Source organism: Amblyomma mixtum, unplaced genomic scaffold, assembly GCF_055824585.1.
Source record: "Amblyomma mixtum isolate Tamu unplaced genomic scaffold, ASM5582458v1 scaffold_29, whole genome shotgun sequence".
NCBI lineage: Eukaryota > Metazoa > Arthropoda > Arachnida > Ixodida > Ixodidae > Amblyomma > Amblyomma mixtum.
In genome coordinates, this window is record NW_028317726.1 from 496,663 (window position 1) to 567,333 (window position 70,671).

General features: G+C 50.0%; 5 protein-coding genes and 2 pseudogenes across 5 annotated transcripts in view; 6 read left to right on the forward strand and 1 right to left on the reverse strand.

Moving 5' to 3' along the window:
- Positions 1-2,031: 2,031 nt before the first annotated feature.
- LOC149324496 (uncharacterized) lies at positions 2,032-7,081 on the forward strand (annotated as a pseudogene).
- A 5,433-nt stretch (positions 7,082-12,514) lies between these two features.
- On the forward strand, positions 12,515-15,002 carry LOC149324497 (uncharacterized). Its single transcript, XM_089565519.1, has one exon. It carries the CDS (start codon positions 12,793-12,795, stop codon positions 14,194-14,196), a length of 1,404 nt encoding a protein of 467 aa, XP_089421645.1. The 5' UTR covers positions 12,515-12,792; the 3' UTR covers positions 14,197-15,002.
- An 11,733-nt stretch (positions 15,003-26,735) lies between these two features.
- On the forward strand, positions 26,736-28,510 carry LOC149324498 (TNF receptor-associated factor 6-like). Its single transcript, XM_089565478.1, has one exon. The coding sequence runs from the start codon at positions 26,790-26,792 to the stop codon at positions 28,389-28,391; it is 1,602 nt and encodes a 533-aa protein (XP_089421604.1). The 5' UTR covers positions 26,736-26,789; the 3' UTR covers positions 28,392-28,510.
- Positions 28,511-38,476: 9,966 nt separating this feature from the next.
- On the forward strand, positions 38,477-40,777 carry LOC149324499 (uncharacterized). Its single transcript, XM_089565516.1, has one exon. It carries the CDS (start codon positions 38,560-38,562, stop codon positions 39,958-39,960), a length of 1,401 nt encoding a protein of 466 aa, XP_089421642.1. The 5' UTR covers positions 38,477-38,559; the 3' UTR covers positions 39,961-40,777.
- Positions 40,778-49,067: 8,290 nt separating this feature from the next.
- On the forward strand, positions 49,068-51,887 carry LOC149324500 (uncharacterized). Its single transcript, XM_089565511.1, has one exon. It carries the CDS (start codon positions 49,831-49,833, stop codon positions 51,418-51,420), a length of 1,590 nt encoding a protein of 529 aa, XP_089421637.1. The 5' UTR covers positions 49,068-49,830; the 3' UTR covers positions 51,421-51,887.
- A 5,292-nt stretch (positions 51,888-57,179) lies between these two features.
- Positions 57,180-59,775, forward strand: LOC149324501 (uncharacterized; annotated as a pseudogene).
- A 9,166-nt stretch (positions 59,776-68,941) lies between these two features.
- The window catches only part of LOC149324502 (ornithine decarboxylase-like), an 18,735-nt gene continuing 17,005 nt past the window's right edge, over positions 68,942-70,671 (reverse strand). Inside the window, exons 8-9 of the mRNA XM_089565506.1 lie at positions 70,498-70,671; positions 68,942-69,821 (exon numbers count right to left, since the gene is read on the reverse strand). The exon at positions 70,498-70,671 is cut by the window's right edge and continues 35 nt beyond it. Coding sequence (XP_089421632.1) covers positions 69,770-69,821; positions 70,498-70,671 — 226 coding nt within the window. The 3' untranslated portion in view covers positions 68,942-69,769. The remainder of the gene's footprint in view (positions 69,822-70,497) is intronic.

The following is a 70,671-nucleotide window of genomic DNA, read 5'->3' on the forward strand; positions in this document are numbered from 1 at the left end:
TTCCAATTCCTATTTAGGCGCCATTTTGTGATTTTCGCAGTGTCTACCTGATGTCGCTAGCCATTAGACCAGATTCTTTTACCCTCACACGCAGGCTGCTGGCGCGCCCCTACTCTCGACACCAGTCGCCATCTATCGGCGCGCGCGGCCCGATGGCACCACGCGTAGAATGCATGTTTACGTGTTCGCTTCTGTCGTTGTTGTGCTTCACCATAACGCATGAGGGTGTGTGCAGTGCGTCACTACTCACATTTTCCATCTACCAGACAGTACTGCGGTTGTCTTGCGCGCAGTTACTCGTTAACGTGACATCTCCAAGTTTTTTTCCGTTCATTTGGATGTCAGTAAGTGCGGTGAGGCAGTGCGCGTCTGTGTCGTTTTTTGTGCCCAGCATGATGATATTGATATTGATGATTGGCGCTCGTGTCCTGTCTTCACCTGTTCTGTGTCTGGTTTTTCGCGCTACGTTTTTCAATGACGATATTCTGCTGGCTCAGGATTCTAAGCGCTGGCACCTCAGCGACGACGCTGCTCAGGGAAATTCTGAAATAGTATTGCAAACAGCAAGGATTTTTCCCGCGGAGTAGTCGGCCAGGTATCGTACGGACTGGAAACCAACACTTCTAAGCAGATTTCTGCGCTGGCGTGTCGTTTGTGGCCGTCATTTACGTGCGCTATCATCTATGATAATTTTAGGCACAGGAATGTGGATTTATTGATTTGATTCAGGGGTGTAGTAACTGGATAGGCGAGCTGCAGACTGAAGGTTGTCCCAACGAAGCGCGTGTTTTCGATCACCTCCTTGCGCTGAGCTTGCTCTAGTTCCCATTAAACATATTTCATGCACAGGACTGTAAGCACGACCGCTACCGATTTCAGTTGCTCTTTCCGCACGCATGTCATAGGGATCAGGGGGGGGGGGGGGGGGTAAAGGGTTTACCGTAGTGTCTTTCTGCTTTTGCTATCTACCTTAATCATAGGAAAATATGCGCGATTTCAATACATTCATTCACACTTAGCCAAATGCCTACGCAACGCTGTCAAACGCGGCGAGAGCCACCGAATGAAATGAACGCGACTTCGGACCTCAGAATTCGTGAAAGCTGGATTCGCTGCTAATATCTATTCAAGCTTTGATAATTTGAACAAAAGTACGTTTTTATGCACTAGGTTGCATAAACCATGACAAATTTTGTTTTTTGTTGGCGCTGCGACTCAGTTAAGCTCACAGCGGTAATTTGTTGATAAACTGGCGCACCACGCATGCGACAAGAAAGCCCTGTTTGTGGATGGTACTTTATAACCGAAGGATTAAGAGTGCATAGGAATGGGGACTGGATGCTAGCCGCACACCTAATACTTAATATTGAACTAAAAGCTTTTTTTTTTTGCTATGGAGCACCAAGACGGTAGCGATATAAGCACGAGCGCGTTCTAAGCGTCAGCACAATACACGTGAATGTCAAACTAAATGTCATTAAAACGCACAAATGTGGTCCCTTTGATAACGTGAATGCTTCCTGCAACACAGCCAAGCTGCGGAAGTATGCTCGGCAATGTTTCTTTAGCGCCCGAAGCGCGGATGTATGCAGGCGAGCCCGCGGAGCTGCCGCAGCCCCGCAGTCTCCAAAAAAACGCCCGCACCGCGGCGCACCAGTCGGCGGAAAATGGCCACGCCCAGGAGTGGCTCTGGATTCTGGTCTATACTTTCGTAGCTGTTGTGGGCCCCGAGTTGCCCGAGTGAGGTAAAAACGTCCTATCGAAGAACGTCGCCTTTCTTATCAGGTAAACGGGGTAGGTATAATTTCTTCGAATTATTCAACACAAATTGCAGACACGTTGGAATTCCGCCTATCCGCTGGCTGCCGCCCGCAAAGATTCGCGGTCGGGTGTTTCCTGTTTCTGCGCCCCTCCTCTGCTTTGATAAGGACGGCGGAAAACGCGATAACAGCCGCGCATGGATACTGCAGCATCAGTCGATTGTGGCCCTGACCGCTGCATGTGAGGACACTTGACTGTCTGCCTCTAGACATGGCGCCCGCAAGCGCCCTGACAGTGTTCGGCTCCGGCACCGGCCTCGACTGGCGGCCGACGTGTTTCATGAACCCGTTCCCGTCAAATAGTGAGTGCAGTGTCTGCGGTCTCGTTCCTTCATCGGCGGCCATGTTACCCTGTCTTCACCTCATCTGCCAGTCTTGTTACGACGGCGTCGGTGAAAAACACGACCACTGCCCGCTGGACAAAGAGCCCTTCCAGGAGGAAGACGTAGTGTGGTCGACCTTCGGCAGGGACACTATCCTCGGCCGCAAGGTACGCTGCTGGAATTCCGAGCACGGTTGCGGCGAAGCCGAGGACGTCGCCTCCGCCATGTTGGGGCACTTCGCCAATGACTGCCAGTTCCACGTCGTGAGCTGCCCCAGATGCAGCGAGAGAGTCCTGCACCGAGACATTACGAAGCATCTGGAGTGTGACTGTGAACCGCCGCGCGTACGCGAGCAAGCACCAGAGGATAACTTTTCCAACGCCGTTATGGAAGTGTTGTGTCCCCTTATTGCTTTTGTGTGTGTGCGCCCCCGCGTCCTCCTCCTAACGACAGTTCGCATCCTCCTCCTAACGACCACTCAATCCTCCTCCTAACGACCACTCGCATCCTCCTCCTAACGACCGCTTGCCCCTCGTCGCACGCTGTCGCCGGATGCCCCCCCACGGTGCGCCCCCGCACCCTCCTCCTGTTCTGGGAAGCCACTCCCTGCCGTGGACGCTTCTCCACTCCCTCCTTTCTTCGGGCGGCCAGTTCGGCTCCTGCCTCGGTCGACGCTGGTCGCACCCTCATCAGCTTTAAATAAACGAAGTCTAAAAGTACCGTGTGCGTCTTTCGCTGCATTCAACACAGCGACCGGACACGACAGTGGCGACGAGAAAGTGGATTCGACCCGCGCTACGCAACGCTATTGACAAGCCATGGCTACGCGAGGGTTTCCCAATCAAATACCAGAATTCAACGGCTCATCGTGGTCATCGTGGGTTGGACGCCTTCAGTTCTACTTTGAAGCTAACAACATCACAGACCCAGCCTTGAAGAGGGCCAACCTGCTGACGCTGTGCGGGGAGCAGACCTACGATACTGTCTGCGCCCTTATTCAGCCAAGCACACCAGCGGCAGTGTCTTACGACGACATCATAAAAGCGCTGCAAAAGCACTACGACCCAAGGCCATCCGAGGTCTACAGCCGGGCTCGCTTCCAACGACGAGATCAACTGGGAGGAGAAACTGTGAGCGCCTACGTAGCCGCGCTCAAGAAGCTCGCTGCCGACTGCAATTTTGGAACGCTGTCGACAACAGCTACCGGGCAGGAGGGAGACGCAGCTTCTTCTGCTAACACCACCATGCTTCCCTTGGACGTGATGTTACGCGACAGATTTGTGTGCGGACTGAGTGACGAGTCACTGCAGCAGCGCCTGTTCGCTGAGAAGGACCTCACATTCAGCAAAGCTTACGACATCGCCGTTCGAGCGGAGAGCGCCGGTCACCAGCAGAGAGGGATTCGCCGGAACACCGAGCCGGTACACCAGACAAGCAACCAGGTGCGCAAGCCTTCTGTTGTTGTAAAATCGGTCAAAAAGGCACAACGCTGCTGGCGGTGTGACGACCAACACAACCCCCAGGGATGTCGATTCCAGTCAGCCACGTGTAATTTTTGCCACAAGCGAGGGCATATCGAAAGAGCATGCATTACGAAACGGAGACTTGCCAAGATAAAGTCACCTTCCCAGCCTAATCACAGCGTCAACGCCTCAGAGAATACGCCGCTATCTGATCTCCATGGAACAACATCAGCGACACCATCTGTGTTGTACGACCTGAACACCATGAATCTCGGCACGCGACCGAAGATTTTTACAGAAGTAAGCGTACATCACCAGCTGATTAAGTTCGAGGTGGACTCCGGCGCAGCCTGTACTCTGATCAGTGAGGACACGTTCCGAACTTCATGGCCATCTGACGCACCCGCCCTGCAACAAGACGACACGCACCTGCGAACGTGGTCAGGACAGAATCTGCCACTATTGGGCTCTGCCAACGTGCAGGTTAACTACAACGGCCAGACCCATACGCTACCTCTGCTTGTTGTGAAGGGCACAGGATCAAGCCTTCTAGGGAGAAACTGGTTTTCTCCACTAGGCGTGATGATATGCGGCATACACCAGACGCCGAGCCAGAACATGGTTGGTAAACATCAAAACGCCGATGCGCTAAGCCGTCTGCCACTAGACGCAACTGTTGACGAACCATTTCCACCAGGAGACGTTCTGATGTTCGAAGCACTGCCAGAACCTCCGCTTACAGCAGGCACAGTTGCAGCATCTACGCAGAAGTGCGCAGCTCTCCGGCTAGTTTACACAGCTGTTCAACAAGGCAACGTGCATAAACTCAAAGGGGACAACTTCGACGCTTACCGCAGGCGAGCTACAGAGTTGAGCACCCATCGCGGCTGCATCATATTTGGGTCCCGAGTTGTGATGCCGAGAGAACTACGCGCACAAGCTATGTCTCTCATCCTCGCCGGACATCGGGGCATCGTTGCAATGAAAAAGTGTGCCAGAAGCTACATGTGGTGGCCTGGCATTGACAACGACATCGAAACAGTGGTGCGAGAATGCAAGCCTTGCCAGAGCAGCCGGAGCGCCCCGCCGAAAGCTCCTGTCCCAGAATGGGAAAAGCCAGACACACCATGGCACACACTGCACATTGATTTTGCAGGACCAATTGAGGGCTGCACTTTCCTTGTGGTCGTAGATGCCTACACAAAGTGGCTTGAGATAAGGCAAATGGGACAGACGACTTCGGCAGCAGTCATTGACAACCTCCGATCACTATTTGCAACGTTCGGCCTGCCGCGCAAGGTAGTGTCGGACAACGGAACACCGTTTGTGTCTGCGGAGATCCTCAAGTTTTATCGCGACAACGGGATCTCATCAGTTACATCGGCCCCCTACCACCCAGCGACAAACGGACAAGCCGAGCGCTACGTAGCCGAGCTAAAACGCGCCCTTGAAAGAGATCAGACAGGCTCGCTGCAGCGCCGCCTTGCGCGCTTTCTCTTCAAGCAGCACACGACGGTTCAGAGCACAACAGGCGAGACCCCCTCGAAAATGATGTTCGAGCGTGAAATGCGAACCCAGCTCACAGCCATCCTCCCCGAGCCAAAGGCAGAGACGTTCCGGGAAGAAAAAGCAATTCCGCGCTGCGGCACGCTTAATGAGGGGCAGCGCGTCCTCGCCCGACAGTTTCTGAAAAAGCCACGCTGGGAGGAAGCTACAATTGTCAGACGCATAGGCCTGCGCTCTTGGCTCGTCAACATACATGGCACAGTAGCACGCCGACATCTCAACCAGCTGCGTAGATTTACGACGCCGTCTGAGAGCTGTCCGCCAGCGGAGAGAACACGTGCACCATTTTCCCACATAGCCTGGCACCTCTTCCCGGAAGAAGAGACTTCGCCCAGGACAGACCCAGGAGACACAGCGAACAACAGCCAGCCTACAAGTGTTTCTCCCCCGAGCGCACAAAGCCAGCGCGCCTCCACGCGTGAGCGCCGACCCCCTGCACGATACCAGGCAACTTTCTAAGGGGGAAGGAAGTGTTGTGTCCCCTTATTGCTTTTGTGTGTGTGCGCCCCCGCGTCCTCCTCCTAACGACAGTTCGCATCCTCCTCCTAACGACCACTCAATCCTCCTCCTAACGACCACTCGCATCCTCCTCCTAACGACCGCTTGCCCCTCGTCGCACGCTGTCGCCGGATGCCCCCCCACGGTGCGCCCCCGCACCCTCCTCCTGTTCTGGGAAGCCACTCCCTGCCGTGGACGCTTCTCCACTCCCTCCTTTCTTCGGGCGGCCAGTTCGGCTCCTGCCTCGGTCGACGCTGGTCGCACCCTCATCAGCTTTAAATAAACGAAGTCTAAAAGTACCGTGTGCGTCTTTCGCTGCATTCAATACAGCGACCGGACACTACAGGAAGTTAGAGGAACGCTAGAAAAAATATTGGAACAAAATGCTGCCCTGCGCATGAAGATGGATTCATTTGAGGACCGTCTACTCCCCGAGACCAATGGGAACGTGGCGGCCCAGTGCACCAGTATAGCCGACGCAGTGACAGCCGCCCTGGAAAACAGGATTTCGGAGCTGGGGACACGAGCGGAGGAAGGATTAGCTGAACACCGCCGAGAAGTCACTGCTGAGGTCAGAAACGCGCTGGCTGACATCCAGTGGACCATGAAAGAGAACAGCGAGAGGTGTGAGCGGAACGTGCAGAGTTTGGAGAACAGTGTCGTAAAAGCGTTTTGTGAAGAACGCGCACTGCCAGATACCGGATCTTCACTTTCGGCGGTGTCAGCAGCTAAAAAGCAGGCGCTGTTGATAGAGGACGAGGGGAAAGCTCTGGAACTGCTGGCCGTAGCGTCTCTCAATATCAGCAGCGACGTCCTCAGCAAGTCCGTCCCGTACGAATTGACCATAGATGATTGGAAGGGATTCTGCGCGAAATAGTCTCCGCATTCGGAATTCTTCACAGGCAACGATAGCCAGCCTAGCTACCACTATGGTTACCTGGTAGTTCCGAGGCTATGCTATAACGGTGTGTCTGTTTGGCTTCGTGTATACATAATCGAAGGATTGTTCGACAAGTTCATTAAGTGGCCCATGGACAAGAAGGTTAAGCTAGTTTTCATCAACCCTTGCGACTGCAGAAAACAACTAGCATTAAGAAGCTCAATTTATCCACTCGGTAAACGTCCCCTTCCTGAGTTTAGTAAAGAAGTTTTGTTTGTAGGGGCCACTCGCCATACGATAAATGTTGACGAGTTGAACAAAGGTGGCTTGATCGAAAACAACAAACTCCACCTCCGGCTCGAATTTGAATGATAAGTCGCTTTTCCTTTTGTTTTGACGTTAGCTGAGAGTGTAACGTGTTCTTTTTAGTGCACCGCTGCCTCGCATTTACCGTAACGCGTTTTTTCTTGAAGGAGTCCAGCAGTTTGATTCATTTGCTATACGACGGAAGCATGGGAGTCCAGGTTTTGCAATTTGTGTAACATACTGACCACTTGCTCTGGTGTTTTTCCTGGTTTTTTTTTTTTTTTTCCATGCATTCTCAAAAATGAAACATTATGGTTCATTTTGGTTGCAGTTTGTTTGGTTCGGTGCGCCTTGCACATATATGCGAAGCAGCCATCGCTGTCTATGTATTTTGATGAAGTCGGACCTATACTGCTCGGCTGGAATCGTGATACTTTTTGTGCGAAGGACATTGAAAATTTCTTGGCCATTCCCCGCCGTGGGCTGAATCGCAATATTTGTAACGGACAAGATTACGGCGCTCCCAGGGAACCTCCTTAAACGGTGCTGGTTAAAGGTGCCCCTAGTGCGAATTATTTAAAGCATTTCACACGGCATGCGTTGTTGAGGTTCAGGGTGCGTATACTGGGTGAGAATAGACTGATGCATTCCCTGATTCATCTTCTCCCCTTCCATGTAACTATTATTTGTAGCCGGCAAATGTCGCCTAAATCAACAATGTAGGTATTTACGAGGACGTAGAATTACTGCATGTGCTACCAGAGTTCGTAGCGTTTCATATGATTGCGCCGCCTAGCACGCTAGCATACAAGCTAGGAGGGAAAGCATGTATTATTGTTTGCAGGGGTTATTGCTTGGCTCGGTTACCGAAGTGGATGCATACCCAACCCGGTTGCTTTCGGCAGACAAACTGCCTTTGCTGCCAGCAATGCTCTATTGCAGTGAATGAGCTTGGTTATCTTTAGTGGACCGTCTTGACTAAGCTTATCTGAAATAACTCTCTGCGGAAACTCTTCAGTGTTGTAGTGTGGTGGTTAATCAGAAAAAGGCGCAGCACAGAGGAGAGCGAGATTCGAGACGACGGACGCATTGGCCACTTGCGACTGTTCACTGGGAGCATCGAAACACGCATACTCGTAGCCACAACGTCGAGAGCGGCTGTAAGGCTCAACGGACTAGTGGGATAGGGAAGCAGACCACGCATTTTAGGTGCGATTAAAATTTTCTCATGATCATCACGCCCCGGCAGCCCCCTGTAGAACTTCACTTCTTTTTCTTTCGCCCTCTGTGGGAGCGAAAAGAGCAAAAGTGGTGCTCGGCTGTAAAGGGCCCAGGATGTGCGAAACCACCACCAAGCCTCAAGTTGTGCCATATCCGTGTCTCGCAACCTCAACTCTAGGAAAGGTGGCCGTCGCGGTGGCTCAGCGGTTATGGTGCTCGGCTGCTGACCCGAAAGACGCGGGTTCAATCCCGGCCGCGGCGGTTGAATTTCTTTGGAGGAGAAATACTAGAGGCCCGTGTACTGTGCGATGACAGTGGACGTTAAAGAACCCCAAGTGGTCGAAATTTCCGGAGCCCTTCATTACGGCGTCTCTCATAGCCTTAGTCGCTTTGGGACGTTAAACCCCATAAAAACCAAACCAATCAACTCCAGGAAGTGGCGAAGAGACGCAATGTGCCTTTGGTTTACACAGCACCATACAAGACATACGTAAACCTTTCACTCGTAGCAGTGGCGAAAATGCGAGCGGTGGCAAGACAGAGCGCGAAATCGCTCTAGAAAAGAGTGGTTCATGTTATCGGCCTTGCTTATGCCATATCCTATGCAGAACATACCGGACGGTGCTTAACCGAAGTCGGGGTAGACTTCAGGCCCGTCTTTAAGGGTAAGACGCAATATTAAGCGACCCCAGTTTTAGTTAGATACTTCTAGTAAGTCTTCTAGCAGGTCTTCCAGTAGTAAGCACTTCTAGTGAGTCTAGTAAGGGACTCCACTTGACCTCTTTAGCTTATTACCAGATCACGTGGTCTACCGATGTTTCAAGATCACGTCACAGGCAACTGTCAGGATGAGACAGGCTTGCTGTTGTTGGCTTACAATCACCCGTCACCGACGTGCACTTTGCTATTGGCTGGTCACTACTCCCTTAATTACGACCTCTCTAATCACACATACTCATTAGTGTTAGTCGTAAGCAGCCACGTTATGTGACAGACAAGATGGCATATATCCCAAGCAGCAGAGGCAATCGGCCCAATATTGCAAATGAATGGCTTTACTGTGGTCCTGTAGTAGGAACGACCCTTTGCCAATACATCGGTAACAGCCCGCTCTCACCAAGGCGTACGAACCTGTCTTTGATTTTTTTTTTCCAGCGGACTTTAATTTTAGATATATATTTGCACGTCGTAATAAGGCTTGACTCCTGTAGCGACAACTAAATGACAATTCATGTACTGTTTTAATCAGTTTCCAATTACACCGCTCCACGTGTGACGTCGGGCCTTGTCGACCAATCCGGAGTTTCGCGACTCAACAACGCCGGACGCACAGAAGTTGACGCCACCTTTTCCGCTTAACGGGGACCCTTGACGCTGTACCTTTGGAAGTAAACAAAATGAATACACGCATTTGACCGCGCATGTTATCACGCGTCGAAGCGAGCCACGAGTTAACACGGCGAAGATGCTTGGCAAAAGAAAGAAGGCAAATGCGAGGCTCTTTTTAGGAGCCATTTGCATCAAGATAGAAAAGGCATCTATACATAAGCGATGCATCAATAAACGACACCGTGGCTGAGTTTAATATTCTCCATGCACGCTGTAAGGTGACGCCGGGATAAAAGTTCGTGGCGCCAACTGGATAGACAGAAAGAGGAGAAAAAAAAATTGAAAAAGTGTGTATGCGGTTTTCTAGGGTGCGCCGTTGTGGCTGAAGGTATGAGCGTCCTGTTGCTGCGAATCAATGCACAAACTATCGATTGGGTCAGAAGAAAAGCGCGAGCATTAGTTTTATAGTAGTATCAATTGGGGAAGAAAACGATGTTCAATGCACAGCACGAGGATGCGTTTCAGTTCAACACGAGGTGTGCTCGGCTGCGCCGATAGCCTGGTGCTCTCGCGCAATGGCCAGCGAAGCTGATCGGTTTGCTCCAGCACGGGTTCGAATCCCAGTCGCCGATATTTATTTCACTTGTTTTGGTTTATTCGTTTCGCGTGGCACAATCGCACCGCAAGATCTTTCTCGGGGTTTACCCATCGGAATAGTGTCTTCACACTTAAAAAGGGTGTGTAACGTCGAGCAAGAGGTAATATGCAGAAGACACAATTTACTCTACAGCGTTGATCAGAAGAATTCAGTATGGTGGCACTCTAATGATCCCCTGCTGAATCGAAGCCTGGACCGTGCAGGCCTCCACCTGGAAAAGTCACTAAAGGGATGCTGCACACACGTGCATTCAAATCGCAATTTTTAAACTCGATTGGAGTGTCGTCCACATGCCTAACTACCATTTTAATCTAGTCGCATTTAGCAAACGTTCCCTGTATTTCCCAGCTCTCGCTTTCAAGACAGAAAGGTTAAGACGGGCACTTGAGGTTCTTATGTGCTGTCAATGCGAATGCATCTGTAGACCTAAAGACCTTTACACTAATGGCTTTAACCATAAAGGCATTTGAACTAAAAGCATGTTTTGGTTTCTGAGGAAAGGGAATGACGCAGTAATTGTCTCACTTACCTCGGTGGGCAATCGAACCGAGCCGTAAGTGGAGCGATAAAGGAGGGAGTGAAAGAAGAAAGAAAGAGAGAGAGAAAGAAAGTAGGAAGGAAGGAATGAAGGAAGGAAGGAAGGAAGGAAAGAAAGAAAGAAAGAAAGAAAGGAAGAAGGAAAGAAAGAAAGAGAGAAGGAAAGAAAGAAAGAAAGAAGGAAAGAAAGAAGGAAAAAAGGAAGAAAGAGGTGCGGTAGTGGAGGTCTGCGGAATAATTTCGACTGACATCGCACAGCTCACGGGCGCCTATTGCGTTTCGCCTTCATCGAAACGCGGCCGCCGCGGTCGGGTTCGAAACCGGGTACTCCGGCTGGGTAGATGAGCGCTTTAACCTCTCAGCCACCGTGGTGGGTCAAAAGCATTTGACCTTACGGGCTTTACCGCAACGGCCTTTTACCAAAGGGCCTTGAACATAGGCCTTTAGAGGGAAGGTCTTCACCCTAAAGGCAGTTCACCTAACGGCCTTTGTCACGAACACCTTGAGAATAAAGCGGTTTAGCATTGTCATTGTCATTAATGACCCCCACCTCCTCAAACAAGAATAGCCATTACCAAACAATGAATCGCTTATTCCTCCCCACTTTCAGCACCACGTAACTAACCTCAGAGGCTTCACCACACACCGGCATTTTCCAGGTTAGGAGGACCACAATGCTTTCCCACTAAAAAAAGAAAAGATATGCAGAAATCTAACAGCCTGCCAGGCTCACTCTTTTATCCGCGCAGTTTACACCCAGAAGCGCCTCCTTCCACTGCGGTGCCTTAGGTAACAGTATTTTTCTCCTGAATGCATTTTCCATTCCTATTTTGGCGCCATTTTGTGATTATCGTAGTGCTTACCAGATGTGGCTAGCGATTCCGTGGCCGTTCTTAAGACAGGCCGACGATGCTAACTTTACTCTCGTAGCTCACGTGGGCCCCGAGTCGCCCCAGTCACGTCAAAACGACTATCGAAGAACGTCGCCTTTCTTATCAGGTAAACGGGGTAGGTATAATTTCTTCGATTTATTGACAAACTGCAGACGCGTTGGGATTCCGCCTATCCGTTGGCTGCCGCGAGCAAAGATTCGCAGTCGAGTGTTTCCTGTTTCAGCGCCCCTGCTCTGCTTTGATAAGGACGGCGGAAAACGTGATAACAGTCGCGCATACAGACTGCAGCGTCAGTCGATTGTGGGGATACCGCTGCATGTGAGGACACTTGACTGTCTGCCTCCAGCCATGGCGCCCGCAAGCTTATTTTAGAGGCATTTCGAAAATGTTTTCGGTTCTTCCCAGCTCTCACTTTTCAAAAAAAAAAATCACTGAGATCACTGCGGCGACCTTCAATGGAGCAGTGCCAAAGCAGAGCGCCCACATAGTATGTCGACGTCCGTTGCTGCTCTGACGTCCATGTGCTATATTGACGTCAATCGCTATTTTGATGTCTAAGTGTATTTTTTCGCATTTCTTTACGTTTAATTAGCTAATTACACCTCGCAAACCAAATTTTTCCCACGGCAACATTTGATCACAAACTATCTGTCACAATCACACTTACACATTTATCTTCAGAGAACGACGTGCAGAGAGCATCGTGCGGACAGAATTTGCGGGTACGTTTTGCAGACACTTTTTGTTGACGCGACAGAGCCATATGTAATCATTTCGCATTAAAAATAAAAGATGCAGCAATTTAACATCCTTCCAGGCTTACTCCGCTGTGCGCAGTTTACATCCAGAAGCGCATGCTTCTTTTGCGGTGCCTAGAGATGAAGCATTATCCTCCTGAATGCAGTTTCGTTTTCGATGTTCGCGCCATTTCTTGATTTGCGCAGCACGTAGCAGGTGTCGCTAGCTGTTCCGTGTTCGTTTTCAAGACAGCTTGGCGGAAAACATTCTGCTTACGTGATAGCCGTGGCCAGCGAGACAGTTAAAAACGACCTCCCAAAGAACGTCGCGTTTCTTAACACGTAAACGGGGCAGATATAATTTCTTCGAGTCATGGACAACACAATGTAGAGGTGCTGCGATTCCGCCTATCCGTTGGCTGCCGTACGCAAAGCTTCGCAGTCGAGTGTTTCCTCTTCGCGCCCCTGCTCTGCTGCGATAAGGACGGCACCCAGATTACAGCCTCACTCGACTGTGGCGAGACGCTGCATGTGAGGACACTTGACTGCCTTCCTCCAGCCATGGCGCCCGCAAGCGCGCAGACAGTGTTCGGTATCGGCAGCGGCCTCGACTGGCGGCCGACGTGTTTCGTGAAACCGTTCCCGTCAAATAGAGTGTGCAGTGTCTGTGGTCTGGTTCCCTCCTCGGCGGCCATGTTACCCTGTCTTCACCTCCTCTGCCAGTCCTGTTACAAAGGCGTCGGTGAAAAACGCGACCACTGCCCACTGGACAAAGAGCCCTTCCAGGAGGAAGACGTGGTGTGGTCGACCTTCGGCAAGGACACTATCCTCGGCCGCAAGGTACGCTGCTGGAATGCCGAGCATGGTTGCGACGCCGAGGACGTCGCCTCCGCCATGTTGGGGCACTTCGCCAATGACTGCCAGTTCCACGTCGTGAGCTGCCCCAGATGCAGCGAGAGAGTCCTCCACCGAGACATTACGAAGCATCTGGAGTGTGGCTGTGAACCGCCGCGCGTACGCGAGCAAGCACCAGAGGATAACTTTTCCAACGCCGTTATGGAAGTTAGAGGAACACTAGAAAAAATATTGGAACAAAATGCTGCCCTGCGCATGAAGATGGATTCATTTGAGGACCGTCTACTCCCCGAGACCAATGGGAACGTGGCGGCCCAGTGCACCAGCATAGCCGACGCAGTGACAGCCCTGGAAAACAGGATTTCGGATCTGGGGACACAAGCTGAGGAAGGATTAGCTGAACACCGACGCGAAGTCACTGCAGAGATCAGAAACGCGCTGGCTGACATCCAGCGGACCATGAAAGAGAACAGCGAGAGGTGTGAGCGGAACGTGCAGAGTTTGGAGGACAGAGTCGTAAAAGCGTTTTGTGAAGACCGCGCACTGCCAGATACCGGATCTTCACTTTCGGCGGTGTCAGCAGCTAAAAAGCAGGCGCTGTTGATAGAGGACGAGGGGAAAGCTCTGGAACTGCTGGCCGTAGCGTCTCTCAATATCAGTTGCGATATCCTCGGCGAGTCCGTCCCGTACGAATTGACCATAGATGATTGGAAGGGATTCTGCGCGAAATCGTCTCCGCATTCGGAATTCTTCACAGGCAACGATGGCCAGCCTAGCTACCACTATGGATACCTGGTAGTTCCGAGGCTATGCTTTGACAGTGGGCTTGTTTGGCTTCGTGTATACATAATCGAAGGCTTGTTCGATAAGTTCATCAAGTGGCCCATGGATAAGAAGGTTAAGCTAGTTTTCATCAACCCTCCCTACTGTACAAAACAACTAACATTAAGAACATCTCTTGAACCACGCCCAAAACGTCCCCTTCCTGAGTTTAGTAAAGAAGTTTTGTTTGGAGGGACCACTTTCCCTGCGATAGCGGTTGACGAGTTGAACAAACGTGGCTTGATCGAAAACAACAAACTCCACCTCCGGCTCGAATTTGAATCATAAGTCGCTTTTCCTTTTATTGTGATGTGAACTAAAACAGCGTTCTCTGGTGCACCGCTGCCTCGTATTTACCCAAGAGCGTTTATTCTGCACCCATTCCAGTTTGGTTAATTCGCTGCCCGAGGCAAGGATTGACTTGCAGGCTTTTCCATTTTTGTAGCATAGTGAGCACTTGCTCTGATGTTCTTTCTGGTTGTTTGTTCTTGGAATCAGTCCTGACAGTGAAACATTAAAAAGTTCATTTAGGTTGCACTTTATTCGCTTTGATGTGTCTTGCACTATTGTGCGAAAGAGCCAACGCTATGCATGCATTTTGATGCATTCGGGGCGTATGCTATGCGGCTGGAATCATGTACGTTTTTGCGCGAAGGATATGCGTGTAAGATTCTTGGTCATCCCCCGCGATGGGCTGTATCGTAATGTTTGCAACAGACAAGATTACAGCGCTCATAGGGAATCTCCATAAACGGTGGCGGTTAAAGGTGTCCCTAAGGCGAATTATTGAGAGCACCTTACACGGCATGCGTCGTTGAGGTTCAGGGTGCGTATACGGGGTTGGAATACACTATTACAATCCCTTATTCATCTCGTACTCCTCCATGTAACTATATTTGTTAGCGGAGAATGTCATCTGAATCATCAATCTAGGCAATTTACGGGGACGTAGAATTACTGCATGCGCTCCCAACGTCAGCAGCATGTCGCATAATTCCGCCGCCTAGCTCTCTAGCATGCAAGCTAGGAGGGAAAGCCTGTATTATTGCATGCAGGGGCCATTGCTTGACGCAATTACCGAAGTCTATGCATTGTCAATCTGGTTGCTTTCGGCAGTCAAACTGGCTTTGCTGCGAATGCTCTATCGCAGTAGTAAAACAATTTATGATGTTGTTCTTGTCCTGTTGTTTTGTTCTTTCTTCTTCTTCACTCGTTGTTGCTTGTAGTTTCTTCTTTCTTCTTAGTAGGTCCCGTTTCTCTGCTTCGCCCAATGAACCTCTCGATTCCGCCGGATTAACTGAGAACACTTATTTAATTAACACTTGATTGCAATAAAAAGGTACAGTACAGTTATAATGATGACAGCAGCATTGAAAAGAATAACCGAGCTGGGCCGCCCCTGGACTTAAGACAATCCGTCGTCCTAAGCGAGCATGCGGGAGGAAGTCCGTCTCCTACCCAGCTCCGACCTGAACTCCCGCCCGCTCAGAGCTCGCGGCCGTGGCTGGGCTTCCACAAAAACATGTATTCGTTCAGCGCTCTCATATTACCAAGGACGCCTTCCCCCGGTTTCGGGGAATCCATGTACCGCGGATGGGGCTGGGGCGCCGGTGCGTCTGGGCCTTGGTCCGTCCCCGCGGAGAAGCGCAAATTTACGACCAGTGGCTGCGACATACGGCAGAGAAAAACAACGCAAACCCAGGCACCTAACAGATGTGCGAGGTGTGGTCTGTCGAAGGCGTCCGGAGCCCCGCACATGCGCGAAGCGGCGCCGTCTACGGGGACACACGACGCCTTACATGTCGGTGCTAGAACGAGACCCAACTAAACCAGTTGCACACTCAATGCTCACTCCACGCAAAGTGCGAGTTCACCCGCGGAAACAAACATCTCAAATGCGGGTGATGAACGCGCGGTCCGTCCAGGGGGCCCGCTCCGCACGACAAACAACAGACAAACAAAAGGTCCGCCCCCGAAGGCACGCGGCACCCCGCCGACGCGGCTTGGGGGTACCGCTGTACGAAACAGAACTCGAAACAGCATACAAAAGACAATAGTTTCCTCCCCGCCCGGGACGCCCGGCATCCCGGCGAAGCGGCTCGGGGCGTAACTGTATAAAAAAAACACAAGCAAAAGAAACGCGTACAAGCGGGTGCAAGCGACGACCTTACACGCCCCTTCTAAGATCGTTGCAACAACCTCACTGGTTGTTGCACACGATAAGTAACATACTAAAGGTCGTCGTCAACTCTACCCCACCGTCCAGCATGCAGCTCTTATAACAAAACAATATAGGGCCTCCTGGCATGATACACGACGATAGTCGCCACATGCGAGACGTATAACATCACATTATGCACCATCACACTAACATCACCATGCACTATGCACTCACACGAAAACAACCCTTGAAGTGGTCCCCATGCTTGCCCTCGGAAACCACAGGTGGGGACAGCTGTTTCCGGTGTTTAGCTGGATACTCGCTCCCCACGTGAGCGAGGCAAACGTGACAGCGCGTCAGCATTCGCGTGAGCGGTTCCCTTCCGGTGGGCCACTGTCACATTGTATCGCTGCAGGGCCAACGCCCATCGGGCTAGTTTTGCGCCGGCTGGCTGGCTGGAGGTGAGATAGGCAAGGGGGTTGTGGTCGGACACCACATGCACGCGTGCCCCGTATACCCACGTGTCAAACCTGCGGAGCGCCCACATCACAGCAAAAGCTTCCCGCTCGATGGTTGCCCACCTCATTTGCGTTTCGTTGAACCGGTGGCTCGCAAAGGATATGGGCAACTCCCTGCCCGACTCGCTCATTTGCGCCAAGCAGGCTCCCGCTGCAAAAGCAGACGCATCCGCAAATAGCCAATACGGCTTCTCGGGGTCGGGGGTCGAGAGCATCGTCGCAGTGCAAAGCGCCGCCTTTAGCTTATTGAAAGCCTCATCTGCCTCTCGATTCCAGGGAATACAATTTGGCACTTTCTTTCCCGTCAGCGCGGTGAGGGGTCGAGCGATTTCCGCGTAGCTTTCGACGTAGTCTCTATAGTAACCGCAGAGTCCGAGAGCACTCCTCAGCTCGCGTTTTGTGCACGGTGTCGACAGCTCACTGATGGCGGCAACTTTTTCGGGGTCAGGTCCGTGCTGTCCCGATCCCACGACGTGCCCCAGGTATCTGATGTGCGGCGCCGCGACCTGGCATTTTTGTAGGTTCGCTTTGAATTCCGCCTTGCGCAGAGCGCTGAGCACCGTTCTGAGGTTATCAAGGTGTTCCTCCCATGTTTTGGAGAAAACTGCTATATCGTCCAAGTATGCGGAAGCATACTCTTGATGTACTCTTAGCAGGTCGTTCATGGCTCTTTGAAATGTCGCGGCGGCGTTCTTCAGCCCAAACGGCATGACGCGCCATGCAAACTTCCCCATATGGGTAACAAAGGCTGTTTTCTCCTGGCTTTCTTCGGCTAGTGGGATCTGCCAATATCCTCGTTTGAGGTCTATTAGGGTAATGAATTCCGCACCACCTACGCGAAAGATTAGTTCCTGTTGACGTGCCATAGGGAAAGCGTCGTCTACAGTTCCAGCGTTTAAGGCCCTGTAGTCCACACAAAGCCTGAGTGAGCCATCCTTCTTAGTGACACACACGGCGGGGTGAGCGAAAGCGCTCGAGGCTGGATATATGAGCCCTAAATCTAGGAGCTCATCCACCTGTCTAGCTACCTCCTTTTTAAGGAGTTCTGGCACGCGATACGCATAGCACTTTTTCGGGCTGCAACCCTCCCTGAGTACTATCTTATGTTCTCCGATGCGCGCCCTTCCGGGCCGCGCCTGAAACACATCATCGTACGAATGAAACAGCTCACGTATCTCCCGTTCTCTGGTCGCGGTCAAATGCTGTGTCGCACTGGCCGGTAGACCACTACTGAGCTGCTCCTCAGGCTGTGGCGCACACTCAACTTCTCCGAACTCAATATCCTCACCAGAAATAACGCTTGTGTGGCCTACCCTTGCGTGATAGGGGCGAATATGGTTGGCATGCACAACCTTCCGCTTGCCGTCTTCCACCATTATCTCGTACGAATTTTGGCGTGGTTTCGAACTGACCTTATAGGGGCCGCACCACCTTGCGTCGAGCCTTCCATGGCTGTCCGTGCGAAACAAAATTACCTCATCGCCGACGTTGAACGTTTTTGCACGCGCACGGCGGTTGTAGTGCGTGGCGTAGGATCCCTGCTTCTCGGTGGCGGTCAGACCTGCCACTTCAGCCGCCGACTGCAACTGTTCCCGCAGTTTCTCCAAGTACCGGGCTGCCGGTTCTCTCAAACTGTTGGGAATATCTACCTCTCCTGCCCACGTTTTCTTTAGTATAGACAGGGGTCCGGTTGGGCGTCTCCCGTAGAGCATTTGGAATGGAGGAACTCCCGTCGTGTCATGCGGTACCTCCCTGTATGCCCAGAGCAGGAAAGGTATGCATTTGTCCCAGTTGCGCCTGTCTCTGTCGATTACATGATACAGCATGTTTTTGAAAACGCGGTTCCATCTCTCTATGGAACCGTTGCTCTCAGGGTGCTCCGCAGTAGAGAACCGCGGCGAGCTGCCGATTCTCGCACAAAACAATTGCATCATCTGCGCCGCAAAATTAGTACCCTGGTCACTGCATATCGTCTCTGGTACGCCAGTGCGTGAGAAAATCTCGAGGAGCGCGTCACACGTTTTCCGTGCTGTAAGCGACGTCAGGCACACTACCTCTGGCCATCGTGTGTGAAGGTCAGTAACGCAAAGTGCGTACTTGTGTCCCCTTGCTGATGGGGGACTCAGCGGCCCGACCACATCGACGTTCACTACCTGAAAGGGGTACGTAGGCCGCGTGAGCGGTGTGATAGGAACTCGGTCTATCGTTCGGCGGTCGGATCTCATCTGGCACCCGTGACAGGTTCGGCAATGCTCGCTGATATCCGCATTGACTCCTGGCCAGTGGAAGCTCATCTTAATTCTGTTTGCTGTTTTCCTCTTCCCGAGGTGCCCTCCCCACGGGGACTCATGCGCCAGAATCAGTACTTCTTTCCTCCTTTCTCTCGGCAGCACTAGCTGTTCGTACACTAAGCCGGCAATTTTGTCTTTGTGGTAGAGCAGCCCATCCCGCACGAACATCCCGTGGCTACCCGCTTTGGACTGGCGCCAGGCATCGGCCAGGCTCTCGTCCGACCGCTGCGCATCGCGGAACACCTCATTCTCTTGTGCTCTTGTTTCCTCGGGGAGCAGCTCGCTCGCGGCCACTATATAGTACTTCCTCCATTGCCAGCTCCGTCTCGGCGCTTGCCGACGACGGAGGGTCTTCGTCCCCCCAGCTATCTGCGCACCGCGTGTCGGCAATCTCCATTCTCTCCCCGGGCATCTCGTAAGCGTTGTTACGTGCCTGTTCAAGCATCTGCCAAGCCTCGGCGGAGAGCAAACAGTCTGCCTGTTTGGACGCCAGCTCCTTCGTTACAGCGCACAGCAGTGATGCGCTTTCTCTAACATGCCGATCCTCGCCTGCTGCCATGCTAAGTGGCACCCGAACTAGTTTAGCCACTACTCTAGTACCAAAAGCGGCGACGAGCATGACGTTTCCTACCTCCTCCGTTAGGTAGCTCGGTATAGCGCCCTCCTTGATCACAGTTATCTCAGCACCTGTGTCTATTAGTGCCCTCAGAATCACCTCGCCGCATCTCAAGTCGACGTACTCCAGAGAGGCTGGTCCTTCCGTCCTCGGATGCTCCGCGCCAGCCTGAATGTCCACGCTAGCACTCTGCTCGACCGTATTCATACTTGCGTCTCCATAGTTGTCAGCGTCGTTATACTTGCCCTGAGCTACCCTGTTTACGCTTTTCTTGTGGGTGTTAGCAGTGGCCTGGTTTTTAGGGCACGACCGCGCAAAATGTGGGCCACTGCAAATAAAGCACGCCGGAGACCTCGAAGGAGGCGGTTTTTCCCGCGAAGCTAAGGTCGCCTTTTTCGAAGATGCTGGCTGGTGGGCGCCCGAGGGGCTTTTGGCCGCGAATATTTGCCTCTTCCCCGAGCCTTTCCCCTCGCAATCCTCGAACGCCTCCACCAGCTTCGCTATCTCGTGAGGCTTTACCCAGCTATCTCCTTCCTCACGCTTGACATATTTGTATGCCTCGGTGCTCAGCGCCTGCTTTATCTGGTCTGCCACGTTCAGGGCAGCGAGGTCCTCGAGAGTCTTAATTCCCCGCGCCGACATGTAAAAGGCGTGGTAGCTCTCAATTCGCGAAGCATAGTGTTGCCAAGACTCGTTTGGCGCCGGCAGCGCACTACGGAACTGCCTGAGGTAGTCACCTGGGGACAGCCGGAGCTCGGACAGAACGGTCTGTTTTACCCGATCGTAGCTGTCGAGCTCTTCGGTAGAGAGCTTGGAGAAAAGGTGTGGGATCCGCCCACTTACAAGAGGCAGAAGTAAGTGGCTCTTAACCTCGTCCGGCACCTTATATGAGCGAAAAATGCCCTCGATCCCCTCAAGCCATACCGGCACTTCTGGATCTTTTGGAATCTGGGTCAGCAAACTCTTTAGACGCTTAGCAAAATATGCAAGCGTCTCTTCGCGCGTTTGCCGCCCGCCCGCTTGCGAGCCCTGTGCTGAACCGGTTTGCAGCTCCAACTGCCGGGTTCTCTCTCGCTCGATAAGCAGCGTAGTTTTTCTCAACTCCAATTCCATCTCCATCTCCAGCCGCCGCATGGCCACATCCGAATCTGCTGCATTACCTGTCCCCTTCGCTGCTCCCGTCACACTTTGTGTCCCCGTCAATTGATCTATGCTAGATTCTGCGGTGTTACTACCACTTTCATCTGTATTCATTTTTGCCCCCACTGCACCGCTACGTAGGATCATACAAAAGACTGGCTCGCCTTAACGCCTCAACTCCGCGTCAGTGGGTTCCGAGGACCAGCAGAAGGACCACTCACCTTCCTACAGGAATTGCATGCCCTGTCGTCCCCGAGACACCCGCGTCTGTTGATCTTGCGTCTCTCCCTCCGGTCGAGTTTAGGCACAGTCTCCGTCCCTTGCCGCCCGTAGCTCTCGCTGCTTTCCGTTGTCGCTCTCGATGTGAGGCACGGCGAACGCGAAAGCACACCGCTAGTCCGTCAGCGGCCGATGTGCCTCTTGTGGTTTAATAGCACCGCTGGCTCAATCCGTTGTCCGTCGAGCCGGAACTCAGCGGCTGCTGTAACGCTAGCCCGTCAGCGCTAATGTGTCGGTCCGTCGACACACACTCAGAGCCGGTTGTTCCGTCCGTCCACCGCTGCGCTGGGAGTCGACGGCTGCTGCGTCGTCAGTCACTCAGCGCTTATCTGTTTTTCCCTTGAACCTTGAAGCGCTCAGTACCGCTGGCTCGGTCCGTTGGCCGCAGTGCTGGACGCCTCTTGTTGCTGCGTCGCTAGTAGTTCAGCAGTCCATATGCCGGTCCGTCGGCACGGCAAGCACAGCTGGCTCGGTCCATTGGCCACTATGCTGTGATAATTCTTCAGCTGCTGTCCTCTTTCCGGCGGAGACGTTTCTCAGGTGCGGTCCGTCGGCCCGATCGTCTTCGTCCTCGAAAAGCCTGATGTTCGCCGAAGTCTGACAGGAAACGGCGATCCTGTCGCAGGCTGCGCCAGTAAAACAATTTATGATGTTGTTCTTGTCCTGTTGTTTTGTTCTTTCTTCTTCTTCATTCGTTGTTGCTTGTAGTTTCTTCTTTCTTCTTAGTAGGTCCCGTTTCCCTGCTTCGCCCAATGAACCTCTCGATTCCGCCGGATTAACTGAGAACACTTATTTAATTAACACTTGATTGCAATAAAAAGGTACAGTACAGTTATAATGATGACAGCAGCATTGAAAAGAATAACCGAGCTGGGCCGCCCCTGGACTTAAGACAATCCGTCGTCCTAAGCGAGCATGCGGGAGGAAGTCCGTCTCCTACCCAGCTCCGACCCCAACTGCCGCCCGCTCAGAGCTCGCGGCCGTGGCTGGGCTTCCACAAAAACATGTATTCGTTCAGCGCTCTCATATTACCAAGGACGCCTTCCCCCGGTTTCGGGGAATCCATGTACCGCGGATGGGGCTGGGGCGCCGGCGCGTCTGGGCCTTGGTCCGTCCCCGCGGAGAAGCGCAAATTTACGACCAGTGGCTGCGACATACGGCAAAGAAAAACAACGCAAACCCAGGCACCTAACAGATGTGCGAGGTGTGGTCTGTCGAAGGCGTCCGGAGCCCCGCACATGCGCGAAGCGGCGCCGTCTACGGGGACACACGACGCCTTACATGTCGGTGCTAGAACGAGACCCAACTAAACCAGTTGCACACTCAATGCTCACTCCACGCAAAGTGCGAGTTCACCCGCGGAAACAAACATCTCAAATGCGGGTGATGAACGCGCGGTCCGTCCAAGGGGCCCGCTCCGCACGACAAACAAGAGACAAACAAAAGGTCCGCCCCCGAAGGCACGCTGCACCCCGCCGACGCGGCTCGGCGGTACCGCTGTACGAAACAGAACTCGAAACAGCATACAAAAGACAAAAGTTTCCTCCCCGCCCGGGACGCCCGGCATCCCGGCGAAGCGGCTCGGGCGTAACTGTATAAAAAAAACACAAGCAAAAGAAACGCGTACAAGCGGGTGCAAGCGACGACCTTACAGCAGTGAATGAGCTGGGTTATTAATAGTGGACCGACTTGACCAAAGCTTATCTGAAATAACTCTCTGCGGAAACTTGTCGCTGTGTGCAGTGTGGCGGTTAATCAGAAAAATGCGCAACACTGACGAGAGAGAGAGTCGAGGCGACGGATGCATTGTCCACTTTCAACTGTTTACTCAAAGCATTAAGACACGAGTACAGATAGCCGCAAGATCAAGAGCGGCTGCAACATCCAATGGGCTACCGGAATAGCGGGACCAACCACCAGTTTTAGATAGGAAAAAAATGTTTTCATTATCGTGACGCCCCACCAGCGGCTTGCACAACTTTTCTTCCTTGTATCACGCCCTGTGTTGACGAGAAAAGGCGAAATGTGGAGGTTGCGCGCAACCACGGCAAATCCTGAAGTTGTGCCATGTCTGTAGAAGGTGTCCCATATCTGAACCCCATGTTGGTCTTAAACCGATGGCATGATAAGTGATGAGGAAGTGCTTTAAATAAAAATTTCTTTCAAAGTAAGAAAAAGGGGGTGTGTACTCACGAGCCCAACAACCACCACTGGAACGGTTTCGCTGTTGAGGGGATTATTTGCGATTGTAGGACAACCTATTTCTAACTGGAGTTCAAGTCTAATAAGGATAGTTTAACCCAGTTAGGATGGTTACAGGGGACATCAACGCAGCGTACTGAGGCTATTGCCATTCGTCTTTATCTGGAAGCCATCAGTTGTGTTGGCCTTGTCCTAGCGATGGCGATGGTCCAACTTGGTGGCGGAGGGTAGCCGTTGATAGATCTGGTGGGTAGAGACTGATTGAGTGCACACGTGTTTATTTACCATGAAATATTTTTGTAACTTTCTGTTTGACGACTAGTGTGGCAGCCCAGCGGTGCGTGCAGGAACGCGGGGCCGTTGGACCTCTCCGCATTTCAGGTCAGGGTCCTCGCTTAGCAGAACGGCCTAAGACTGCTCCTCTGAGGTGTTTGCATTAAGCTTGAAAGTGGTGTCGAATTGGAATGCTCACACTACGTGGATTTATGTGGCTTTTGCTGCACAATGTGGATATTCTGGGCTCTAAAGCGTAGGGTTCTATTGGTGTAACCGGGCTGTTGTTTGCAGATCAGTTCGTAATTTGCGGATAATATATCCTTGCTCCTGGGTGAGTGATTCATGGGGTACTGGGTGTAGGGTAAATCACACTTAGAGGGAATACAGCTCCGCGTGGTCACTTGCCTGCGGAGTGCCATTGCATCTAGCCCGTTCATGAATCAATGTATAGTGGAGAACGAGAAGGGCGACCTTCACGTGGGGCTTCGTGTCATCTGCTCCTTTGCACGAGTTTACTACAGGCTTGGTAGAACTGTGCTTCGCATGTGCGCAGCCACGCGGAGCCGTGTTCCCTCTAAGTGTGATTGACCCTGTACCTGTCTAGCCGTCCTGTGGGAATGAAGTTATGAAGCGTAAGAGGCTGTTGGCAGCGTTGCATACCTCTCCTTCTCCTGGGGGATGATGATTAGCAAGCAGGAGTAAGCCTGTTCCGTGTGTTAGGCCTTACTGAGGTTCCATGTTAGTCTGCCATAACAGTAGACACAAGAACAAATATGCCGCTCAGAAATTGACAGCCCATCAAGGTGCACCTAACACCGAGGTATATGCATCCTTTCTATAGCATCCAAAGATGAAAATACACAGCACAAAGAAAGAGGCTGAGGTAGGACCACCGTCCCAACACACTATATAGATATATGGAGATGCTGCTGGACTAACACAAGAAAAAATGACTGTTACGACTACCGCGGGAACGCTCGTTAACAGCGCCTCGATATGCACGTCAGAACCTCATGCACAAGGAGCTGTTAATTCGATTCATATATTCAACATGTTGGGGATGTTGGGTTCGCCGACAAAAAGCCAGAAGAATGACCTGAAAAAGGTCGATGCACCCTAGAATGAGTTGACTGCAGAATCAGAGTATCCCACTGCATGTAGCATACACATTCACAATGGTATCGTTCTCATACACAAGTATGGAAATAAAGAGGCATGGGTACATAGGGAAACAAAAAACAAAGCAAAAACAAAACGATCTGAGTACAAATCAGAATGGCACAACAGTGCGGCATACTAAGTGTACATCAATTGAGTCTCTTTATTAATGAATACGGATGGGTGTAACAAAACATTTAGCGACCATAATTCGTTAGAGTTTTAGGCGCCGATCATGTGGAACATAAACCATGGCACTATCCATAGCCTCCAACACCAGTGCTTTGTCCTTACGGATTTCCAAAATTGTGGTTTGAGAGGAATGGTCCCTTGTTCGTTCTGCATTGGAGTCTCCCTGGGTATACTAAAGAAATCAAGCCCCCCCCCCCCCACTCATTCAAAAATGATGGGGAGGTAGGCAGGGGTTGGGCCCTTGTGGGTACGTTTCCTCCGGAGCATTGGGTGAGTGCTGTTCTATTAAATAATATAGTTAAAGAAACGGAGAAGTATGACAAAATTAAAAATGGCAAAGATAATATCAATAAAACTAATACGAAGAAGTAATTGGAAGTAATTCGATAATTGTGGAAAAATGGTGAGATGACTTGAGAGACATAGACTACTACAAGCGGGGAATAAAAAAAAAGGTGGAGCGTACGGTGTTGCAGTAGTTTGATGGATAAATGAGATGTAGTTTTGAAAGTTATGAGGAGATGGGGAATTGGTTGTGCTGAATAGCGAATAAGCAGTTGGAAGGGGCACCGGTGTTGGTCGTCTCCATTTTTTTGTTGTTGTAAATGTTGCACCGATTTTTTACAAATTAGAGGTCAATGAAGAAAAACCACGAAAATTCGTTATTTGAAAACCCTAAGTATTTACACTTATGACTCGTTTTCTATATGCTGTCAAGGAGTTTTTTAGTGGAAACCGATTGGGGTGTAGTGCAAAAAAAATTTTTACCAACCACGATGGTAGATGTTGTGACTTGATAGGGTAGCAAATGTGGCGTTTGTGAACCTCGTTAACCTTGCGACTCCAGGATGGAGTGGCGCTGTCAGAGGCTTGGAAGAAATCATTACGGTATTAGACGCACGCAAGAAACACACATCTCACTACATCACACACAGCGGCATGGTGATTATGGGCTGGAAGAATTCTGTCTTAACCCACTCGCGAATTGCTTGTCTCTGCTCGACACTGTGCGTTCTTCCAAAGTTTGTTTCTTTTCTGAATGTTACTGAGAAATTGTTCGGACAGCAATTTCACTTATTTTTATACTGTGATCACCTATTTGAGACGTTAAAGTAAGAGCCTTTTAGAAATCGATGAGGTCGATTGCGGTGTGATTGCGATCTATGTTATTGGGATCTACGTTAAGCCAGGTGACATTATGCGGAAGAAATTATTTTCCGCTCTGTGTGATAAATGCTGAACGATATTGCGTATTTTTACAATACAGCGAAGAGTGCGCTGTGGCCACTAAATAATCCCTTCACCTTAAGTCATGCTTCCATCTGCTAAATACGACTGTTATAGTTAGAAAAAGAAAACACGAAATTTCTCTGCATCAGGTATGCAGGATTTTAACACAATACACGGAATGCTATCCGGGCTGAAGACACAGCTTCAGGTTTATCTCAGGCTACAATTTGAATACACCAACGTACAATAAAGCTTTACCTAGAATAATCATAAGCTCATAGCTAACTCCTCCTAAAACAGGATTGATCTTAAAGAAATTGTTAGAAGCCCTCGCCTTTTCACGTCGTCAATAATAAAGAACTGCAGTAAAGGGTAAAGACGGCTGAAGTCAGTCTCCGCTCACATAATCGCGCCAAATCGCGATTCTCACAGTCCGTACCAGGTGTCGCTAGCCGTTTCGTAGCCGTTTTCACGAGTGATCTCCGAGACTTTTTCGGCCTTTCGAAGTTCCTGTGCCACTCTTTGGTTAAAAACGACCTTTTGACAGCCGTCGCGTTAATTATGAAGAAAAATCCGAAGTACCGAATGTAATCTCTGATTACTGCCACGTATCCCACATATACTGTTATTGTAATCGACCCGTTCACTGCATACTGCGCTGATTGTTTAGCAGTCGAGCGTTCCTTCCCCAACGCCCTTTGCCGGCAGTGATAAGAACAACGGAATAATTGTGATAACTGTCGCTGACGGGTAGACGGCACACTCAGTCTGCTGTGAGAGACGCTCGAACTTGCAGCACCTGACAGTGTGCTCGAGCCATGGTGCCCGCAAGCGCCCAAACGGTATTTGGTTTCGGCAGTGGTCTGGACTGGCGGCCGACTAGTTTCGTGAACCCTTTCCCGTCGAGCAGAGTGTGCGGTGTCTGCGGTCTCGTTCCCTCCTCGGCGGCCATGTTGGCCTGCCGCCACCTCCTCTGCCAGTTCTGCTACGATAGCATCGGTGCCAAGCGCAGCCAATGCCCACTGGACAAAGAGCCGTTCCAGGAGGAAGACGTGGCGTGGACAACCATCGGCAGGGACAGCGTCCTCGGCCGCAAGGTACGCTGCTGGAATGCCGAGCATGGCTGCGATGCCGAGGACGTCGCATCCGCCATGTTGGAGCACTTCGCCAACGCCTGCCAGTTCCACGTCGTGAAGTGTCCCAGGTGCAGCGGGGACGTCCTGCATCGGGACATTGCGGAACATGCAGAGTGCGACTGTGTGCCGTCCCGCTCACCCGACCAACCGCTGGACGACAACTTCGCCAACGCCTTTATGGAAGTAAAAGAAGCGTTGGGTAAAATACTGGAAGGCAACGCTACATTGAGTAGGAAGCTGGATTCATTCGAGGACCGCCTTTGCCCTGGGGCCAATAGCACCTTTGCTACGCAGTCCACCGCTATAGCCGATGCCGCACCAGTCGCTCTTGAAAATAGTATTTCTGTGCTTAGGACCCAGGTGGAGGCCACTTTACCTGAATACCGAGCAGTGCAAGAAGCGTTGAACAAACTGTCAGATGAAAATGCCGCCCTGCAGACGAAGCTTGACTTGTTGGAGGAACATATCGACATGGAAAATGCAATGGCGACGCTGTCCACGATCGTATCTGATGCCCTGAGGGTCGCAATGGATAGAAGTACTTCATGTTGCCGGGCTGTAACGGAGGCGGCATTAGATAAGCGCTGCTGTCAACTCACTTCGGAGATCAGAGACGCTTTGGCGGGAAACGAGCGGACCATGAAAGAGGTGATCAGACGGGAATGTGAGCGGAACGTCCTTGGTCTGAAGGAGAGGATCGGAGAAGTCCTGCGTGACGATCGCAGGCTCGCTGAGGCCGGAGCTGCATCTCTGGAGACGGCTGAGAAACGAACGGAGCCAGTTGACGACGAGGTGAAAGCTATGGAACTGCTCGTGGTAGCGTCTCTCAGTATCAATAGCGACTTCCTTAGCAAATCCGTGCCGTACGAATGGACCATAGATGACTGGGCTGAATTCTGCGCGAAAGCACCCCTATCTCCTCAATATTTTACAGGTAATGACGGCCGGCCTAGCTACCACTATGGGTACCTCATTGTTCCCAGGGTATGCTTTAGTAACTCGATGGTTTGGCTTCGTGTATACATAATCGAAGGCTTGTTCGACAGGTTCCTAAAGTGGCCCATGGGTAAAAAGATTAAGCTGCTTTTCATCAATCCTTGCGAGAACAAGAGGGAACTTACTCTAGAGAGTGCAATTTCACAGGAACTAACAAGACCTCTTGCTAAATATAGTAAGAAAGTTCTGTTTTTAGGACGGTCGGATAAGATGCCTGTTCAGACATTGGACGAGCATGGCTTGATCGGTAACAACAAACTCCGCCTACGCCTCGAATTTAAACCATAGGTCTCTCTCTCTTCTTTTTTTGGTGTGAACTAATAGAGAGACGTGCTTTTCTGTATACCGCTTCTTCACGTTAATAAATGGGTTCGATATTTTTGGATCACTGGCGTGTTGATTTGCTGTTCGTCGTAAGCATGAACGTCCAGATTTCGCCTTCTTGTTCAAAGTTGCCTAGAAGCGTTCTTTTACAGCGTGCTTTACAATGGTTTCGACTTTCGCTAGTGCTTGCATCCAATCTTTCCTGAGAAAAAGGCTGAAGTTTTTATTTGATTGGTAGGCAACCTCGACATCCTGGCCCAGCCAAGGATGGCCTCTGAGGCTACCTGACCTTCTGTAAAGCTTTTACCATTAGCCATTCCTAAATTTATTTTCTCTGTTATTATTAGGTTGTTTAAACTTTTCAGACCCTCTGTACCACCGATCACTCTCTAAATTTTTATTAAATCCCGCAAAAAACTTCTCCTGTACGTTGCGCTTGGCGCATGATGGCCTTAGCTGCTTGATGTGTCATTAAAACCCAACACAAAACACAGAAAAGAAGTATCCAATTTGAACGTCTGGTGAAAACAGTAGTGGAGTTGTTTCTTTTTTTTCTCGTTAATTGCTTTCTTCGGCATGTGTACCATATTTTCGCCTGTAAAGCACACGATATCCATAAAGTTCACTCCCTGCACTTCAGTGCAGACGGTGCCTTTGATTTTCCGCCGGAATCAAGAAATTTTTTTCTCTGATTTGTGGGTATGTGGGGGTCAATGTTCCGAATCACCACATGGGCTACGATGTACTCCGGGGACGAGGTCTCCAGTCTAATTCAGACCACCAGCGGTTCCATTAAAATTCCGCCATCGCGACCTTGAGATTAGCAGCGGACCGCCAAAGCCACGTAGCCAGCGCGTGGCGTTATTTCAATGCGCGGTAAATGCGCGAAATCACGTTACCCTTCCCAGCATGCTGTGAGCCGTGGCTGATGATATGACTCTAGAGAGCAGGCACTGTACTTGGTCCTACCCACCCCTCTATTTGCTTCCAGCAACACCTGCTGAATGGTACTTCACATTGTTCTGTAGAGCATGCAAGCTGCTTTAGCATTCTTGCAGGAGTAGCTATATCTGGACGCAGTGACTGCAGCGGGTTCTCAATTAATTCGCCTATTTTTATGCCAGTCCGGATCGCTTCACTTGGGACAGCATTGTTCGGCAGTGCGTGAGAGCGGTCGTTTCTAAGCTGTAAAGCTCGTATTCAACAAACTCCAACAAAGTGGTCTCTTTGTGATTGACGTGGAAGCTTCGGCTGCGATTCTATTTACTTTTTAACGCGATAGAATCGAACGTCCCCCTCAGCAAAAAATCCCACGTCGGCGTTGTGACAAGATAATCCGGATTGTTCGAGAGTGTCGTGACGTCAAAATCACAACCACATGACGTCACTACAAAGCCACTTTGATTGCTTTCTTTTAAGAGAGTGCGTTGTTGGGCGAGTTGGTCAATCATTATCAACAAAGGTTACGACTCACACTCAAGCAAGCACTTGAAGGGTCGTCCTTGTTTGTGTGTGTGCAGTACCCTTTGTTCGCTTCTATTCGTGTGATATAAGTCAAAGAGTAGAGACTGCAGACATTTCAGGTTCAATTTTGTTCCTGATAAGTGTGCGCAGGCCATTGGGGCTGTTGAGGCTTGCACAAGACGCCGGGGACAGTGGGCAGCCAAATCCCTGGATCAGTAGCTTGGAACAATTGCCCGAATGAATTAATCTGCCGTCGATGTACATGCGTATCGGAGGTCACGAGATCATAAAACAATGGACTGACGGGGCGTGGTCGCCTCCTAATGAGTCAGCCTCGGGGTCGGATGATAGCATTGTGCTCTTTCCTATACCAGCTCCAGTATTTGTTCGCGTAGCAACGATATCTTTTTCCAGCGCTATCTTGCGAGGCTTCCCGGAATTAAAAAAAGAGAAAGCAATGTTTACCTCTGCACCTAGAGTCTCAGAAGCGGTTCTTTTCATCCTTCCGATGCTATGCCATGGGCGACACTCATGTGATGACATTAGTACCAGCCTTGTGACGCAATCGTTTTTCGTACAGCGTTCCCAGTGCTGTCATACGATTTCTCATTGTGTACTGTAATAGCCAAGTTTGAGGCTAGCTTGTGACAGGGATTCGAACCGACGACACATAAACCTTTAATAGTATGCCTTTCCAGACTTGTATATCAAAACTATGACGCAACCGTTTGTCGTACAGCGTTCCGAGTGGTGAAATACGATTTCTCGCTGCATATAGCTTACATGTGCTAGTCAAGTTTGAGGCTAGCTTGCAACAGGGATTCGAACCGACGACTAATGCACCTTCGGTTGTATGCCGTCCTAGACTTTCACATAAAACGTGTGATGCAACTCTTCGTCGTACAGCGTTCGTGGTGGTGTCATACACATAAACTCGTGCAAAATAACTTTAATGCATGTACAGTACAGACATTACGCCCAAACAGTGCTTCCAGGAATAGTAATACTTTCACATTCCCACACGTAAGCAGTATCAAATGTCTGTGGTGATTTTTTTTTGCCTTTTGTGGCTTATAAAAGCGTCGCTTTCGATACGAGTGGTCTCTTTGTCGTCAGAATTTTCTGATCTATCGATACTGGCCAAGATGCATCTTAGTCTTGAGCCACCGCTAATTCTTATTGCTTGTGTGTATCCTTGTTTGGTTGTAAGCGTTAAGCGTTTATTTTTTTCCAGAAATGTATACTCAGTTGGAAGTTTACGCTCTTCTTGGCCCTTGTGCTTCGTCATCGTTTTCTCGCATCACTTCGCATTTCTGCACGTATGTTTCGTCATTTCATTCCAGTCCACAGGCTCCATAATTACTTTCTTTATGGGGTTTGATTTTGCAATGCCTTTTGGTAGTTCTTAGTTCTATGTGCTCCTAAAAGAAAATATATGAGTCTGACGTCCTGCAAGGTCTCTTCCGATACCCCTGTAATTTATAGACCAGATTTTTTTTACCCTCGCACGCAGGCTGTGGGCGCGCTCCTACTCTCGACACCAGTCGCCACCTGTCGGCGCGCGCGGCCCGAGGGACTGCGGGTCGCGCCGGCGCCGCGCGTAGAACGCATGGTTACGTGTTCGCTTCTGCCGTTGTTGTGCTCCACCAGCTAACCTATGAGGGTGTGTGCTGTGCGTCAATACTCACATTTTCACTCTTCCAGACAGTACTGCGGATATCTTGTGCGCAGTTACTCGTTAACGTGACATCCGAGGGTAGTCGACCAGGTAGTGTGCGGACTGGAAACCGGCACTTCTAAGCAGATTTCTGCGCTGTCGTGTCCTTTGTTGTCGTCATTTACGTGCGATATCATCTATGAAAATTTTATGCATCAGAATGTAGATCTATTGATTTGACTCAGTGGAGTAGTAACTGGATAGGCGAGCTGCAGACTGAAGGTTGTTCCGACGGAGCGCGTGTTTTCGATCACCAGTACGTGTTCGGCATCCTTGCGCTGAGCTTGCTCTTGTTCCCATTAAACACATTTCATGCACAGGATTGTAAGCACGACCGCTACCGATTTCAGCTGCTTTTTCCGCACGCATGTCAGAGGTATCTGGGGGGTAAAGGTTTATCTATAGTATCTTTATGCTGTTGGTATCTACCTTAGTTTGGTTTGGTTTATTAAGGTTTTACGTCCCAAAGCGACTCAGGCTATGAGGGACGCCGTAGTGAAGGGCTCCGGAAATTTCGACCACCTGGGGTTCTTTAACATGCACTGACATCGCACAGTACACGGGGCTCTAGCATTTCGCCTCCATCGAAATTCGGCCGCCGCGGCCGGGATCGAACCCGCGTCTTTTGGGCCAGAGACGAGAGCCGTAACCACTGAGCCACCATAACGGTGCGGTACCTACCTTATTCATAGGAAAATATGCGCGATTTCATTACATTTCCACACTTAGCCAAACGGCTACGCAAGCTCTCACACGCGGCGAGAGCTCCTGAATAAAATAACGCGACTTCGGGCCTCAGAATTAGTGAAAGCTGGATTAGCTGCTCATATCTATTCAAGCTTCGATAAATTAAGCGAAAGTACGTTTTTATGCTTCAGGTTGCATAAACCATGACAAAATTTGTTCTCTGTTGGCGCTGCGACTAAGTTGAACTTACAGCGGTAATTTGTTGATAAACTGGCGCGGCGACAAGAAAGCCCTGTTTGTGGAATGGGGGGGGGGGGGGGGGGGGGGGCTTTATGGCCGGCCGGCAGGAAGGAATAAGAGTGCATAGGAAATGGAACTGCATGCTAGCCGCACACCTAATGCTTGATATTGAACAAAAAGTTTCTTTGCGGTGGAGCACCAAGACGGAATTCGATATAAGCACGAGCGCGTTCTAAGCGCCGGCACAATTAACCTGAATGTCAAACTAAATGTCATTAAAACGCGTCAATGTTATCGCTGTGATAACGTAAATACTTCCTGCAACACAGCCACGCAACGGAAGTAAGCTCGACAATGTTTTTTTAGCGCCCGAAGCGCGGCTATATGCACGCGCAGCCGCGGAACTGCCGCAGCCCCGCAGTCCCCAAAGAAACGCCCGCACCGCGGCGCGCCAGTCGGTGCAAAATGGCCGCGCCCAGGAAAGGCTCAAAATTCCCCAAGCGCTTCTTCCAGTGCTCAAAGTGCCAACGTCTCAAAATAGTGTTTCTACCAACTTCGCAGCAGCGCGCGATTTTCGAAGCGCCTACTAGGTGGAGCCACTTTCCCGTGCCGTTTTCACGAACGGCGGCTCAGCAAAAGCTTAGTGAGATTACAGTGACCTAGAATTAGTTCACTGTAGTGAGATATAGTGAGAGGACGGGAAAACAACCGTGGATGGCAAAATAGTGAAAAAATAGGCTAAAGAATGAAAATAAAGTTTGATAACACGTTTTGGCGGGCTAGTTGGTTAAGCATCTTGAATAAACAGCGCGAACGAAGACGAGCACAAAAGACAAGAAAACGGACGACACAGCGCTGACTAACAACTGAGGGTTTATTGCTGATCATACAAGTATAAATACATAGATGTCGGCAGAGAGAGAAAGGTATACAAAGTGCAAAAAAAAAACAAAAACAAAACATAAAAGTGACAACAGCAACAGAAGCGCGCTAGAAATCAGCGGAGATTATCAGCCCCGAGGAGTGACAGCTCTTTTTTGCAGTAGTGATAGCGAAGGAGTGCTTATACATGCATTTCCCTGCTTGAATATGTTGTAGGCCTCGATAATTTCCCGCGCAGTTTATTCCCGATTTTTGGCAATGACCTTAGTTTCACGATATAGCGGTACGCACTGTTCTTTCTCTGTCTTTGCCCATTCACAATCCCGGCAATGAATGCCGAGGTGACCGGAAACTACTTTTGAGACTTTATAGCTGTGTTCGCTCAGCCTTTTATTGATACATCGTCCCGTCTGTCCAACGTACTGCCCTCCACAGGGCAGAGGGATGTTATAAACAACCCCCTTATCACAAGGGACGAAGCGTGACTGGTGCTTAGTTGTGCACTTAGCCACTTTTCCTTTGATCTCATTAACAGATCGGCACAAACCAGCCAGACGATCGGGCGCGGAAAACACAACATCGACACCTGCTTTTTTCCCCACTTTTTTCAGGGAGTGTGAAATTCCATGTAGATATGGAATCACAGCGACACGTTTGCGGTTGTTGTCCGATTGCTGACCGTTCTAGAGGGTACCTGCGAGGAAAACTGCGAGGGAAATTATCGAGGCTAATTTCTAGCGCGCTTCTGTTGCTGTTGTCACTTTTATGTTTTGCTTTTTGTTTTTTTTGCACTTTGTATACCTTTCTCTCTCTGCCGACATCTATGTATTTATACCTGTATGATCAGCAATAAACCCTCAATTGTTAGTCAGCGCTGTGTCGTCCGTTTTCTTGTCTTGTGTGCTCGTCGTCGTTCGCGCTGTTTATTCAAGATAAAGTTTGAAATGAATTGAAATGTGTTTAGTGAATGACAATTAATCCAACAAAAAGTTCGATTGAAATAGACTAATTAGCTAATTAATTAGAAGCAAAAGTCGTTGGACGGTCGAATAGGCTGCACGGGGATGTATTATAGGAGTGCAGGAAAGCAGCAAAGGCGACAAATTTTAAGAACCAAAATACGTGATTGAGGTGAAAATGGGTGTAATCAGAGCGAGTGTAATTGATTAGGGTGATTAATTAAGAAATAATTAAATGAAGATGATTAATCAGTATCAATTAATGGCAAATAAATAGCTAATTGATGAGCTAATTAATGTCAATGCGTTGCTAATTAAGAGCAAAGAAGGGCAAAGGGTATCAAAGGAACCAAAGAGAGACAACGAGTGCCGTTGCTTTCGCATTCTCCCAATGCGAGTTGCCGCAGTGATCTCTAAATGGGAAGGATTGACTTTCACGAATTTTTACTGAGTGCAGAGTCCTCATTGTTTCAAACAGCCAGCTCGCTGCGACGCTCAGATCTACGTGAGCCAGTGTTTCCTCCTTTTACGGCCCTAAACCTGATAAGGCCGGATGGGGTAAGGACGACGGAAACTCTAATAACGGTCACAAGCACGGACAACAGGCTCAGTCGACTGTGAGCGAGACTTCCCAGGGTAGGGCACTGACAACAGTGTTCGGCTTCGGCAGCGGCTTCGACTGGCGGCCGACGTGAACCCACTCTTGTCGTACAGGGTCTGCAGTGCCCGCGGCCTCGTTCCTTCCTCAGCGGCCATGTTGCCCTGTCGCCAGCTTCTGTGCCAGCCCCGATTCGTCTATTTTTATTGCGAAAGCAATACTACGCTCATGAATGACCTTTCGCGTAGCGGCGGCCGGTAGCCGCTTTTGACCTATAGAATGACCTCTCACGTCATACCAGAGTGAGAGATGGGCTACCAAGTCGAGTCGTCGCGCAGCGGTGGCCGGTAGCCACGCGTGACCTTTATAATGACCTCTGACGTCATGCCATGCCTACTGACGTCATAGCGTGACGTCGTACCAGGGTGAGAGATGGGCTACCAAGTCGAGTCGTCGCGCAGCGGCGGCCGGTAGCCACGCGTGACCAGTAGACGCGGCGCACTGCGTTCTTTCTGTTGGAGGCGCCGCGCTTTTGCTTTCGCAGCCTACCAGGTTTAACCAAAGCGAAGCCCCCGCCAATTTTTTTGACGTCCGCTAACACCGGTATTACTCTCTTAAATGGTACCACAAAAAGGTTCTCTTTAACTCTTTACCTCAAAAACCCTACATTTAAAAACCGGTGGCCGGCTTCTCTGAAACACTTGGTATATATGAAGTAACGAAACTTCCTACCATCTGCAAACACAGGATGCCCCGATACTAACGCGACGTCGAAATCGAAGCAGCATGCACCGTGTAGAGAGGGCAAAGCAGGCCCTGTAGCTAATTGCAGTTTGCAAACATGCTACGAAAGTAAATGATCGAACAGAGTGGAAAACTAAGTTCATGAAAAATGTCTCAGATTACAAAGTGTGAATTATGAATGTTCTAGTAAGAAGCGTGGAAATAAATCCATTGCTCTACACAAAAATAAGAGGGGGGGGGGGGGGGGTAATAGACACACATGCTACGCTTTCACAAAAAATTGGAGAGCACAGGAATCTGCTGCATTGGTGAAATTCGACCCTTCGGGATGTATGCGTCAAGTGCCCGCCTGGCACACAGAAAGCTGGGGTTAGAACCGCAATGCGGGCGTGTTTCTTTTTTCGAATGGTCATTTTCGTGCGGACACACTGTATCGACAAGCTCTACCTACAGGTCCTGTGAACGCCACTCATGAGACCAGAAATGCTTTAGCATTAATAAATATTGCTGCCACGGGTAAACACAGGGTGCCATGTTGCTGGGGCAACGTAGAAACCAAGCTCATGCATACAAAGAAATAAAATCAATGAGCACTGTGGTAAAGAACTCGAAAGTGTGCAGACGTGGTCAACGTAGTAAAGTAGTATTTGGCCTAAGCGCTGCAAATGCTTACACTAAATTTGTAAAAACACACAAACGGTGATTCACTCTGTGCTGGAACAGAGGCTTAAGTATTCATCTGCGTAGCATGAGTTACAAGTGTTGCCCTAATCGCAGCTTCAGAATTCAATGGCGACAAAATTCAGAGGTTCGTCTGTTTTGGGATGATGATAAAGGACCCAGGTGGCTATCATCAGTCAGGGAAAAGCTTCCAACGTGGTATCTCTTGTATAAGGCGAGCCCACGATCAGTGGCGGCTAACCACCGCACGCAGCAAAGCTGCGGCGATCGCTTTAGAGGAAATCGCTGGCCATATAGCTTCAGCAGAGCTTCAGGACAGGACATGCCCAACATTATTGGGCAAAAATTCTCAATATTGGAATATTGAAAGGCATTGTTGTGGAAGCACTGAAGGTAATGGCCTATTATTAGGATGTGAACCAACATATTTCTTTTCAAGAGTTTCCATCACTCGCATCATCGAGCAGTCGATATGGCCTTAAAAAAACAATGGGGAACGCTTCTGACGATAGCGAAAGCGTTAACAGCAGAAAAAATTCAAGCCTGTCGAAGGGAAACCTGCGAATATATTGATTTTCATAGTGGAATCTACAATATATGAAAACATAAAATGCGTTCATAAATTGGTTTCCTTTCAAAAACGCTTTTGTCCAGAATCGTTGGGTATAACACCGGAACAACGGTTACACATTCTGTCCATAGATCAATTTGTGCACGACCGCAAGTCAGTCGTGTGATGCTGACTGAAAAGAACGCGCCAGTGTTTTTCGAGCATTCTTCCTCACAACATCCTAAGCACGTGAATAAAATTAATTAACTTGCAATTTAGCAGCACCATGTGCAAATTACGTGATACGCATGTTTACATCTCTATATGAAGAACCTTGTGACGACCCCACACACTGCGCGGGCCCTCATGGGACGGAGAGGCAAAGATACAACACTAGACTTGGTTCGAACGAAACGGATATATTCAAGAATTACTGGGGTGCCCAAGCTTACATGGTGCTGCGTTGACACCGGAGTCTTCGTCACAAGGAACGGAGGGGCTGCGGAGTTGTCCCTTATGAAAATGGTCTATAGACAGTCTATAGACTTGTCTTAGACCATATTACCTTCCTATAGATATTTCTTTTTGTCTGTTCATAGTCTATAGAGCATCTATGGCCATGGCCTGTGGTATGACCATAATTCTATAGATTGTCTATAGACTGTCTGTAGCATTTGTATTGCTAGCTGTAGGCTGTTCTCTAGGGTTTGTCTACTGAGAGTCTATTTCTGCCTCTGTTGCTGCCCCTATTACTGTAGTAATGACGTCGTAGGTGACGTCATGCGCATGGGCAGTAAGTTTCCGGTTTCGACATACTACGCCATTTGATAACGTCATAAGTATTTGTTATTTTTATTACTTTTTGTAAGTATTAATTAATTAATCTGAATGAATTACAGCCCCGCCGCGGTGGCTCAGTGGTTACGGCGCTCGGCTGCTGACCCGAAAGACGCGGGTCCGATCCCGGCCGCGGCGGCTGAATTTCGATGGAGGCGAAATTCTAGAGGCCCGTGTACTGTGCGATGTCAGTGCACGTTAAAGAACCTCAGGTGGTCGAAATTTCCGGAGCCCTTCACTACGGCGTCCCTCATAGCCTGAGTTGCTTTGGGACGTTAAGCCCCTATAAACCCCGAACCAAACCTAATCAATGAATTACTTTCGTGTTACGACATACCACACAATGTCGATGACGTCATCAGTTTGATTCACAACTAGGGGTGGGACAACTGCGGACGCACACGCCGGCGAGTCATGAGCCTACAAAGGCTTTCGCCTTAAAAAAAATGGCTGGCTGGCCAACATTTTGTTCAAGTGCGCCTGTGCTTTTCTTCACGAGTGCGAGACGTTTCTCAGCCGGAGTAAATTGAACGTGCGTCTGGACAGCCCTGCCGTAGCCTCTTCACCGAGCCCCGGCTGCGCTCAGAGTTATCAAAAGATTTGGAGCCTTGTGCTCTGCCATCCGCTCTTTTCCCGGATGTAATAGGAGCGGCGGCGTGCGTGTCCGAGGTGCCCTTGACAGAATATGATAACGGTCGCTCTCTGATAAGCAGCCTCCGTCGCCTGGGAGCGAAGCATTCGAGGCTCCGCTGCTCGAGCAGTAACCTTCAGCCATGGCTCCCTCCTGCACCCAGACAGTGTTCGGCTTCGGCGCCGGACTCGATTGGCGCCCGACCATATTCGTGAACCCGTTCCCGTCGACCAGTCTGTGTAGCGCCTGCGGTTTCGTTCCCTCCACGGCGACCACGTTGCCTTGCCGCCATCTCCTGTGCCAGCCGTGCTACGACCGAAGCGCCGGTAAACATGGCCACTGCCCCCTGGACATGGAGCCGGTGCAGGACGAAGACGTCGTGTGGTTGTCCACGTCCAAGGACAGTGTCCTCCGCCGCAAGGTACGCTGCTGGAATTCCGAGCACGGCTGTGAATTCGAGGACGCTGCGTCCGCCGTGTTGGAGCACTTCGGCAACGCCTGCGGGTTCCACACCGCGAGTTGTCCCAGGTGCGGCGACAAGGTGCCTCACCGCGACATCCCCAATCACCTGGAGTCCGGGTGCGCGCCTTCCAGCAGCCGCGAGCAGCCGGTTGGCGACAACCTTGTCAACGCCGTTCTGGAAGTTAAGGAAGCGCTGGGAAAAATAGCGGAGGAAAACGCCTGCCTGCACACGAAACTGGATGCTTTCCAAGAGCGCTTCGTTACGGACAGTTCATCCGTGGTGCTGCCCACAACTCCCGCCGACGTGATGACGGCCATCGTTGAGGAAACGAGTTCGGCTTGCCAGGTGGCAAATTTGGCCGTGTTGGCTAAGGAAGTCGCCTCCCAGGTGAAAGAAGCTGTGACTTGCAACGAAGAGACCATAAAAAAGGCTGTCAGCGAGGAATGTGACCGGCAGATACAGGCTTTTAGGGAGAAAATCCCCCAAGCGGCAGCCGGAGGGCAGAAGGTGGTGGACACTGCGTTTGCATTTTTAGAGGAGCTAGCTAAGGAACAGTGTTTGAAAGAGAAAGGCGAAGAGAGGCCAATGCAACTACTAGCTGCCGTTTCTCTCTGCATCACGAGTGACGTGCTGGCATTGTCGCTGCCGTACACGTGGACAATACCTAAATGGGATGAATTTCGTGAGAAAAAAAATGCTTCTCGCGAATATTTCACGTCTATCCTTGGCGAAGCTAGCTATCACTTGGGGTACCTGATAGTACCAGAGCTATGCTATTCCAAACCTGCCAACATGATTTGGTTTCGAGTGCACGTGTTAGCAGGCTTGTTCGATAACTTCTTGAAGTGGCCCATGGATAAAAAGTTGCGGGTGCTTTTTTTTCATCCCATTCATACGGGGAGTCAGTATGTTTACACAAGTGGCTTTGAATGGATGACTCAAGCTGACACCCTTTCCGGTTTCACAAAGCAAGTGGTGGCGACAGGCTACTCGCAGACATTGTTCGTTCGTGAGTTGTGTAGCAATCATGTTTTACTCCAATGCAATTCAGTTGCAATGCAAATTCAATTGGTGAGCTAACTAGTAGTGCGCCTCAGCATTTTGCTTTGTGTTTCATATCTTTTTTTTCTCCTGTGCATCAATTTCAGAAGCAGTATCACATTTCATTTAGCAAGCCGTTCAACTGGGCTAGTTGGTAAACATTTCATGCTTTAGGTGCATCGCTTTCTGCACTGAAAGTTCGAAATAAAATTACCAAATGCAGTCGCAAAGGCAATGTTCCCCGCTGACCCGAGGCTGTGACTGAAGCCGTGAATGAGCCACGAAAATAAAAAGCTGAACTTAAAAATCGATTTGCGCTTTAAAATGAATTGCCGCAGAGCCGGCTTCCGAAGTTTGTGAAAATAATCGGGACGGGGAGGAAAACGTTCAGTAAAAGTTTCGTTAGAACATGTGGATTACGAAAAACCCCGCAGTAGCCATTTAATGCTTTTAGTGCTTTTACTAGTTGTCGTTAGTGTCAGATATTTCATTTTTATTGAACTTTATTACTCTCACGGCCAGTCAGGCGTTACAGAGATGTGTGGGAAGATAACGCGAAAAAAAAAACAATAGGGGTTACTGCATGCAAGTAGAAACAGCATCCTTAAATTTGACATGGTTCATAATGGTGGGGACGGAGGAGGGCAGGTGCTTCCAGGGCGTGGCAGTTTTGGGGACAAAAAAGTTTATGAAGTGGTGAGTCTTGCACTGTGTGATATGAACCTTTAGGTGGTGATCTCTGGGGAGCTTTAGGCTATTGTTAGTGCAATATATTTTATGAAAAAGGCACAGGCAAGAAATGCGACGTCATATGCAAAGATCTGGAAGATTAAGTGCTCTTTTCATTTAGGAAACACTGGCATCGCATGAGCAATTACTCCATAAATATTACAGAGCGATTTTGGACTGATTCAAGTAAAGCATTATGAGAGAGTTAGTGTGTGCATACCATATTGAGGCAGCGTACTCAGTATTCGAGCGCACTAGAGTTTTATACAGCACTTGTTTTAGAGGGAGAGGGAAAAGTTGCGACGGATGAAACCAAGCATGCGGTTAGCGTCATTAGTGCTATATTCAATGTGCGCATGGCTGACTTTAATTTTCTCCGCGAAAACTATGCGGTGTACTAGCCACCGCATAGCTAGTCCCCTAATGTCATTTATTTTACATGTCCAAAATTCTTGGAGGAAAATTTTGAACATTGGAAAATTGTAAGTTACTGTTATGGAACTATTCAAGGCAATGGTACACTCTTCCGAAGTGTAGCGAAATGCTTCTTTTAGCGTTTTGCATCACTGTTATCGAGTAGTTAAGGCTGCCATGGAAAAACAGTGGGGAACTGTTTTAACTATTACAAGAACGTTAATAGCAAAAGAATGCAAGCCAGCTGACGGGAGATATGCGGATATATTGGTTGTTGTAATGAAATTTCACAATATGTAAAAAATTTGCATTCAGAAACGCTTGACCGTTAAAAAGTGGTGTTCTCCAGAATTTTTTGGTGTGGCCCCCTAGAAATTCAGATTGCGTACCAAGCGCGGCCTGCACGAAAGTATGTGTTAACGTGGGCGGTTAGGCAGCTACACACGGCTTCTCTTTACATTTTAGCCGCAAAGAAAGAAAAAATTACACAGCCGATTTGCGTAGTTAACCAAAAGCGAAGTAGGTGCGCTAACAATGCTTACTGCTGATGTACCGGCATGGTATTGCCAGGCCTGGCGGACACCAAAAAAACGGTGAATTATCTTAACTAGTAAGCTGGTTAAACGGATACAGAAGCCAAATCTTAAAATTGAACAAATACGCGGAAAATATATTCTCAGAATGTGATTACACCGAAATCCAGTCGTCATCTGCGCATATTTTTTAGCTGATGGTTTTATTTTTGATGTTTTATGAGCGCGCGCCAAGCCCTCCCGGCCGGCGGAAGGTGAAGAGCGTGACGCGATTACGAAGTTGCATTCCCGCGGCGACAAATTTGGCGGCGCCGTTCGGTGCATGACGCCTCGCTTCGGACTGCAGTCGTTGTTGTTACTGCCTTCTTCAGCGCGTCCAATGCTCATAAATGGGCCACCGGTCTTTCGCTTCGTCTCCTGTCGCCCATAAGAAAACGTAGGAGTAATAAATGTGCTTTATTTTAAGGCGAAAGCCTTTTAATGCCTCATACTGCCGTGACCAAGACGTGTTAGCAAATGTGTCCGCGGTTCAGATTGGTTGAAATGGGCGTGACGTCAATGCGCGCGAATTTCAAACGGGGCCAATTGTACTTTGGCTAGTAATCATGCGACCAGTTAAATGGATGGTATAGTGATGCTCCAAGTAAGTGGGACTGAGTTTAGTTAATGTCGTGTCCGGTCGCTGTGTTGAATGCAGCGAAAGACGCACACGGTACTTTAAGACTTCGTTTATTTAAAGCCGATGAGGGTGCGACCAGCGTCGACCGAGGCAGGAGCCGAACTGGCCGCCCGAAGAAAGGAGGGAGCGGAGAAGCGTCCACGGGAGGGAGTGGCTTCCCAAAACAGGAGGAGGATGCGGGGGCGCACCATGGGGGGGCATCTGGCGACAGCGTGCGACGAGGGGCAAGTGGTCGTTAGGAGGAGGATGCGAGTGGTCGTTAGGAGGAGGATGCGAGTGGTCGTTAGGAGAAGAATGCAGGGGCGCGCACACACAAAAGCAATAAGGGGACACAACACTTCCTTCCCCCTTAGAAAGTTGCCTGGTATCGTGCAGGGGGTCGGCGCTCACGCGTGGAGGCGCGCTGGCTTTGTGCGCTCGGGGGAGAAACACTTGTAGGCTGGCTGTTGTTCGCTGTGGCTCCTAGGTCTGTCCTGGGCGAAGTCTCTTCTTCCGGGAAGAGGTGCCAGGCTATGTGGGAAGATGGTGCACGTGTTCTCTCCGCTGGCGGACAGCTCTCAGACGGCGTCGTAAATCTACGCAGCTGGTTGAGATGTCGGCGCGCTACTGTGCCATGTATGTTGACGAGCCAAGAGCGCAGGCCTATGCGTCTGACAATTGTAGCTTCCTCCCAGCGTGGCTTTTTCAGAAACTGTCGGGCGAGGACGCGCTGCCCCTCATTAAGCGTGCCGCAGCGCGGAATTGCTTTTTCTTCCCGGAACGTCTCTGCCTTTGGCTCGGGGAGGATGGCTGTGAGCTGGGTTCGCATTTCACGCTCGAACATCATTTTCGAGGGGGTCTCGCCTGTTGTGCTCTGAACCGTCGTGTGCTGCTTGAAGAGAAAGCGCGCAAGGCGGCGCTGCAGCGAGCCTGTCTGATCTCTTTCAAGGGCGCGTTTTAGCTCGGCTACGTAGCGCTCGGCTTGTCCGTTTGTCGCTGGGTGGTAGGGGGCCGATGTAACTGATGAGATCCCGTTGTCGCGATAAAACTTGAGGATCTCCGCAGACACAAACGGTGTTCCGTTGTCCGACACTACCTTGCGCGGCAGGCCGAACGTTGCAAATAGTGATCGGAGGTTGTCAATGACTGCTGCCGAAGTCGTCTGTCCCATTTGCCTTATCTCAAGCCACTTTGTGTAGGCATCTACGACCACAAGGAAAGTGCAGCCCTCAATTGGTCCTGCAAAATCAATGTGCAGTGTGTGCCATGGTGTGTCTGGCTTTTCCCATTCTGGGACAGGAGCTTTCGGCGGGGCGCTCCGGCTGCTCTGGCAAGGCTTGCATTCTCGCACCACTGTTTCGATGTCGTTGTCAATGCCAGGCCACCACATGTAGCTTCTGGCACACTTTTTCATTGCAACGATGCCCCGATGTCCGGCGTGGATGAGAGACATAGCTTGTGCGCGTAGTTCTCTCGGCATCACAACTCGGGACCCAAATATGATGCAGCCGCGATGGGTGCTCAACTCTGTAGCTCGCCTGCGGTAAGCGTCGAAGTTGTCCCCTTTGAGTTTATGCACGTTGCCTTGTTGAACAGCTGTGTAAACTAGCCGGAGAGCTGCGCACTTCTGCGTAGATGCTGCAACTGTGCCTGCTGTAAGCGGAGGTTCTGGCAGTGCTTCGAACATCAGAACGTCTCCTGGTGGAAATGGTTCGTCAACAGTTGCGTCTAGTGGCAGACGGCTTAGCGCATCGGCGTTTTGATGTTTACTCCCATTGCGGTAGACCAGAGCGTAGTCGTACGCTGAGAGTTTGATGCACCAACGTGTCATTCGCGGAGACAAAGTTGGTGGCATAGGCCTTTGTGGTCCCAGAATGCCCAATAGCGGTCGGTGATCGGTTATAAAGGTCACCTTCCGGCCGGCAATGTACTGGTGAAAATGTGTCGCCGCGTAGACGATGGCTAGCCCTTCTTTGTCAAGTTGCGCGTAGTTGCGTTCTGCTTGCGACAACGTACGTGAGGCGAAGGCGATGGGAGCTTCCCTTCCTTGCTCGTCAGTTTGCGATAGAACCGCGCCGACTCCGTACGGTGATGCGTCGCAAGCCAAAAGCAGAGGCTTCCTTTCGTCGTAGTGGCGGAGGACTGTACATCTTCGAATCAGGTCTTTCAGGGCATCGAATGACTGCTGATGGCGTGGCGACCATGTCCATGTCACATCTTTCCGAAGGAGTTGGTATAAGTCGTTGACCACGGTAGCTCTTTGTTCCAAGAACCGGTCGTAGAACGTCAAGAGTCCGAGAAAAGCCTGTAGCTCCTGCTTGTTTGTTGGAGCTCGTGCTTCTGTGATCGCTCGCACTTTGTCCTCGGTAGGGTGAATGCCTTCCGCATCAATTCGGTGTCCCAGAAATTGCACCTCTGGCACCGCAAAACAGCACTTCGATTTGCTTATGCACAAATTAGCGTTTGCTAGCCTTTCGAGAACGAGCTCTAGGCGCACTGCATGCTCTTCAGTGGAAGTGCCACTGATGATGACATCGTCAAGGTAGACACAAACTCCTGGGATGCCCTGAAGCACTGTCTCCATGAATTTTTGAAATATGGCCGGGGCTGCAGCTACGCCAAAAGGCAGTCGCTTGACTTTGTACAAGCCTTTCAGTGTGTTAATTGCCAATAATTCAGCAGTTGACTCGCTCACCTTCAGCTGCTGATACGCCTGGGTGAGGTCCAATGTGCTGAAGACTCTTGCGCCACGCAGTACACTGAATACTTCTTCAGGTGTCGGTAGCGGGTAAGAGGACGCTTTAGTCGCAAGATTGACGGTGCTCCGGTAGTCTCCGCAGAGGCGTATGGTTCCGTTCTTCTTGCGAACTACGACAAGTGGTGTGGCCCATTCTGAATGCTGCGTCGGCTCGATGACACCTTGCTGCTCCAGTTTGTCCAACTCTTTTTCAACTGAAGCTCGGAGAGCAAAGGCACCGGCCTGGCCTTCAGAAATTTGGGTTGCGCGTTGTCCAACAACTCCAGTGTGACCGGGGGCCCTTCGTTTCCTGGAATCTCTTCCGAGAATACTCTTTCGTATTTCTCTTGCAGTTGCTCAACCATGTTCTGGCTCGGCGTCTGGTGTATGCCGCATATCATCACGCCTAGTGGAGAAAACCAGTTTCTCCCTAGAAGGCTTGATCCTGTGCCCTTCACAACAAGCAGAGGTAGCGTATGGGTCTGGCCGTTGTAGTTAACCTGCACGTTGGCAGAGCCCAATAGTGGCAGATTCTGTCCTGACCACGTTCGCAGGTGCGTGTCGTCTTGTTGCAGGGCGGGTGCGTCAGATGGCCATGAAGTTCGGAACGTGTCCTCACTGATCAGAGTACAGGCTGCGCCGGAGTCCACCTCGAACTTAATCAGCTGGGGATGTACGCTTACTTCTGTAAAAATCTTCGGTCGCGTGCCGAGATTCATGGTGTTCAGGTCGTACAACACAGATGGTGTTGCTGATGTTGCTCCATGGAGATCAGATAGCGGCGTATTCTCTGAGGCTTTGACGCTGTGATTAGGCTGGGAAGGTGACTTTATCTTGGCAAGTCTCCGTTTCGTAATGCATGCTCTTTCGATATGCCCTCGCTTGTGGCAAAAATTACACGTGGCTGACTGGAATCGACATCCCTGGGGGTTGTGTTGGTCATCACACCGCCAGCAGCGTTGTGCCTTTTTGACCGATTTTACAACAACAGAAGGCTTGCGCACCTGGTTGCTTGTCTGGTGTACCGGCTCGGTGTTCCGGCGAATCCCTCTCTGCTGGTGACCGGCGCTCTCCGCTCGAACGGCGATGTCGTAAGCTTTGCTGAATGTGAGGTCCTTCTCAGCGAACAGGCGCTGCTGCAGTGACTCGTCACTCAGTCCGCACACAAATCTGTCGCGTAACATCACGTCCAAGGGAAGCATGGTGGTGTTAGCAGAAGAAGCTGCGTCTCCCTCCTGCCCGGTAGCTGTTGTCGACAGCGTTCCAAAATTGCAGTCGGCAGCGAGCTTCTTGAGCGCGGCTACGTAGGCGCTCACAGTTTCTCCTCCCAGTTGATCTCGTCGTTGGAAGCGAGCCCGGCTGTAGACCTCGGATGGCCTTGGGTCGTAGTGCTTTTGCAGCGCTTTTACGATGTCGTCGTAAGACACTGCCGCTGGTGTGCTTGGCTGAATAAGGGCGCAGACAGTATCGTAGGTCTGCTCCCCGCACAGCGTCAGCAGGTTGGCCCTCTTCAAGGCTGGGTCTGTGATGTTGTTAGCTTCAAAGTAGAACTGAAGGCGTCCAACCCACGATGACCACGATGAGCCGTTGAACTCTGGTATCTGATTGGGAAACCCTCGCGTAGCCATGGCTTGTCAATAGCGTTGCGTAGCGCGGGTCGAATCCACTTTCTCGTCGCCACTGTCGTGTCCGGTCGCTATGTTGAATGCAGCGAAAGACGCACACGGTACTTTAAGACTTCGTTTATTTAAAGCCGATGAGGGTGCGACCAGCGTCGACCGAGGCAGGAGCCGAACTGGCCGCCCGAAGAAAGGAGGGAGCGGAGAAGCGTCCACGGGAGGGAGTGGCTTCCCAAAACAGGAGGAGGATGCGGGGGCGCACCATGGGGGGGCATCTGGCGACAGCGTGCGACGAGGGGCAAGTGGTCGTTAGGAGGAGGATGCGAGTGGTCGTTAGGAGGAGGATGCGAGTGGTCGTTAGGAGAAGAATGCAGGGGCGCACACACACAAAAGCAATAAGGGGACACAACAGTTAATTAACCAATTAGCCTAATTAACTCTTCTAGTAGGACCAGATAAATAAAACTGAGTAGGAAATTGGTCGAGTTGGGGAATCGAACCAGGGTCTCCGGAGTGCGAGAGATGACGCTAACCCGTCCGCCATGCCAGCTCGATGGTTTGGAATGAACAAAGGCGCGTCTAGTGAATGCGGTGTCCTCGTTCACTCCCATCTTACTCCCTTCCCTTATGGCGAGGTTCAGTTGCGCATCGAGATATGCGAGACAGATACATTTCCTTTCCTCAAAAACCAATTTACCGCCGAGCAAGGCGTAGAGCCGAACGGGCGATGGCGTTCTGTGGATTCCCTGGCAGCGTTGCAAGACTGTCGCGTTCCACTCTTATAGAGGCGAAGCTTAACATCTTAACCACACATCAGTGACACAAGCAGCAGCACTGCGCTTAAGGCTTTCGCCTCACCGCACTTTTGGTGAACGAAGTGCCCCCCTGAATATTTTTATTTAGAGTGACGATTCTGCCCCCTTTCGGCTTAAGAGGGACATCGGTTTGTTGACATCCATGGTTCCCCTCCTAACCACCAGATGACGCCACTAGTCTTAACATCGTCGTGCCTCTTTTTTAAAAGTAAGAATGTTAGAATGGGCGTAAGGTCCGAAAAAAAAATAGCTGCATTTAGCGCGCGTAAGCGTGCGTATTGTTACGGTATGTGGACAGCATCGATTAGCATCTTGCCATATCTGCGTACGCAGTGAGCAGACGACAGACAGACGACGAGCGGCCGACACAAAGCTTCTAGAGCACTGTAACAAAACTAAAAACTGGAAAAGCCACGAGTAGCGATGGCAGTCGTGCTCCTGCGGGAACGGTGGACGCGCGGGTGTTATGACGTCTAGTCGCAGCTTCCGCAGGCGGCCGCCAGGTGCAACGATACGGCAATAATTCGCGAAAAAAAACGTGCTATCAGCCTTTTTCGCTAAAATGCTTGTCGCATTTATCAGTGTTAGCAGTCAAGCTCTTGTTTACATGTAAAAGAGCCGCTCCAAAAGTTAGGTTCAGTATCCGTTTAACTAATTTCTAATAATTAACTGTTTAACTATTAGAGCTATGCGCCTGGTTGCAATTAGATATTTGTAGCCAGCCTTTAGTAATAGGCATATCAGTTTTTAGAATTTCGAAAACGCGGTTACCCTTGGCGCTGTGGCTCGACAAAATTTGGCTTTTTGGACTAGTTACGTGCACTGGAGGGGTTGCTTTTCCTGCATGCTTTCGATAGCGCATGTATTTTCGTACGATGCAACCATATTTTGTCGAGCCACAGCGGTGAAGGTAATCGCGTTGTCGAAATCCTATAAACTTCTATGGCTATTACTAACGACCGGCTACAAATATCTAATTGGACTAGTAGCCTAACTCCAATAGTTGCAGAGTTAGTTATTAAAAATTAGTTAACCAGTTTTGCTACTTAATACGATTCGCCGGCTTTCTGGTGTCCGCCAACACTGGTAATGCCATGCCGCAAAAGCTGTATTTCTACCCCGAGAAGCCAATTTATGAGAATTTTTGAAAGTGTTCGCTGAAACACCCGGTATATTTATATGCAACGCAAAGTGAACCTGCGTACTATGAGGCCGCTCCACCTTCACATCGGCTAAGACGCGGTACGCGGCGTCGCCATCTCCTTCGCGCTTCAAGCTCATTGAGAGAGCTTGAAGCTCGCTATTCACTTGGTTGGTGCCTGTTAATGCCTCACATTATGAAATTCTACACTGACCGTGGTTAAGCATCGTTTGTCAATATTGCGGCATGCTGCGGAGTAAACTTCGTCGTTACAAACTTCGCTATCTGCATCATGCTTCCTTTCATTACTTGGTCGGACATGAATCGTCGGCCAGCGTTTCCTAGCCACCTTTCTGTTGAAAGCGGGATGGATTTGTCTCGCTGCGCCTGTTCAAAGGCCTCTCCTGAGTTCTTTCCTTCCTCCATGGGCGATCTGGATATAAATCCTGAGTTCTTAATGGCCAAAATGCCTGTATGGCGCGCAAAACGATCTTCGGCCAGAAACGACTCTCGTCTTGCTTATAAAAAAAAAAACGAGGATGTAATTTACTGGCTTAGAACTATATGCTTCCAATCCAGGTGATTCTCGCGGTATTGCTCGCACGCCACGATTGTGCCCCGTCTCTGTTGTTTACAATCTGATACCGTCCCTGCGATAACGGCAGCGAGGCGGAGGTACGGGTGAACGCGACTGAAAGATTGATAACGGTCGGCCTGTCGTCGACGGTCGCGCCGGAAAAAACAACCGGCTGCAAACCGGCGATAAATGATCATTACCCAGACTTTACAAAACACGAGAGAAGCTGCATGAAAAATAATAGGAGTCAATGCGTAAGGCTTCCATGGCTGATCTTCCCACACTCGAAACGGCTCTCCCGTATTGCTGCACGCTAGCCCTTCACTTTCCCGGCCGTTCGCCTTGTAGTTCGAGTATTCGATGACAGATGGCGACTCCCGCCTAGTTGGGGTAGAGTTCCTGTATATGCTCCCGCAGGTAGCATATACAGTAACTCTAAGTTGGGGGAGCCGGAAGCTAAAACTATGCTAGAACCGTGGCCTCCGCGATGGAAGTAAAGCTGGAGCAGATCGCGGCGGCCACGCTATTACAGCCAGAGTTGCAGTATTAGATGACAGATGGCGCTAGCCGCCTAGCTGGGAGCCGAGCGCTAGTAGTGTCGGAGTTGCTTGCGCGGAAAGAAAGGCGCAGGAGAACGCAGCCAACGCTTTATTGGGCCGTAGGGGCGAAGAAAGGTGCCGTCAGCTATGGCCCCCGCAAGCACCCAGACGGCGTTCGGCTTCGGCAGCGGCTTAGACTGGCGACCTACTTGTTTTGTGAACCCATTCCCGTCGACCAAAGTGTGCAGTGCTTGTTGCCTCGTGCCTCCTACGGCGGCCATGTTGCCTTGTCGCCACACCCTCTGCATGTCCTGTTACGGCGGCGGCGCTGGCACGCTCAACCACTGCCCCGTAGACAAGGAGCCTTTCCAAGAAGAAGACGTAGTGTGGTCAACGCTAAGCAAGGACAGCATTCTCGGTCGCAAGGTGCGTTGCTGGAACGTAGACAATGGCTGTGACGTCGTGGGTACCGCCTCCGCCATGCTTGAGCACTTCGCCGAAGCCTGCCAGTTCCACGTCGTTATATGCTCCAGGTGCAGCAAGAAGGTCCCCCATCGGAGCTTTGCGGAGCATCTGGAATACGAGTGCGTACCGAGCCGCGCACGCGAGGAACCGGTGGACGATAACTTCGCCAACGCCTGCATGGAAGCCAAAGAAGTGTTAGGAAAAATCTTGCAAGTGAATGCTTCCTTGCAAGCGAAGTTGGATTCATTCGAGGAGCGTCTGTGCCCTGAGACCAACGGCACCGTGGCGGCCCAGTCCACTAGTATAGCCGACGCAGTGACAGCCGCCCTGGAAAACAGGATTTCGGTGTTTAGAACCCAGACAGAGGGAGGTTCAGCTGAATGCCGAGAAGTGAAAAAAGCGTTGAAGAAACTTTCAGATGAGAATGCCGCTGTGCAAGCGAAGCTAGACTCGTTCGAAAAGCGCTTCGACGAGGGCAGAGAAATGACCACACTGTCCACGATTGTGGCTGACGCCGTCAGTGCCGCTGTGGAAAAAGCCGGTTCTGTGTGCTGCTTGCAAACCGAAAGGGCAAACCAAGTCACTTCGGAAATCAAGGGCGCGCTGGCCGAAAACGAGCGGGTCATTAAAGACATGATCAGCGAGGAACGTGACCGGAACGCGCTGGTCTTTAATGACAGGTTGGCAGGAGTCTTGTGTGAAGACCGTAGAATGGCGAATGCCGGACCTTCACTTCCGGAGGTGTCAGCTAAAATACTGACGGCGCCAGTGGAAGACGAGACGAAAGCCCTGCAACTCTTGGCCATTGCGTCCTCTCTCAGTATCACTGGCGACTTCCTCAACAAGTCGGTCCCGTACGAATGGACCATAGATGACTGGAGTGGATTCTGCGAGAAAGCGCCCACGTCTTGCGAGTACTTTTCAGGTAACGATGGCCAACCTAGCTACCACTACGGATACCTCATAGTTCCGAGACTATGCTTTGACAAGTGCCACATTTGGCTTCGTGCGTATGTAATCAGAGGACTGTTCGATACGTTCCTCAAGCGGCCCCTGGAGAAGACGATGAGGTTGTGTTTGGAGTGCCACAATGACCGCAAAAGACGGCTAACAATAAGCAGCAAATTTATGCCGACAAAGAAACAGCGTCTTTCCAGTGTCAAGGAAGCTGTGTGCGTAGGAGTCTCAAAGTCGGTGACTGTTCGTGAACTGGAAGAACGCGGCGTGATCGAAGAAAACAAGCTCCGCCTACGACTGGACTTCCTACCGTAGCTCTCTGTGGCTTTCGGGGTGAAAGGAGGTAGCCCCATGTTTTTCGTATAGGATTACAGTGCTGAGACGAGAATTTTCGCGTTGCTGCAGCTCGCCTTGCTGGAAAGCAGTCGAGCGAAAGACGACAAACATGCAGCCACAAAATGTAACAAACTCGACTCAGCAGTAATAAACAATGTGTTCTCCAGTTACTTTACAAGTATTCGGTAATTATCGCGCTGGTAATTGCTTACCAATGCATCCTTTTGTAGACAGCCCGGGAGAAATTTATAAAACTCTCGATAGCTTAACATCATTTTCAATCGCCGACATCGGGGCTACATTAACGCAATGTTTTTAAAAGGCACGAAAATATATCCCTTCATCATTCTGCCTCAAACATTTCAGCAGTCCTTAGATACTGGTACGATGCCCTCGGGCTAGAAAATAGGGAAGGTCGTTCCAATAAATAAATCTTGAAAAAGGCACTAATGTCGTTACTATCGTCTTATTTCAGTCACCAATACCGTTTGTGAAATAGTGGAACATGCCCTCTTTTCACAAATATTAAACTTGTTAAAATCCAAATTATTTTTTCACCCAGCGTGACGTGGTTTTCGCAAGCCACACTCGTGTGAAACACAGCTTCGTTTACTCACTCGTCAATTACTTATCAGTTTTGATCGCCGGTCCATTGCAGACTGCATCTCTTTAGACTTGTCCAAGGCGTTCAATAAGGTGTTTCACTGGCTTTTGTTATTAGACACTTCTAGCGTGCAGTGTACCGTGTTACCGTTACCGCTAACGGAGTACAGGGAGCCCGCCTACCGCCGATGATTGGTCCCGATGATTGATCCGGATACTTCAGGCGCGCGCGCACCTGCCGGGAACCTGGCCCCATCTGGCGCTGTCAAGGCGACTTGCGCACTTTGCATTGGCTGCGAGCAGGCTCCCGGTATCCCGGTACCGGTAACATGGCATGCTAAAGGTGCCTCGTAACATGGTACACGGTACGCTAAAGGAAGAAGACCTCAGCCTTCGCTGAGCCGCGAGCCGCAATCCGTGCGACGAACCACCAGCAACTACAGTAACAAAACTGTCTTAATTCAAACAGCCACAAGAGTAAAAATGGGTCTTGAAATGGGTCTATTGTTCAACACACCACACCACACTCTTCTTGTTGCGTCGAAGCGTACGCGCACACGACGAGACGCAGGCCTGACAAGAATGTATATGCAGCGGGTTCGAATACTCCGCGAGCGTGTATACATCTGCCTGCCAAAGGGGGAAACGTCATGAGCTGAAGGCCCAGCGGCCGGTCTTTTACATGCGTGAGTGTGTGGGACCGCCGCGCCATCATTGGGTACGGCGCGGAAGCAGTTTTTCCGCCCAAAGCCCTTGTCGCCCTGGAGCTCCCGTCTTGCTCTAAGCGGCCCTCTCTCAAAGCCCCTAACAGATCACGTATGAGTCTCGTTAAATCTCGTACGGTGCCCGGATGCTCTCGTTTCAGCTGCCGGATGTGTGGAATGCAGTGCCCGGATGAGTGGAATTCAATGCCCGGATGTTGGCTCTCGGTCTCGGCGTGACGTCACCTCCCGTCTTGCTCTAAGCGGCCCTCTTTCAAAGCCCTTAACAGATCACGTTTGAGTCTCGTTAAATCTCGTACGGTGCCCGGATGCTCTCGTTTCAGTGCCCGGATGAGTGGATTTCAGTGCCCGGATCAGTGGAATTCAGTGCCCGGATGCTGCCTCTCGGTCTCGGCGTGACGTCACCACACTGCCGACAACGGGAGCTAAAAGCATTTCATGCTTAAAACCACTGCCGTTTGCTTGCGGCTTATCTAGCGTGGTACGGGTCACGTGCAATTCGTACGCGCTGCCGTCCTGGAACCTGCCTGACATGCGCAATATGGTCACCGTCGTTTCAGTGCAGCCAGGTGCACTCGCCCCCAACAGAACACCGCCCACCGCGTGGGTGCCTCGTGCGCGTCCTCATACGCCGAGAAAGAGGGGCCAAATGCTCACAAGGTGTCTATTAAAATAAACTCCTCATAATTGGCCTCGGTACTAAAGTTTTATAGACCGTTTACAGCGCACAGTTCTTCCGTTTGAGACCAGATGGCGCCACACGTGCGCTCGGAACACGGCGCCATTACGGGCCTCGTAAATCCCCGGCGTGTACGCCTCGACGCAGCAGTGGAAATATCGCGGGTGGATGCCGAATGTGTTCTTTCTACGACATGAAAAGGAAGAGGAAATACGTGGTGAGTTCTGGATTGCAAGAATTGCAACAGATAGTTAAAGGTACAGGATGCGATTCTTTGCGAGCTTCACGGAACAGAACTGAACAAGTAGGAAATACCAATGTTCGCACCCGTTCGCCATGCACCCTTTCCGAACGGACGAACTCAACAAACATGTTCGCCAGCTTTAGATAGTCAATATATAAAGGTTTCGATCTTGGAAAATCTGTGAGTAAGTGCACAACACAGCCGCATGAAGAAGCTGTTCCGCCACCAAAACCGTCACTTCATGCTTTCAGTTTCTTTGCATTGTGCTGGGGCCCCATTGCTGAGGCCCCATATGGTGTGTGGTCATTAGTAAAAAGAGAGCCCGTGGCCGAATTAGGAACGAAAAAAAAGACGACTTACGCTCCTAAATACCGCTACTGTTTATTATGCACTGCACAGCCGCGCGAGCGGAAACGCTTGCCGTCAGCCCGTGTATTACACATGTAACAAGTGAAGGCGGGCTAGTTGGTGGTTGACAATGGAGTGCATATTGCAACCGCGCAAAACGACGCACGACGAAGAGAGGAAAGCACAGGACAAGACACGGAACTTCAACTAAAGTATACTACAGGAAAACCACATTTATACAGGAACCGTAATGACACCTGATAAATAGCCGAAACTTTAGTTGAAGTTCCATGTCTTGTCCTGTGCTTTCCTCTCTTCGTCCTGCGTCGTTTTGCACGGTTGCAATATGCACTCCATTGTCGTGTATTACACGCTGTCTTGGTGCTACTGTTGAACTTAGCTCCAAGTAGCGCGGTTTTCGTGGACCGTATTCGGAATAAAGCATTTGCTTTACAGTTGCTGTGCTTGGTGGTTGTCACTTGCTCGCGCTCCATGCGAGACAGTCCCTAAAAGTGACTCCGCACGTTCAGAGGGAAGCTGATTAATTACAACCAACGAGACCTCGAGTATTTCCATGCCCTCATATCGAGCGTCGAGAGTACCACGATTTTATTTGTGAGGCTGATGTAATTGTGAACTTCGTGTAGTATGAACGCGTTGCCATACGCGCGTTATTACAATTTTGCCGCGTTGTCCTTCGAAACGATTGCACGCCAGCTTTTGAAGGCTGCTTGATGCATGGTACTGCTGCCATGATACTCAACATTTGTTTGTCTATTTTTGTCGCTTTTCTATGTTTAACAAACCAGTAGAAAATATTTTTAGGTTTCCGAAGCACGGTTAACAGGTTGTAAGCAAATGCCTACGATGTGCATGCGAGCGTTTTAGAACAGTGTCTGCATGCGGGTACACAATAGGACAACGACCTGCGCGGATCAGAACCATTAAACCTTGCCGTTTTAGATAATAACAATAAAAAAACATTAAGCAAAGCCTTCATTGCATGCAAAGACAAGCATTCAGGTGATCCAGCTGTTGGCTCGAAGAGGTGGAGAGCTCAGCGGCTCTCCGCAACATGAAGCCCGATCAGGTTTTCACTCCTGAAGTGATCAAATTAGGGTTCTCACGTATCTTTCTAATCTTTGGCCAAACCATAGTGTCGTCTACCCACTCCTTTACAACCGTATCTGCCGAAACACTGCCTGTTGGAACGGAACCTTCAGACGCAGCAGGCTTCGCGACGAGGCGCGCGCCTAGCAGTCAGGAGGCGTGTAATGGCGGCGTGATCACGTGACCAAAGATGGCAGCCCCCATGATACGGCGCTGTAAAGCGTCTATACGATAGCTTGAGTTCTTCCTTGAAGGACGTCAGAAATTTGTAACTGTTAATCAAACTATCCGCTCTCCCGGTTCCGCCTTGGGTACGGGTTGCTCGTTTGTGTAGCTCACTCCACGCATATCTTATCACCCTTTATTGCTCTCTGTGTGCTTCCTCCTTTCTTTCATGAACCGAGAACAAAGCTAACGAAAGATTAATCAGACAAGCGAATGCGCGGAAGCGTAGAAGCGCAATGGAAGCGGTGACGACTGCACACAAGCGGATGTCAGACTTTTCCTAGCAGATCCAATAAATGCGAGTGGACAGCGGAGACGTGTGAATGCGCAACGTCTGCGGCAACGGCTGCTCGCAATACTGGTCACACTTGTTCGTATTTAGTTCATAAACATCGGATCCGTTGCCTCTCATCTTTTGGAGCGAAAGAAGCTCCACTCTCCGAGCTGCAACTTTCAAGGTCACCAAGGTTTAACTTTGACCTTGAGCCAGGCTTCACACGCCGGACGTCATACCACGTGACTGACCACAGCTGGATGGATGGATGGATGGAAAAAACTTTATTGTCAATAAATTGGTGTTCTTGACCCTTACGGGTCACTGGGCGCCGTGGTCGATCCTTGGTCCAGGATGCCGCACTTGACTGCTGCCATCGTGGCTCGGCGCACAAGGAATCGTTGCGCTTCCTCGTCCTCGCTGGCCAGCAAGTGCTCCCACTGCATCACACTCGGGTTTATTCTTGGCTCTAAGTCTGCCTTAGGGCAGGTCCATGTGATATGTTCTAGTGTAGGTTTACCCTGACACCACGGACATTCGTCTGCATATTGTGTAGGGAAAATCTTGTGTAGTTTGTGAAGGTGTGGGTAGGTACCGGTTTGTAGTCTGCGCCAGTCTACCGCCTCCTCTTTGGTGAGCCTTTTGTGTGGGGCTGGGTAGCGTTTCCGCTGACCCCTGTAATGATCGAGTATATCTGAGTACGTGGGGGTAACTGGGTCAAAGGTGCCCGTGGTGCAAAGTGCTGAGTCTGCTCGGTTGACGTATCCTCGAGCTAACTCGTCTGCTGCCACGTTGCCCCTCATCCCCTCATGTCTCGGAACCCACACTATACTATGTTTAGTGTTTTTGTGTCTTCTCGTCGTGTGTAGAATATGATTGGCGATGTTGTCGATCCTGCCTCTTGTGTAGTTTCTACATGCTTGTTTGGAGTCCGTCACTATAGTGAGGTTGTGTCCTGTTGCGTTCCCGTGCGATATTGCGAGAGCAATGGCGGCTTCTTCAGCTGCTTCTATGTTTGGGTTGTTTATCGTTGCGCTGGTTATTTCTTGCCCTCCTTCGTCTGCTACAACGGCGATTGTTTTGCGTTGGTATCGGTACTTTGCTGCGTCCGTGTAGACTACGTTGGGATTGTCGCTGAGTTCCCTGGTGAGTGCTCGGACTCTGGCTTGTCGTCTTTCATGATGTAAATTCGGATCCATGTGTCGTGGTATTGGTCTTACCCGGATGTTGTTTCTGTCTTCATTATTAATCTGTTCCTTGTCTCTTTGTGTACCTAGAGGTAGCCGTAATTTCTCCAGTAGGTGTCTTCCCGTTCTGGTTTGAGTGAGTCTGTCTAATTGCGCACTACGTTGCGCTTCTCGTAGTTCGTCGAAGGTGTTTGATACTCCCAGGGCCATTAGTTTTTCGGTTGGTGTGGACATTGGAAGTTTGAGCTGGAGCCGTGCTCCGCCTGCGCCGCTCGCCTCGCCGCTGCGACGAGCCTCCGCCTTACCACGTGACATGACCACGTGAATAGCCGTATGTAGCGCGCGCATGGCCGCGCTCGCTTCAGTCGGAGCCTTTGGGGGCTCGGGTCTGCTAAGCGGTGGAGGTCGGTCCTTCGCTCGAGTCATTAGGTATAACTGAGTTTAACCCCAGCCATTTTGTCACTCACCACCTCCTCCTCTGGAGCTTGGCCATAAATGCAGGGCGTAGCGTTACAATGCCGCATTGTTGGCCAACGACTCTGTTCAAGTCCTTGTCGCCTTTGCCGACATTGGATGCGCTGCGTTATGCCAGACTATTTCGATGTGGTTAAACCGCCGCAAAGCTTACGTCCAAGGCATTTTATCTGTTCACATATCCGCGCCAACTCGTGCTTCTCTCTTTGCACACCAGGTGTCGCGAGCAGTCCCGTGGCCGCTTTCAGGAAAGCTGACCAAAAATCTCCAGCCTTTCCGCTGTCTGTGTGATTCAGCGGGCCACCAGAAAAAAAGAAATTGCTGAGGGCCTGTCGTAGCCCCCGCCGTCTGCCAGAAGTATAAAGAACGCACAGGAAATTTCTTTCACAGTATGTGCTTCCCGCAACGCGGTTCGCACGTTGTCGCTGCCAGGGCTGCGTGTCTGAGCGTTTCGTCCTCCTCTCTCCTTGGCTGAGAGCCCTCATAACTGACGAAAGCCCCCAGAGGAGCCAAACGTGGTTATTGCCCTCTAGACGAAGAGCCGTTCCAGGGGGAAGACGTGCTGTGGTCAACCTTCAGCAGAGACACTATCCTCGGCCGCAAGGTGCGCTGCTGGAACGTGGAGAAGGGCTGCGACGTGGACTCCACCTCCGCCATGCTTGAGTACTTCGCCAATGCTTGCCAGTTCCACGTGGTGGTGAGCTGTCCCAGATGCAGCTAGAAGGTACAGTCGGGGGACGAAAGTTCCTGGACAGTGTGTTCCATCAACGAAGTCGGCAGCTCTGCTGTTAGCCGTTGGCTGACCACTGCACTTGTGAAGGTGAAAGAACAGGATCAAAACTTCCACCTCCACAAGTGTAGTCTCCATCCGCAGCGTATTATTAGCGCTATCGGCTTCGTTTAGGGAGCACATGTTTCAGAGACTTATGTCCCCGACTGTACATCACCGGGACATCGCGCATCATCAGGAGCCCGCATGCGCTCTACCCTGCAAACATGAGCAACCGCTTGTCGACAACTTTGTCAACGCCTTTTTGGAAGTTACGGAAGGTCTGCGAAAAATCTCGCAAGAGAATGTCTCCTTGAATCCGAAGCTGGATGCATCTCAGGAGAGTCTTGATATAAACAGTGTGGTGGTGGCGCTGTCTTCCACTGTCGCCAGTGAAATATTTCAACGGCCGCCTTTGAAAAGACGAGTGCGGAGTGCCGGGTTGATATCCAGGCCTCAGTCGCATAGCAGCTGGGCCACTTCTCATCCCGCAATGTGAATGGCATGGCCGAAAGCAAGGCGTTTTCAGAACACGCCATCTCCCATGAATGAAACCGAAACATAGAAGGATTGGAGGCAAAGACTGTTGAATCCTTGAATGAAGACTGCGGGCTGATTCCTGTTACGCCTGAGCCTACGCCTACACAACCGACAGCCCCGTTACTGGATGAAGCGGATGCCCTGGAACTGCTGGCCAATGTGTCTCGCAGCATCCATAGCGACGTACTCAACGTGTCGACGCCTTACGAGTGGACCATAGATGACTGGAAGCGTTTCTGTTTGAAATCAGATCATTCCATGGAGGATTTCACAGGCAACGAAGGCGACGCTCGTTATTACTACGGGTACCTGATGATACCCCGCTCATGTTCTGCGCAGTCGAATGTTCTTTGGCTTCGTGTATATTTCATCAAAGGCCTGTTCGACCAGTTCTTGGAGTGGGCCATGCAGAAAGCAACGAATCTGCATTTTATTCATCCTAGCGTTGCAGAGGAAGGGAAGTTTTAAGCAGGCCGTTGAAGATGAGAGGAGGCCAGCGGGCTTTCGGTCTTAGTAAGGACGTGGTGTGTCCGCTTGAAAGAGATGCTTATTCGAACATTGCAATAGGTGGCTTTATCGCAGACAACAAACTGCGCCTGCGGCTTATGTTTGTAGCTTAGGAGACGCGTTGATTGCAAAACGACTAATGTCGCGTTATTTTCTCCACACAAAGAGATCGTATTTTCCTGCAGCCATTTTCATTCTGGTGGTGTTTTGTTGGGCACCATACCTTGAAGTGTCAGTGCGATTGTGGTGGCAGAGGGCAGTGCATCTTTTCATGTCACCTACTCTGGCAAATTCTCAAGTTTTTAATGGGTGATAACGAACAAAAATAATGTTAAGAAAAAGCGGGCCGAGTGGGGGGGTGGAAACAAACGCGGGTTAATGACATCCCAGTCGAAATCAAGAGGCAGAAACGGGCTTGGGCGGGGCATGTGATGCGAAGGGAAGATAGCCGCTGGTCCTTAAGTGTAACGGAGTGGATTCCCAGAAACGGCAAACATAGCAGGGGGAGGCAATAGGTGGTTGGGCGGATGAGATTGAGAAGTTTGAGAGTATACGGTGGCCGCAACTGGCAAAGGCCGGGGTTAACTGGAGAGATATGGGAGAGGCCCTTGCCTTGCGCTGGGCCTAGTCAGACTGATGATGATGATGACAAACAAAAATAAGCAGCGTGCCAGAGGGACTTTACAGCATCAGCGCTGACTCCTCTTCACACCAACCCGCCGTGGTGGCTCAGTGGTTACGGCGCTCGGCTGCTGACCCGAAAGACGCGGGTTCGATTCCGGCCGCGGCGGCCGAATTTCGATGAAGGTGAAATTCTAGAGGCCTGTGTGCTGTGCGATGTCAGTGCACGTTAAAGAACCCCAGGTGGTCGAAATTTCCGGAGCCCTTCACTACGGCGTCTCTCATAGCCTCAGTCACTCTGGGACGTTAAAGCACATAAACCAATAAACCACATCCTCTCTGCACTTTTGGCCGTATTGTTTTTTTCGCGCGTAATTTTGGGGCCTTTTTTCACCTGTTCTGTGAATTTTATATACAGCAGTCAGCAGTTATTGCCAGCAATTAATTGGTGTGTAAGATAATGTAAGCAGATTTTTTTCTAATTTATTGAATAAGACTGTAGAATATGATCTGAAAGGCAGTCTACACTGTCTGACAACGTTTACACTACGCTTATGCGTTATGAGCAGAACTGAGTGGCAACATTTTAAGGTTTACTGAAGGCAACTGCAGTCAAGTTTTCTTCTTATTAAAAAATTCATTCCTGGACTCCTTTTGGCTGTCTTCATGTTTTTTCGGGCGCGAAAGATGATTTCATCGCTGAGAAAATTATATTTTGAAATGTAATATTTCTTGTTTTCGCCGTATATATATATATATATATATATATATATATATATATATATATATATATATATATATATATATATACCACATATCTGTAATTACCCATACTTGGTTCTTCCGCTAACCACTCATTAATAATTTGCGTGTAATCGTTTGTAACGTCTGTTGGTTGAGCCGTGATGGTCTCGTTTTGACCCTGCACTCAATGTCGCTCTCTGGCAAATATTACTCACTTTCAGAAGCAGTAGATCCTGGCCATAACAGAAGGTATTGTCTATTTCACTGTAGAGAATATTCAGGGACGTCACAGCGGCCACCGTTTTGTTGTTCGTGGAGATCGGCGAAAGGCGGCCACGCCAGTCTGATCTAGTGTTCCTGTATATACAGGAACACTAGTCTGATCGACCTGTCTCCACCTACTCCGGCCTGCATCGCAGAAGCTACACGCTGGGCAACAAAATGGCGCCCGTGTCGTCACACGAATAACCCACATACGCCCAACATTCTATACTGTTCGAGTGTGGCTCACTCTTCCACTTGTTTAGACGCGCCCAATTTCCTGCCTATCGCAAAAGAGACGTGAGGATATTCTGTTGTGTTTGCGAATATTAAATTAGATGAGCGTGATTCACCTCTGTGATAGCCACCGCACAGCCTTCACCGATATGGCGCTGTGAACGCCGTTCTTATCACAGAGCTATCTTCGTACCGTTTCCTGCTGCAACAAGCCCTCTGCATTTGTGGTGCTCAATTCGTTTGGGACGTCGGTACCCGAAGTTTCAGTCATAGCTTCAACCGGCAGACAGACGGTGTTCGGATTCGGCAGCATCCTCGACTGGCGGCCCACCTCGTTCGTGAACCCTTTCCCGTCGAGCAGAGTGTGCAGTGTCTGTGGTATCGTGCCTTCCTCACTGGCAAAGCTTCCCTGCCACCATCACCTGTGCCAGCATTGCTACGACCGCGGTGGGGACAAGCAAAGCCACTGCCCTCTGGACAGGGAACCGTTCCAGAAGGAAGACGTGGTGTGGTCAACCTTCAGCAAAGAAAGCGTCCTCGGCCGAAAGGTACGCTGTTGGAACGTCCAGAACGGCTGCGACCTCGAAGACGTGGTCCCCGCCATGGTGGAGCATTTTGCCAACGACTGCCAGTTTCATGCCGTCAACTGTCACAGGTGCGGCAACATCATCTTGCACCGGGACATCGTGCATCACCTGGACGTGGACTGCGTAGTCCCTTCCAGCGGCGAAGGACTGCTGGACGAAAGCTTCGCGAACGCCTTATTGGAAGTCAAAGGAGCGCTCCGAAAAATTACGGAAGCATTTTCTCAACTAGGAAGAAATCTCGGACGAAATCTCCAAAGAAGTATCTCGGAAGAAAGTTTCGTCGCGCAGAGTATAAGCGCCCTGACGACGTCCTCCGGTATTGACGTCGACTCTTTGGCGAATTCCCCGCAAGAAGGACGTTGCGCTTGCTGGTTCCGGACACAACTCGCATTCGCTAGATTCCGTTCTAAACTATCCGAACACATCAGGCTCTCTATCCTTGATGCCGAGCAAACTATGAACGAGGTCATCGCCCAGCAAAGTAACCGGATGTTTTTAGCCCTCAATGGCAAGGTTGAGGAGGACTTGAGTGGGGAGCGACAGGATGTACAAGAGCGATACAGAAATAATTCTCCGCCAACACTCCCTCAGTGTTCGACTTAAGAGCATTAGCTACGGGAGCTTCAAGTGTTTGCATCGGTGTGCTAAGTAAAGACCAAATCCAATCATCCGCGGATGTTTCCGGAAACGTGCCTTCTAAGACACAAGCAGAGCCATCTACCTCATGGATTTCACGCTACTATTGTGATTTACAGCCACCTTCGCTACATCCGGTATATTTCCCCGTTATATCAGTTAATAATTTTATAAACGTGTGCATCGCAACACGACGAATCGTTTGACGCCATCCGGAACCCGCTGTGAGAAATGGTTCGACCGTAATGACCGTCTGAAGGTCCTCGGAATGCGCGGTTTGGGGGCGGAAAGGTCGCCGTCTCGAATCCAACACATACTTTGGGCCTCATCTCAGTTAGTAATTTTATCCTCAGGCACATGCAAACTCATTTGACACCACTTGGCCAATACACTGCCTCTACTTGATTTAGATCAGGATGAGGCGGCGGATAGCGGATCCGTACCCCCTTATAGTAGTTGAGAATGTCTGAGTACGTAGGGCTGACTCGGTCGGGTAGATCGTCCGATTGGGAGGAAGCTCGGCTCGTATACCCTCGAGCTACCTCGTCGGCGCGTTCGTTCCCGGCTATGTCGGTGTGTCCTGGCACCCAGTAAATGCTATGTGTGACTTTTGGTGGGGTCGCGCTCTGGAGGAGCCGGAGCGCGGCGCGACCTATGCGGCCGTTCATGTAGTTACGGCACGCTTCTCTCGAATCTGTAAGGATGGTAAGGGACATGTTGCTTCGATAACCGGCTACCGCCGCTAGAGCTACGGCCAGCTCCTCCCCTTCGGTTACCGTACAATCCCTCACTGAGGCGATAGCTAATTCCTTTAAGTTCGAATCAATAACTACCGCCACTGTGCTGTTATGTGAGCTTCCTGTATACGGCGCCGCGTCCGTGTATACCGTTGTGGATTTTGTAGCTAGATTTTGTTGTACAAACCTCGCCCGGGCTGCCCTACGGGCCGCATGCAAGTTGGGGTCCATGTTCCGGGGAAGGGAGCGAACTTGCAGACAGGAACATTCCCAAACCTGCATATCCTTAGCAAGATTTACCCGACGCAATATCGGGACACTTGCCCGTGGTGTGGTAGCAAACCATCGTTGTACCACATCACGTGGGAATGCAGTAAAAACGACAACTTTCGCAAAGACCCGAGTGCAGAACAGTGGGAGAGCCGGCTCTCCAACGGCGATCTGGGTTGCCAACAAGGTCTGATCCAGCACGCCCAACGAGCAGCGAAGCTCAGCGGTGCCCTGGAATAGGGGCACCGACCCTGTGAGAAGAAGGAAGATGGACCTCTTCCTTCTCGTCTGCTACTAGCACCTTTCTAGAGCAATAAAAGTCTTTCCTACCTACCTACCTTGACATCACTTGGAGCATTCTGCGCCAAGCGGTTGGCCACCAAAATTTATGCAAATGGTGGTCCCGGAAGGGGAGGGGAGGGGGGTTCCCACTTTGACGGCCGCTATACTGGCACATATATAACTCATCGAAAATATAATTATTGAGGCGCTACGCAGCCACTGTTGTATGTGATATAGTGCGGTCACGTGGTTACTATTTTGGTCAATTTGACCTTCATCGCAGACAGGTGCGTAATTCACAAACGTAAGTAGTAAGAGCTAACGCTGTTAAAAAGAAATGCGACCAGCGGTGCGCCTACGCGCTCTGGTCTTCGCACCCGCAATATCATTACGCATGCCTGATTGCTACAGAACTCTGGCTTAACCCAGTCTCTGACGTGGTCAACGTTCATCTGCACGTAATGAGCTCAGGCTACGTTTCATTTATCCCAGCAGCAGTTCCAGGGATGTACCGACAAGCTGGCACAAAATTGGAGATTTCGTCGATGCTCTGGAGAAGGCTTTGTATGTGGGACTATGGAGCGAATTACATGCTCTTTTGCACCCTGGAAGATGGGGGTTTCACCATGGAGAAAAGTCGTCTGCTCGTCGAATTCGAAACCGGATCGAATGAAATAGTGATCTGCAGGCAGTATTTGGGCGAGTGCTAGTCGAGGCATGTCGTGAAACTTGGGGAAAAAAAAACTGGTTGAAAGAAAAAAAAAACACCGAGACACCGAATTCCATTATGTGTTGGCAAAATGATCGCATTCGAATCTGGGGGGGATTCCTTCGCAGGAAGTGACATCGTGAGGCTTGTGAAACCCAAGTTACTCTTCCCGAGCACGTAAAGTTTCTTTAAGCATAACTAAATGTTTGTGCATCGCTGCAGCGCTAATAGTAGCGAGCAGGTGACCCAAATACAGATTTCTTTGGCCCACTTTTTAGAGAAGACCAGCGACGATCTCACGGCAGCTTAGCCAAAACGCGTTTAAATGCAATGATACTCGAGTTCTTCCTTCCTATCCATAGTCGAATACGACATAAGTCTGGAGCGAAGCTCTGTGCACATTCAGGACCGCGGCACTGAATTCCTCCTCGACAAAAAAGTAGTCCGTTGCTTAAACTTTTCTTGTTCCCTAAACAAGAAGCTAGTCACTTTGAGGTCAACTATAAGCTCAAGAATATTGATGCCTGACTTGTTTGATATAGTCAAACGTTGAACAGCTGATTTTGTTAACTATTCTGATTGGCCAGCGGAGTAATACAGTACGCCGTGACCGTGGACCAGTGCTACTAAACGCTGTTTTTTTTTTTAAAATTGCATCCTACTATAGCTAGGGATATAGCGCCACTATAGGGATACAGTGGCGGCAACTGACAAAGGACAGGGTTAATTGGAGGGACATGGGAGAGGCCTTTGCCCTGCAGTGGGTGTAGTTAGGCTGATGATGATGATGATAGCTTCCCATCGACACTCGTTTGCCGGCCACCTATAGTACGTTCTAACAGCAGGGAGTAAAAAGGGACGAAAGTTATCCTCTAGCGCACACCCTTAAAAAAAGAGAGTTCGATAGAGGACGGGTTACTCCCTTTTTACTCCCGTATAGGTGTATTTGTGCTTAGGGTGTATGTCCCTCGACGCAGGTTGAAACCTGGAACTTAGCATTGGCTCGCTGCATGGCTTCGGAGTGCGATTCATCGCAGTAATCGTCCATGCATTGCGAAAACAGCGCTTATCAGGAAAGTGGCTCGTGGATATCATCACACGGTCACGTAACCTCTGGGCGCGGGATGTTTGTAGCCCCGCTCTTATCAAGCAGTTATCTTCGCGCCGTTTGCTGCAGTAAACGCCCACCAAGGTCCATGTACGGGTGCGACTAACATATTGGGGAGCACGCTTGAGTATATTGAAAATTTCTTAAGCATTTCTCAGAGAAGAAATATTTGGTTTTTGGGCTTATACACGTTGGCTACACCGGCATGTACTATTATAAGCATTAAAGGGTCAGTCTACTCACCGAGATGAGTGTATAAATAATGGCATATTCTGGTAGTTGGCACCCTATAAAATCAATAACGAGGGGTCTGCGCCCGGTTTAGGCAGGAATTTATATTTTATTTCGGCGTTAAAAGTCGCGTAAAAAAGCATGGTGGCGACCCCAAACGTTCATTTTGTTCAAGAAAGTGGTAGTCTTTTTTTGTAGAAGCATAAGTGAATATACTACGTACCATTTGTATGCCCCAATGTCAGAGAAACGCACGTTTTGTTCTAGTAAACTGTAGAAGGCGTACCGCTCGCTTTTTTTGTAAATCACATGAATATTTATAGTTACACGTACGCAAAACGCAGGCACATTCCCACTTTTAGTTCAGCGTATGCTAGCAGAGACGCAAAAATAAACTCAGCCTATAGTGGCGCCATCTGGTCGTCAGGACGGGAACCATTGCTGTAAACAAACCGACTCTCCACTTAAGCCTAGAAGCGGCAGAATCGTCACTCTAATTATTTAAATAAAGCAAATTTATCTCTTATATGTTTTCTTATAGGCGAGATGAGACGAAGCGAAAGACAGGCGCCCCATTTATGGCCAGTGAACGCACTGAAAAAGGCAGCAACAACGAGCATTCAGTCCGAAGTAGTCCGAAGCGAGAGGTCCGGCTTCGACGGGTGCCGCCATGTTTGTCGCCGCGCGGCGGAAATCCAGATGGTTGCCAGATGAGACTACCATCTCATACAGATGTGTTCCCACATTAATAAATTCTATTTTAAAATGTTCTACCGCACTCCTTTGCACCACAGCTGGCTAAACGGTAATTTGAGTAAAGAGCTATCGGTTTCCGCAAAGAAAATATGGTCGATAAAATTCAGTAGACTGACCCTTTAAGTACTACCTAATTTTTGGTACGATAGGCTTGAGAACAGTTCGATCGTAGGTGCTACGTCTTATTAGACACCTTTACAGGTGATATGTTTTCACTTTTGTTCGAGTCCCTTTCCGCCTCGACGGAATATTCAATTTCAATTTCAATTTCAATTTAGCATGCCGTGTTGCCGGTAGGGCAGTATCAGGAGCCAGCGTGCAGCCCATGCTCATGCGCAAATCACCTTGACGGCGCGAGATGGCGCCACGTACCCGGCAGCTGCGCGAGCGCCTGCAGCATAGGGACCAATCAGCGCATGATTACCGGCTGTGAGCGGGCTCCTGGTACTCTGGTATCGGTAACAGTAACACGGTACACGGTATGCTAAAGGTGTCGGTACTGTGCATGGCTTCATAATTAGGGGCCAAGCGCTTGCCGAAACCTTTTCCTGGCAGCATCAATTTGATAGTGCGGTTTAAATGGCGCCGGAATTGTGGGGTAACTCTGCCAAATACTTAGTAAAGTAAGTATTTTATAAAAAAATTCAGGGGGCACTTCGGCTGTCTAAAGTGCGTAGAGGCGAAAGCGTTTTCCGCACCACTTTGACTGCCTCTGTGGCACTGGTGACGTCACCACTGGATGACGTCACACATAATTAAGTACTAATTACTAGGCAATAACAAATTACTAATTAATGGTTAATTACTAAATATTAATTTACTGCTAATTAATGGCGCGTAAGCTTCGCCTTGCTAATTGCTAATAAGGACATGCTAATTCACTTCAGAGTTTCAATGGTAGGCGTCTACCAATGTTTTGCAAAGACGGCGACTGCCATCTGTTGTAGAATACCGAGGTTGTTGGTCGATCCAAAGACAAGTGGGCAGGAGAAATTTTTGAGGGGTCAATTACTCACAACTCTGGAAGAGACCCCAGCTTTAGTGATACATCACTTGCTCTCCTGCAAAGAGAACCTCAGTTGCTTAATTCGGGATAAATTTATTCGTATTTCCTCGCACTGGGTGGTAAGGAACTCCAGGGGTTTTATCTTTACGTTCGTCTGAGTGCCTGAATGTTTTATTGCTTCTCGTTGTTTTTCCCCGTGATCAGCCTTTCATAATCACAATCTGTCTGTGCACCTGTTTTGCTGTGTGCCGGGGCATGCGCACTGTTGCGCATCTTTGTATCTTCGAGCATGTTCGTGTAATAGAATAAAACCATCTGTTGACAGTCAGCGCTCACCCTGTATTGCGGCTTCGTCCTGTCTATCCGGACCATGTGTCTCAAAAATGCAATACGAACAAGCCCAAAGTTTCACCTTTCTGAGAATTCGGCCGCAGTGCTCCGTGCATAATCAGATATGCAAGGCTCGCGAAAAAAAAAATCGCTCCATTTACAGGACTCCTGAAGATTCATCTACGTAACGAAAAGAATTCTGGGTACTAAAGTTCCGCAGAAATAAGTTTTTCGGTGGCATAGCCGCCAAAGGCTCGTCGCCAATGGCTTATCCACACCCCAGCCACCCGATGACAAATGGAGCAGTAACAAATTTCACTCTTGGGGTACGTCTTGCTTACGAAGACATCCCGATGCCGCCTAAGGACTTCGTCTCGACTCTAATGAGAGTTGGCGGGCAACAGTGAGACCCCTCATGGTCCTGAGCCCTTTGAGGCTCAGGTACATGAATAACGATGCGGTGGCTAGTTTGCTGGCTAGGTGCTCTGGCTAGTCGACGGAGCCACCAGACCTTTTTAGCGAGCTCTCTCTCTAATAACGAATCCATTTTCCGATTTTCCGCTATAGCGCAACTGTGTCCAGACGCCACAGCACGTTTTAAGGCGAAAGCCTTTAATGGCTCAAACTCGCGGCCATGACTCTGTCCGTCCGTCCGTTACATCTGAAGTGAAAGTCATAACTAGTCATTACTAGTCACAAGTCATGACTAACTAGCCATTAACCAGTCAACTGATTAGTCATGACTAGTTAGTCATTAACCAATCATGACTAGTTGATCATGAACCAATAATGACTAGTTACTCATTAACCAATCATGACTAGTCATTCAACTAAATTGTACTGACTGACTAGTCATGAACTAGGAATAGTTGGTCACCAACTAATTACTCATGACTAACTAGTCATTAATCACTTGTAAACTAATTAGTCACGGCTAGTTAGTCACTAATCAATCATGACTACTCAGTCATATGTCACGAGTAGTTAGTCATGGGCCATGACTAATTAGTCATGGCTAGCCAATCCAAGTCGCCCCATAGCCGCCTCGTGTTTGCCTACAGCCGTGCAGCCAGTTTCGCGGAAAGGCTTTCGCCTCGCGCACTTCAGATCGTGAAAGTGCGCCCTGAATTTTTTTTTGCCGCATATCGTCCATCCTGCGCATGGGGCGACAGCACAAGGGTACAACTTCATGGCAAAGCTGGTCCTGTAAATACAATCCCGCATTCCTCATTCAATACCTCCCTTCGTGAAGTCTTCATGAAGTTTTTACATCGGATAAGAGTAAGAAAAAAACAAGCGGCCATTGTATTGACGAAGTCGGTTTATTGTAGGATCGAGCAGAATATCTCTTCACGTGACACTCTCAACGTACAATAGAAATCCGAAACACTGGCACATTTCACAACTCTGCATTCGTTAAAACCGTCGGCAGGATTGCCGCAAACTTCCTGAGTGGGCACCCTTAACTTAAAATTCAGGCGATCGTAACAACTGCTACAGGATATATTTATCAACGCAGCGTTGTTTTAATACGTAGTCTGCGCCGCACAGCCTTTCTAGCTTTGGTAACTGGATTGACAAAAAAAGTTTTCTGAGGCTGACGCGTTAAAAATAAACAAATATGCAGCCGATGTCGGCTGTGTCTGTTTCTTCCCGTTTGCTTCTAACCACTATGATACCGCGTGGAAGTTTCATCAAAGGTTGGTGATTTGTGATATCATATATCCTGCGTACAAGGGTTAATAAGATAAGATGACAGAAGTAGACTAAAATCACAGGTGTCGTTCTCCAATGCGCATCGCGAACCTTCCCCATCTCGCTACGCGTTCACGTGCCACAAGCTCTCTACCTCGCGAACAGTCTAAATACTTGGTGTACATTCACAGAACAGCCAGCCATAGAATCCTACAGCTTCGGCTGAACAAACTGCCTCTCAAGACAGCCGTTCGGTTTCAGGTACATATATCTTGGGAGCATTCTCTCGTCGCTCCTTCTCCGAACGATGTCTTTATCTGAAGGCGGGTTCTCGTGTGGTAGTCACACCGGGAGTTCCGGTCATCGCTGGGAACTCTCGACCATGCTGGTAGACGACTAAACAACTCGGGTGCAGCCTAAACTGGTGCGGGCCCTGTCAAGCGGTGTCCAGGATGGAAAGGATCAGCTTCTTTCGTCGCAGGTGGTCTCTGAAAATGAACAATCGAGAGAGAGAGAGAGAGAGTAAATTAAGTGCTGTCTTTGATCACGTTGCCAGCGTTTTGAATGTGCACTATAACATAACTACAAAGCACTGCATCAGGAAACAGACAAGAAGCGTTCCCAGGAAAGCTCTCATCCAAACCCCCTGGAATCCCCTTCGAAAGCTTTACGGACTTCACTATTCCACTGCAGCGTGATTTGACTAATAGTTTCAGAATGACTCTTTAATAGCTTTAATAGGTATAAAAGGTCAAATATAAAATACAGGTGTTGACATAACCGGCGATTTTGTAAGTAAACTGCATGCGTCGATACAGAACGTGTTTTGCGGATCCCAGAGTCCAGGCTACACCACCACTCACTTCAAAATGGGGATCACGGAGTCCATATAGTTGTAAATGTCATGGATTCGAATCGAGTGGCTGGAGGCCTTTGAATGCTCTTTCGTCAGTCATAACTGCATCTTTAAGAAAACAACGTAGCCAGAGAGCCAAACAACTAATTTATAAAAAGAACAAAAATCAAAGTGCTTCCCATGCTTTCTACAGAATGCCTTTTCTCGTCAGTGGTTTTGATTCCTCGAAACATCGCACTAAAATTTCCTTTCCAAAACGGGCCCGAGGGGGGGGGGGGGGGGTGTTAGTAGGCCCCGTTAACACTCACTCGACGATTTTGCTGGCGCGGTAGTGGATGTCCGCGCTGGGGAAGCCGTTGAACTGTGAGTTGATGGTGATGGTGTATGCGCCCATGTTCTCGAAGTAGATCCAGTCGCTCACGGCCATGTCGGGGAGTTTGCAGGTGCCCTTGATCTTGTCCAGGCCGTCGCACGTGATGCCC

Bases quoted from the DNA above. Each gene is read 5' to 3' on its own strand.
- LOC149324500 (XM_089565511.1), top strand. From the start codon at position 49,831: ATGGCCCCCGCAAGCACCCAGACGGCGTTCGGCTTCGGCAGCGGCTTA.
- LOC149324498 (XM_089565478.1), top strand. From the start codon at position 26,790: ATGGTGCCCGCAAGCGCCCAAACGGTATTTGGTTTCGGCAGTGGTCTG.
- LOC149324499 (XM_089565516.1), top strand. From the start codon at position 38,560: ATGGCTCCCTCCTGCACCCAGACAGTGTTCGGCTTCGGCGCCGGACTC.
- LOC149324497 (XM_089565519.1), top strand. From the start codon at position 12,793: ATGGCGCCCGCAAGCGCGCAGACAGTGTTCGGTATCGGCAGCGGCCTC.